This window comes from Trichinella spiralis (genome assembly GCF_000181795.1).
Source record: "Trichinella spiralis strain ISS 195 chromosome Unknown Scfld5, whole genome shotgun sequence".
In the NCBI taxonomy this organism is placed as follows: domain Eukaryota; kingdom Metazoa; phylum Nematoda; class Enoplea; order Trichinellida; family Trichinellidae; genus Trichinella; species Trichinella spiralis.
In genome coordinates, this window is record NW_003526944.1 from 2,178,856 (window position 1) to 2,241,460 (window position 62,605).

At 33.5% G+C, this 62,605-nt stretch overlaps 15 protein-coding genes across 15 annotated transcripts in view; 7 read left to right on the top strand and 8 right to left on the bottom strand.

The window, feature by feature from the left end:
- Tsp_04143 (hypothetical protein) overlaps positions 1-332 on the bottom strand; it is a 2,054-nt gene extending 1,722 nt beyond the window's left edge. The window contains exons 1-2 of the mRNA XM_003374910.1: positions 132-332; positions 1-37 (exon numbers count right to left, since the gene is read on the bottom strand). The exon at positions 1-37 is cut by the window's left edge and continues 233 nt beyond it. Coding sequence (XP_003374958.1) covers positions 1-37; positions 132-332 — 238 coding nt within the window. The remainder of the gene's footprint in view (positions 38-131) is intronic.
- A 1,141-nt stretch (positions 333-1,473) lies between these two features.
- Tsp_04144 (zinc finger protein) lies at positions 1,474-6,288 on the bottom strand. The gene is made up of 8 exons (XM_003374911.1): positions 6,121-6,288; positions 5,894-5,977; positions 5,700-5,753; positions 5,021-5,088; positions 4,848-4,908; positions 3,284-4,133; positions 2,261-3,216; positions 1,474-2,187 (listed from the first exon to the last, which is right to left on the bottom strand). Exons 1-8 carry the CDS (start codon positions 6,286-6,288, stop codon positions 1,474-1,476), a joined length of 2,955 nt encoding a protein of 984 aa, XP_003374959.1.
- Positions 6,289-6,762: 474 nt separating this feature from the next.
- Positions 6,763-8,065, bottom strand: Tsp_04145 (conserved hypothetical protein). The gene is made up of 4 exons (XM_003374912.1): positions 7,928-8,065; positions 7,844-7,879; positions 7,761-7,810; positions 6,763-6,862 (listed from the first exon to the last, which is right to left on the bottom strand). The coding sequence occupies exons 1-4, from the start codon at positions 8,063-8,065 to the stop codon at positions 6,763-6,765; spliced, it is 324 nt and encodes a 107-aa protein (XP_003374960.1).
- A 5,739-nt stretch (positions 8,066-13,804) lies between these two features.
- Tsp_04146 (conserved hypothetical protein) lies at positions 13,805-14,298 on the bottom strand. The gene is made up of 3 exons (XM_003374913.1): positions 14,179-14,298; positions 13,985-14,120; positions 13,805-13,932 (listed from the first exon to the last, which is right to left on the bottom strand). The coding sequence occupies exons 1-3, from the start codon at positions 14,296-14,298 to the stop codon at positions 13,805-13,807; spliced, it is 384 nt and encodes a 127-aa protein (XP_003374961.1).
- Positions 14,299-14,381: 83 nt separating this feature from the next.
- Positions 14,382-17,281, bottom strand: Tsp_04147 (conserved hypothetical protein). The gene is made up of 6 exons (XM_003374914.1): positions 17,252-17,281; positions 16,520-16,579; positions 15,096-15,152; positions 15,023-15,041; positions 14,722-14,931; positions 14,382-14,542 (listed from the first exon to the last, which is right to left on the bottom strand). The coding sequence occupies exons 1-6, from the start codon at positions 17,279-17,281 to the stop codon at positions 14,382-14,384; spliced, it is 537 nt and encodes a 178-aa protein (XP_003374962.1).
- A 1,091-nt stretch (positions 17,282-18,372) lies between these two features.
- Positions 18,373-19,321, top strand: Tsp_04148 (putative flagellar protein). Its single transcript, XM_003374915.1, has 3 exons — positions 18,373-18,414; positions 18,465-18,533; positions 19,130-19,321. Exons 1-3 carry the CDS (start codon positions 18,373-18,375, stop codon positions 19,319-19,321), a joined length of 303 nt encoding a protein of 100 aa, XP_003374963.1.
- Positions 19,322-29,590: 10,269 nt separating this feature from the next.
- Tsp_04149 (putative high affinity interleukin-8 receptor A) lies at positions 29,591-30,769 on the top strand. The gene has a single exon (XM_003374916.1). The coding sequence runs from the start codon at positions 29,591-29,593 to the stop codon at positions 30,767-30,769; it is 1,179 nt and encodes a 392-aa protein (XP_003374964.1).
- A 1,262-nt stretch (positions 30,770-32,031) lies between these two features.
- Positions 32,032-32,354, top strand: Tsp_04150 (putative 50S ribosomal protein L23). The gene is given in 2 exon segments (XM_003374917.1): positions 32,032-32,159; positions 32,177-32,354. 2 exon segments carry the CDS (start codon positions 32,032-32,034, stop codon positions 32,352-32,354), a joined length of 306 nt encoding a protein of 101 aa, XP_003374965.1.
- Positions 32,355-32,588: 234 nt separating this feature from the next.
- Tsp_04151 (putative F-box domain protein) lies at positions 32,589-33,806 on the top strand. The gene has a single exon (XM_003374918.1). It carries the CDS (start codon positions 32,589-32,591, stop codon positions 33,804-33,806), a length of 1,218 nt encoding a protein of 405 aa, XP_003374966.1.
- A 1,484-nt stretch (positions 33,807-35,290) lies between these two features.
- Tsp_04152 (lung seven transmembrane receptor family protein) lies at positions 35,291-38,119 on the top strand. Its single transcript, XM_003374919.1, is given in 13 exon segments — positions 35,291-35,335; positions 35,382-35,436; positions 35,578-35,612; positions 35,736-35,855; positions 36,127-36,171; positions 36,237-36,491; positions 36,714-36,818; positions 37,055-37,173; positions 37,189-37,306; positions 37,362-37,484; positions 37,522-37,701; positions 37,788-37,945; positions 37,996-38,119. 13 exon segments carry the CDS (start codon positions 35,291-35,293, stop codon positions 38,117-38,119), a joined length of 1,482 nt encoding a protein of 493 aa, XP_003374967.1.
- A 659-nt stretch (positions 38,120-38,778) lies between these two features.
- Tsp_04153 (putative FERM central domain protein) lies at positions 38,779-42,625 on the bottom strand. The gene is made up of 10 exons (XM_003374920.1): positions 42,491-42,625; positions 42,120-42,224; positions 41,925-42,049; positions 41,766-41,863; positions 40,632-40,755; positions 40,458-40,545; positions 40,254-40,409; positions 40,037-40,197; positions 39,892-39,966; positions 38,779-39,832 (listed from the first exon to the last, which is right to left on the bottom strand). The coding sequence occupies exons 1-10, from the start codon at positions 42,623-42,625 to the stop codon at positions 38,779-38,781; spliced, it is 2,121 nt and encodes a 706-aa protein (XP_003374968.1).
- Positions 42,626-45,055: 2,430 nt separating this feature from the next.
- On the top strand, positions 45,056-46,055 carry Tsp_04154 (conserved hypothetical protein). Its single transcript, XM_003374921.1, has 3 exons — positions 45,056-45,167; positions 45,611-45,748; positions 45,811-46,055. The coding sequence occupies exons 1-3, from the start codon at positions 45,056-45,058 to the stop codon at positions 46,053-46,055; spliced, it is 495 nt and encodes a 164-aa protein (XP_003374969.1).
- A 7-nt stretch (positions 46,056-46,062) lies between these two features.
- On the bottom strand, positions 46,063-52,025 carry Tsp_04155 (putative MyTH4 domain protein). The gene is made up of 24 exons (XM_003374922.1): positions 51,846-52,025; positions 51,710-51,796; positions 51,549-51,641; positions 51,247-51,464; positions 51,073-51,190; positions 50,880-51,011; positions 50,593-50,751; positions 49,946-50,347; positions 49,695-49,877; positions 49,477-49,617; positions 49,309-49,418; positions 49,088-49,245; positions 48,842-49,032; positions 48,678-48,790; positions 48,464-48,618; positions 48,301-48,398; positions 48,022-48,236; positions 47,848-47,953; positions 47,669-47,783; positions 47,234-47,598; positions 47,051-47,167; positions 46,903-46,986; positions 46,725-46,844; positions 46,063-46,158 (listed from the first exon to the last, which is right to left on the bottom strand). Exons 1-24 carry the CDS (start codon positions 52,023-52,025, stop codon positions 46,063-46,065), a joined length of 3,756 nt encoding a protein of 1,251 aa, XP_003374970.1.
- Positions 52,026-52,176: 151 nt separating this feature from the next.
- Tsp_04156 (putative myosin head) lies at positions 52,177-56,136 on the bottom strand. The gene is made up of 19 exons (XM_003374923.1): positions 56,119-56,136; positions 55,772-56,039; positions 55,532-55,697; positions 55,325-55,455; positions 55,115-55,257; positions 54,934-55,047; positions 54,719-54,875; positions 54,574-54,650; positions 54,346-54,524; positions 54,125-54,281; positions 53,930-54,061; positions 53,735-53,870; positions 53,386-53,546; positions 53,016-53,330; positions 52,758-52,937; positions 52,605-52,700; positions 52,448-52,543; positions 52,288-52,344; positions 52,177-52,248 (listed from the first exon to the last, which is right to left on the bottom strand). Exons 1-19 carry the CDS (start codon positions 56,134-56,136, stop codon positions 52,177-52,179), a joined length of 2,655 nt encoding a protein of 884 aa, XP_003374971.1.
- Positions 56,137-60,422: 4,286 nt separating this feature from the next.
- On the top strand, positions 60,423-60,623 carry Tsp_04157a (activating signal cointegrator 1 complex subunit 3; the record flags this gene model as incomplete). The annotated part of the gene is made up of 1 exon (XM_003374924.1): positions 60,423-60,623. A coding segment is annotated over one exon (201 nt), but the record flags the coding sequence as incomplete, so codon positions are not given.
- Between the last annotated feature and the right edge of the window lie 1,982 nt (positions 60,624-62,605).

Here is a 62,605-nt window from a genome sequence, read left to right on the forward strand (position 1 = left end):
AGTAAATGACCACAACGGAAAACATTTCAAAATAAAGCTGCACAGAAAAAAAAATAAACACGTAGCATTATTATTCTAATTATGCTTTATGATAATTTCTGCATGCTTGGTTTTTTTTATTCCCATTTCACCTGTTTCAACTGACTTGGACAACTTTTCGTGGCTATGTCAATAGATGGAAAGCACATATCGATGTACAATTTTCGAAACGTCTCAAACCCGTCATCATCTTCCTGAACGAACCGCCTCAGCAGACGCATAGAATCGTTGAAAAAGCCCAACGAAGTTGGAGTCAAATTCGACAACGTGCCAATAGTATTTGCCCAGTGCATTTTGTTTGCTTTTTTTTCTACAAAATTCCCAATCATAAAATTAAACAACAACATTTGCAAAATAAAGCATCAGCTTTGTCATACTGAAATTTTTGCAAGCAATGATCAAAATTAATGAATGAAAAGAATTTTATTTCATGTTTAATGTCAAATCCGACAGGACACCTTTTTCGAAAAAGACGACATTCACTTGAAGGAAAAAAAGAAAAATTAACACAAGTTAGCAATAAAATGAAAAGAAGAAAAAAAAATAACGAAAATCTCAACTGACAAATTTTGCATCACATCGCACGTTCCAATGGCGAGTAGTTCCAAGTTGATTTTCATATTAAAAACAAAAAATTAAAGAAAAGAAAAAAAGAAAGCAAAAGAGTTTATCAGCTCGTAAGCGACGACATCCGGCAGAATAGATTGCAGCGCGGATGGATGAACTGTGACAATTGAATGAACGCGCACAATGGTGGTGGTGATACTCTGATATACACACACATGAGATGTGATGTGGAAAAGTTAGGAACGAAATTTTCGCAAAGTATTGAAATACGCACCACTGAACATCGAAGATAAATTATATTAATAAAATCCTGAACAGGAAAAAATAATAATGGAAATTATAACAAAGAAAAAAAATAATAGAGGCTAGGACAAGGCGACTCGATTAAAGCGAGCATTTTGGCAAAGGCAAAGAAAGAGTAAATAAGATTAATAAATGAATGATCAGTTTCACATTTGAAAAAAAAACTCATTTCCATCACGTCATCATCAAGGCACTTTAGAATCACTGCTAGTGCTAACGTTAAGTTGCACAGACGCTGACAATATTAATAATAATAATAGCAATAGTAATAGTAATAGTAATAGTAATAGTAATAGTAATAGTAATAGTAATAGTCGCGTCATTTGGTATCAACTTTAACCGTCAACTACAGCCACGTTTAAGAAAAAGAAAAAAAAAGCACGACACTGTTGATTAAATATACCGCGCGTGATGTGGAGGCTTTTTTTGGACTAAAAGTATTAAATTATTTCGTAGGCAAAGTATAGAAAAAATAAACTTCAAAAACAAAAAGAAGATATACATTAGCACGGGCAAAAATAATAATAATAATGAAGAAGAAAAAATTAGCAGACAGCATTTAATTCAATTGGACAACGATGTTTGGACCGTAGTAGCCCTGGCGTGAAAACTGACATGCTGCTTGAGCTGTTTGAGCGTGGTGAACAGCTTCGGACAGAGTGGACATTTGACAAGCTTGCCAACATTGTTACTACTGTCCTGTGCTTCTTCCACGGGTGGCAGTTGAACACTGTCTGCACCGTGTAATGTGAGCTCATGCTTACGCAAATAACGCTTAGCTAAAAACAACTTTGGACAAAAGCGACATGCGAACTTTGTAGTCACGCTAGTATTATTACTATTACTACCAGCACTATTACTATTACTACTGCTACTATTACCACAACCAATACTGCTACTACTACTACTGTTACTGCACGTATTAATAGCAGCAGTAATGGAAGTAATGGTATTAGCATTGGTGTTTGGATTAACAGAAGCAAGTTTCCGACCAACAACGCTATTCATATTGATGTCCGAGTGATGGAAATAACTAAAATCAGCTGTGCTTAGACAATCGCTGACAACGCTGTCCGAGGAGACGTAGTGAGAGTTGGACTTAGAACCAGACAGCGGTACGATCACTGCCATCTCGAGGGAAGGAAACGTGACACAGTCAGCTGAAGAACCAACATTAGCGACCACGGCCCTGCCGAGCAAAGCGCTGTTCTGGTTCTGGCCAGTTTCCATTGAGCATCGTTTGGACTGTTCGTCTGCTGCTGGATCCGCATTTCGGGCCTGCAACTGTTTCTTACATTCATTCAAAGAATTCAAAATAAGCTGAGCAAGCATTCGACAAACTTGCGCATACTGTTGATGATGTGCCGCTGTTGTCCAAAAGATGTTCGCTCAGAAAGTGTGAATGCAACGCTTGCAACGACTGAAATGACATCAAGCAAACATCACAAGCAACTGATGTTGTCGCTGCAGTTGAGCTTTCGTTCGTTGGTCCCTGGGCAATCGATTCTTGTTGTTGTTGCTGTTGCTGCTGCTGCAGATGATGTTGTTCTGGCCGTAAGCTAGAATCAGCAAGCTTGAACAAATCTTCAGCATCGGGGAACGGTTCAAGCAAATCCAAATCCTGACCAAATCCACTCAAATCAGCATCCAACATTGGCAAACAAGCAGACAAACTGGCCGGATCCGCATACGATCCGTCTACATCCATATCCGCCAAATCTCCACCATACAACGACAATGGTAAAGTGTCGACGTTAAAAAAATCAAACGTCGCAGCATCTCGATTTTGATAATTACTACCATTGTCCATTTGCTGTTGTTGTTGTTGCTGCTGCTGCTGCTGCCTCTGCTGCTGCTGTTGCCGATCATTTTCTTCAATGCAGCGTTGTTGTGAAGTGTTGATGGAAAATGAACCACGTCCGTATACAGGATCAACAACAGCACAATTTGCATCGGAATTAGGAACAGTCCAAAATTTTTGTTCCTCTTGAAAGTAGACACTATTGCTGCTGTTCTCTGAAGTGTATGCCTGCTGCTCTGGCGATGGCCAACTGCCATCCGGTATCGACTGGAACGAGACCGAACTGGACGAATAATAGCCAGAATCATCACCAGCAGTCCAATTTGGAACTGAACACGATGTGAAACCAGGTAATGGTTGATAATTAGTCATCGGAGACAGTTCCTGTTTCATGTATGGAGCACAGTCTTGTTGTGATGACAAAAAGCCACAGCTGTTACCACTCATGTAAGAAGGCAAAACTGCAGGGTTAGAATAGTCAATTTCAGTTTTTATGTTTGGTTTATCTTAAAAAAATATATATTCATCAAATAATGCAAAAATACAAACGGAAAATGTTCAAAATAAAATTACCAGTCGATGTGAGGGATAGAACTTGTTGCTGCTGCTGCTGCTGCTGTTGCTGTTCCACAGTAACATCAGCCATAGAACCATGACTAAGAGTGGCACTGCTGGAGACTGAATTCAAATCGTATTCAACAACAGACGACGGAGGTGGTGACGACTTGTCGGCGCCGAGATGTATAGAACCGACCGACTGTGGCAACGAACTACAGCCACTGCTGCTACTGCTACTGCTACTCGACGGGGACTTCGGCTGTTGCCTGTGGGGACCACATTTGCGCAAATGACGCTTCAAAGCAAGCCGATGGCAAAATTTCCCGTTACAATACAAGCACCGGTCAGCTGCAGTAGGCGAGTGGCTTTGTTTGTGCATGTTGTAAAGCAAATCAGTAGTGAACACTTCAGAACAGTGGACACATTGGATCTTGCGCTCTTCAGTGTTGTGCCAACTCATGTGTCGGGTAAGAAATTCTCGACTTGGAAATAGCATAAAGCACCGGTCGCATTCGAACATTTCGCCACTTCTTGGCCGTTCAGTTTTCACTGGATTGGCGTCGAACAGCGGCTGAAAAGCGGATAACGGCGGCAACGATACGCCGCCTCGGTATACATCCCTCATACCGACGTCAATGGAATTCCGCCCCTTTGGCGTGCAGCCAGGAGTTGCCAGGCCAGCCAGCGGGGGCAACGGCCCACTACCAAACGCATTAATACATGTGGCTGTTTGCAATTCTGACGCTTCGCCACGTTTGTCATGGTTTGTCTTCTTTCGAGACCGACCCGTTTTCGGCGTCTGACTAGTAACCAAATCCCGTTGTGGGCATTTGTGCTGGTACAAATTCGATCGAAATCGATAAGTCTGCAAAAGTTGCTTTTATTGCAAATTGCAAAAATAAGATTAATCATAAAAAATTTATATTATAATCAATGTGCAATTCGCGATGATAACTTCAAATTCAGACAAACACACACATACATTGTTACATAAACGATCACAGCAGTAAAATTCATTTATGATGCACTGTTATTTTTTACTGAATAAGAAAGAATAAATCACTTCTGCTTTTCAAAATTACAACACGGAAGAACCTAATCTATTCAACAATCGAATAGTTTTATCAATTTTTACACAGCTAAAAAAATAACTCAGAGTCGTAAAATTATTTTAAAATAGCTATTCCTACTTCATTTCAAATATGACGTAAGCATATGACGCCAGAATAAAAACTGCAAACATCTGCAAATGAAAATTATTTGCTCAATGAACCCTATATATTTAAAGAATGAATATAAAAAAACCGTGTGCCACTGAAGTATGCTAATATTAGTAGCAAATTAATTTTACTTTCAAAATTTCTTTGATAAATTTTGAAAACAAAATACAGTTTGGAAGCTTATTCTACACCATAAAATAGGATAATAAAATTTAACAATTCAAACAGATACGGATTAGTTGTATAATAAAAAACAAAAATAAACATAATCATAAATAATGGATAAAAGTATTGGCGATGACGAAATGTAATTAAATTTGTTGACAACAAAAGCAAACTGTAATAGCAAACTAGTTTACTATTAATATCACGACGTCATTTATTTTTTCAGCTGCATCGCACTGCTGAAAACCAAAATTACTAAAAAACAAAGAGAAGAACATATACATCATAAATTAAATTAAATTAAATTAATAGTTGTCATGCAAGTATTTGCATTTTCATTAGTGAAAAAAAATTTCAGAACAATTACCGCGATAATGAACGAAATTGAAAACCGAATGCACATTCACATTTTCTGCATGAAGAAGAGGAAAAAATCTTAAAACTGTTGAACAAAAATTACTACTTGATATTATAAAACTTTTATCAGAATTAACAGCTGGTTTTGAAAAAGCGAAAAATCAACCTATTCACGGCCATCATCGCTAGTATTTCTGTCGAATCATTCACCGAATGCTTTTGGAGTGAACATGTGATGTGCGCGCTACCGTATAAAGAATTGCACGTTCAAACAATACAGTGCCGATGAAATTTCATCAACACAAACGGTCAGAAAACATTTCAACAGCATAAAAGAGGCAATTTGATGCGTCTAATTAATTTCGCTATCCAACTTGACATTCGGAAAATGTTCAGCAGAATTGAAAATTTTTCAGAATTTCAGAAAAGAGTTGTTTTCAATTTCAAAATGTGATCAGAAAAATTTCACAACGAAGAACTTTTCAAACGTGAACAGTCGATTCACTGATTAAGTACATCAAAGCAAAAGTTGAATTTATTCTTTTTTAATTTAACAAAGAAAAATACTTCAATAGTGAATACGTGAATAAATTGATCGATTATTTATTCCTTGATTTATTTATTTTGCTGCTCAATTAGCCAATTTTCAAAAAGAATCATTCACAGCGTTGAAAAATGGTAATTATTACGGTCAAAACGCGGGTTGGCAATGCGTCATCGCCACGCGTCAATAAAAACACTATCTAAAGTATTAATGAGACGAAAAAAATCCACCCAGACGCGAACGGTAATCTTTTTTGAAAATATTTTTTGTTGACACATTCTGGAAAATCATAATCTGTAAGAAATAATTTTTCTTATAAAAAAGAAAAGCATTACTCACCCGAAGGCAGTAGGAACACGTGAATGGTCTGTCTTTGCTATGTTTGACCGCATGCTGCTTTAAATACCAAACAGAGTTAAAAGCCTGCAAGCAAAAATACAACAAGGTCAATATTGTGAATTAAGTATACTTTTTAAAAAAATTCACTCTGAAGTTTAAAATAAAATGAAATATACATGAAAAATATACAAAAAAAGATGCATGAAAGAGGAGAAACTGCTAGCTACCTTTCCACATTCTTGGCAAGTGAAAGAACGTTTCTCGGCAGCATTCGACTGGACAGCCGATGTAGAAGAACAAAGCGTCGGATCTTCGTCGACATTCACCGGTTCGTGCACAATGGCTGGCATGAAACTTGAGTTGAAAGTTTCGGCTGATTGGTCGATAACACTCATGTCCACCAAGTTTCATGGTCATTCAAAGCAGACCATCGGCGGCAAATTGACCAGCAGACAATTTTTCAAACCTAACGTTGAATGACATAAATGAATATTCAACAGATAATCACAAGCTCACATATATTGTAGAATAAGAAACTGAATATTGAACAAACGAACAGTCAAGTAAAATATAATGTTTGCATTGATAGAAATTAAATAAATCAACCGGAACATATAACAAACACACGTACACAAAAAAGGTAAATGACTATTCAAAAAATATTCATTTACATTACTGTAAAGCTATTGGCATAGGAAGTGATTTTCTCAGCAAATCAACAAAACTAAGCAATATCGGTTGTGGAATGGTATCGAATCAAGTGGGCTGAGATTCGAATCGAAGCAACAGTACAGCACCCGTTTAGTACATTTCAATTGCTCGACTAGAGTAACAAATGACCGTTGACTAGAAAAACTGAGCGGCTTGGCTCAATACGACCGGCTGCTAAACGGCGTACTGAACAAATGAGCCGCCCAATTTCGTCGCAACACGCAACGGACATTTACCGTGCTTGTCAATTTCACGTGCCTAACAATCAATAAACATCCTACTGTACCACTAAATCACTTGCAAACAAAATGTTTCGTTGTTCTTTTTTTTCCACTTTGCACTTCATCCGACATGATGATTTAAATTATTAAAGTAAAATCAATTCAATTTTTAAAAAATTTTTGAAAATTTAACAAACAGAAAAATTGGCACAAAATGACAGACAACAACTTGATTTTCATACTGCAAACAACAAATATGAAATTTCCTTTATGCAAATCATTCTTTCAGCTGACGAAATTGTAACAGTCAAATTGCTTTATTTTTAATGACACTTGGCAATATGAAATAAATTATTTAAATTTGTTTTTACAATTTGATTTTTCCTGCTATGCGACCGCTTTTAAATAGAACTTCCGTTTATTTTAATACAGTATGATAGTAAAAGTACAGAATGCAAGTATAAGGAACGTTAAAGTGAAATTTTATGCTCAAAAAGAAAAATCAAGTATCTAAGACAATGCCGTAAATGAATACAGAAAAACAATGCTAATAAATGAATAACTAATAATTGAACAGATACAGATAATAGATTTGTGGAAAGATGTGTAAAAATAGATTAGCATTTCTGAAATGAATTCATTCATGCACCTTTACAGTTAGCAAAAAAAATACAATGAACATAATTATTGTTGAGTTGAGTTCAGTTGAAAACTGTCTCATTAATCAAAAGAAGAACAAAGTTATCTTCTCAGAAATTCAGAAAATTTTCTGATTACATTTTAGTCTGCTGAGTCAAAAAATGAAATAAAAAACGATATGGGTTAATTTTCCATTTCAAAACTGAAAATATCAATAATTTCCCAAAACTTGATAGGAAAATATGCTTTGTGAAAAGAGCAGAAAAACTAATAGGAAAACAGTCTAAACAATTTACACGGAAATGCGACAGTGCACATGAATCAGACGAATTGAATCAATACGACTCTAGAATTGTCAAAAATTATTCCATTTTAAAACCCTATCTACTAAATTCCTATAATCTGTTTTCGCCTGCTGTAAAGTTGGAATAAATTTTGTTTGCCTTTCCAATTATCTATTCACTTTACGGCATACAGAGCAAATTGTTTGCACGAATGCCGACAAAATTAGAGACCAAAACCTAACATCCTGCATGCATCCCTCAATGCAAAATATAAGTGGGCCATGAAGATTTTCCACTGTTTTTTGAATAAACAACATTTCCAAAAAATCATATACATAATTTTCACAGTTTCATACCTAAATTTCAGACCGAGTGAAATTTTACATATCAACGACAAAATCTAGTGCTTACTTTGCTTCCAAGCTTACAACAAAATATGATCAGTCGAAGTGTGCGCGTCACAAGCTGGCGTTGAAAAATTATTAATCAAAAAATTCTTCTTTCCTATTTTTTAGCGTTAAAATTTGAAGTGCACAATTTGGCACTGGAAGTGGAAAAAAAGAAAATTAAATTTGTAGAAAAAAAATTCACCATATGCACAAGTATTGATTGCTAAATCATAATAAACGGGAGGGGGGGGGTTTAATATGGATTTTCGTTGAATCAACCTGATCGTGTCGATCGAAGAAATTGATAAACCCTGTGAAAGAAGATGATTTGCATCGAGCAGGCGTCACTTATCGCTTAGAGTGTAGGAAAAAAGAGACAAAGAGCACACCAACTACGAGGATCTGAGAATCTCTCAGAGCCATCATCATCGGTTACGTCAAACGACCAGATTTCTGGTGATTCTTACGCGTGCTGTCTGCTTCCAAGTACCAAATGTCTGGCTGAACGATCGCCAGTCTACGTTCCCATGCGTATTCCATTACATCAGTATTATATACTGGAAGCACGCTACTGCTGACTGGTGCGAATGCAGACAAAAAATCAAACGGCTGGACAGACAGCTGTCTGGCTCGCCAAAATGAAATTCCTCGTTGACCATTCGATATTTTGGAAAATTTTCCCCTCTTCAATATTTTTCCTCTAAAAACTCTGATCAAAAAATATTTTCGCTTCAACTTGTCCAAAATTCAAATTTGGCAATTTTCAAAATGGACAATACAAAAAATATGCTACCATATATGCATCAAATTTAAGTTTCAATTATTTAAAAATGAGGCAATTTTTAAGCAGAACAGTTCTCCATCAATCAATTTTTCTTTTTTATTTTTGTTGAAAAAGGAGGAGGAAAACGGATAAGGAGATGAAAACGAGGAAGTGAAGAAATCGTTGTGTCTTTAGTGTACTTTTACCACAATTAAGCAATATGTATATATATATATATGGTTAAGTTTATAAAAAATGTTTTTTAATTTAAATAAATGAACTGTCAAATTTCGAAGAACCTACCAGAAGTGAGAGAAAATATGCACACCATTGAGGAAACAGAAGAAATTGTCTGGGAATAATTGAGCAATCATGTGCAAATGACAACAAATTGAGAAATACATTTTTGAAGAGAGTTCGTTTTGTGGTGGAAAACGTGTCAAATGTCAGAAACATAACTCAAAGCACACACGATCTGATGAAACGTTAGAGGAAAAAATTTTCTTCAAATATTACAAATGAAGTATTAATATTTACCAAAACTGAAGGCACATTAATTGAATGTTAATAAACTTAAACGGAAAATTATAAAACAATTGAAATCCAAAATTGTTTATTGATTTTTTTAAAAAAAATGATCCTTGAAAAGCGTGACGTTTAAACGTGAGAAACGCTTTCAAAATGCATCGTGTAATAATAAAACATTTACATATTTGAACAGCATAGAACTGTAAATCGAATGTGCGTACCACTGACGGCGTTTACCCTGTTGAAATGTACATACTTGGTGAACGTTTTTGTAGAATAAAAAAGAAAAAGGAAAGAAAAAAAATTTTTTTTAAATAATAATCAGCATATGATAATTTTTTCATTTGCATAAATTCTCAAATTTAAATTTGCATTTGCTGTTGCAGTGGAATGGTAATTTCGTTGTTTTGGAGAAACAGCAATAAGAAAAGTGATCAAATGGTGAAGTGCTTTGAGCATTTCAATTAGGGGGAGTGAGAGATACACGTCTGCTGTGATAATATTAATAATGCAACGATTACAGTGGAAATATTTTTCAAAAAAATATATATACAAAGCACCGCTTAGTGCTTTTCTCTGCAGCAAGCATTGAGCGATTTCCCCCATGTCCTAGCGATTGTGAATGGTCCCCCATTTCTGAGTTGAAGAGGAAAAGAAATATATTGAAAATTTTCCAATTGATTGCAATACCAGCAGAGATGATATGGGATATTCAATAGTGGAAAGAAGAAATTTTGTTAAAATCAAATCGATCACTGAGTGAGTGAAGGAATCGATCCAATCGACGACTGATCGATCGATCAATCATTGCAATATTTATGTTTGTATGCATTATTGAAAAGAAAGCAGAAAAGAAAAAAAACTAAAAAGGAAATGCAAATTCTATTTTTGCATTTATGTGTTGAAACCTTTTTCAAAAAATGTCAGTTTAAATTAAGGAAAAAAAACTGCTGACGTCTATTCATAGGGAAAAGCTGAAAGGTCAGGAGGGGGGGGGGGAAATTTTTTTTAATAATAAATTTTACTTTATTAAAAATTAAAATGTCTAATAATAATAAATAAAAAACAAAAATTGCCCCCTCTCTTCCCCCTCCCACCCTCCATTCATCATGCTTCACTGCCTGCTTCCACAAATTCAGACCCACCAGACGGGGAAATGCATGTGGAATAATAAATTAATTGAATAAAAGCTGCCCAAGCTGGCGGCGGCACAAGCTCGGCTCGTGCCAAGCACGTTTGATTCATGGGCACAAAAACGTATAGCCGACACGCATGAATGAATGTGGCGCGTCGTCCTGTCAGCCAGGCACACAACAGCCGCGCAATTTGAACATTCCAACTTTCATAAACAAGCTTCTCAATGAAAAACGGCCGCCATTCCACAAGCTTCAACTGAACTCTCATTTTTGGGATGTTTTTTACAAAAAACAAAAAATAACACCAAAAAAAGCCGAAATGAAAAAAATGTGAAAAAAATAATTGCGGAATGTGAAATGCCGTTGTTCACCAAAATGGGAACTGTTTGGGATGGTTGGAAAATTCGAAAAATGGAAAAATTAGCGCTTTCAGCAGAGAGGCATTCACTTGGGGCTAAAAATAATTGCACCTTGACGGCATAGATAGTGCGAAACGAGCTGAGCTTCGTTTGAATTAACATTAAACGTACACACCTCGGCTGTTGCTGTTCAAAACGTGCTATTTGGAAGAGTGAAATGCTTGCCATAAAAAAACTCAAAAAAACTTGAAAACAACAGAAAATTGACAATGCTATTATTTATATTTCTATGAGAGTTGATAAATAGAAAAAAATATATGTATATACAACAAAAACCTTCTTTCTTTCTTTTATTATTTTTTTTGATCTCTTTCGTAACGTGTGAACAACTGCAACTTGTTGATTAATACGATTATTATGACCCTGAGCCGTTACGCCATTTTGACGAAAATTGTTTGCTACGTTCCATCCACCACCCCTATGGCAATTTACGTCATAAAGCACGTCAATGCATCAGGAATCCAAGATCTATCTATGACCGATCTATCCACCGAAAAAATTGAATTTATTTTTTTTCTTCACAAATCATATATTTTTCAATTTAAATGTAATGAAAAATCCAAAATTGAAAAGGAAAAAATTTCACTTGACTTCTTTTCATTTTTTCCTTATTGTATTGAAAAGCATTAACTGAATACCACCAACCAAACAGGATAAAATGATCGATGAAATCAATGACAATGGTGTGAATAATGAATGCATTCCGTTTCCATTTTCACTCCGCCCCCTCCACCGACACTTATAACAGTTGCACTGTGAACTATAATTGTGCAAAAAGAAAAATATACATATGCAAATTTGTTCACTTTACAAAGCAGAATAGATGATGTTTTTGAAAAATGACCTCTAATGAACATATGTGAAAATGACCAATAGCGAAAGTTATTTATTTATCATTATTGAATAAAAGTTCAAACTTTTGCTCATTTTCAAATATTAAAAAAATTATATCAAAAAATATGAATTGCAATTATGCGTTGTTGAAATTTTTGATTAATTTCACCTGCAATCGAAACAACCACACACACAGTGTGCGATCAAAGAGGTTAATTGGTTCTAGCTGTTGGCACTCATCAATTCTATTAGCGAGCTTTTAAAAAGCATCTTCAATTTATTAGCCTATATTGCAAGAATCAATAATTAAAAAAAGACGAAAACTGCTACACTGGGCATTAATGAAGTCGAATAGAACCGTCGTAAATTGCAAATTTCATCAAAAGAATATCACTAATCAATCCTCCATTTAAAACAATTATGATCATTTTTGCTAACAACAACAGACAAAACTGATTTGCAAAACTTCCAATGAAGCTTGAATGAAAGTTGATAACAATTAAGAACAATCTGATCTGCTTTTTCCTCTTATGCAAAAAGGAAAAATGCACTCAGACAGAGAGAAAAAATCATTAAATTTTTGAAAAAGTAGACAAAATTGTCATTCAATATTATTTGCAGATAATGTATAATTTGTGAATTGAAATTCATGAATTGAAATCACTAAAAATGAAGTCAGACAAAAATTTACAACAGAAATATTAACAACGATCAAAAGATGCCCCACCCCACATGGCTCAGAAACACATGGCCAAAAAACATCACAAGCAAAGAAAAACAGAAATCAAGAAAATTAACACACACCCACAACGACTGTGAATGAAAAGTTGCTCTCTTCATGAAGCTGCAGAAGAAAACAGCTGTGCCGTTTGGCGCCTATTGAAAACTATATGAAAAATTTTAGTAATTTCATTATTGCCTGGGTTGGGGGGAAAATCAAATGCAATCAATCCTTGGCCCCCAAAAATGAAATCATCTCACCACGGCTAGAAAACAAATTCGCTTGGAAATGGATCGGCCAGAGAAGCCGGAAAATCAGCTGCTTCCACTGTCAGAAAAGCGATTGGTTCATTTTCCATTTGGAAAATTCTATCCCAAAATTTTTATATTTTTGAGTTGAAGAGAAAAAAAAAGAAAAAATTTTGCAAACAACATAAACAAAAATGTATATTGCTATTTTTTGCCTCTGAACATCATAATGCAAAATGGAGAGAAAAAAAAAGAAAAATTTTCGCACGTTTCATCAACTGGCACCGACCATTCTGAGCAGCTAGATAATCATTTTTGCACACGGCTATTATTCCAATATCAGAGCAGAAACTTTTCAGCATAAAACATTTTCAAATGCAAATTCAAAAAAATAATTTGCATTTCATGTGATGAAATTTTATCAACAATCGAAAAAATAGTGAAAAACTATTTGTCATTCAAATTTGAAACATAATAAATTCAAATGAAATATTGAACGTAAGAAGAAGAAAATTGAAGAAAAATCGACATATTGAATTTGTTTTTCATTATGAAATGGATTTTCTTCAACTTTGACAAGTTGTTAATAAAAATCACAAAACAGGCTCAAGAACTTTGACCATATAATGTTGAATGTAACTTTCCAATTGCAATTTTGATTAAAAATTTAAACTTTTAACCACTCAAAATTAATTTAATTTATTCATAATAAAAATAATAATAATAATACTCCATCATACCTGGTATGTTCTTCTGTAAAATGTTGTAGTTGTTGAACGAAGATTTTAGAAGGATGCTAGGATGCAAAATTGTGTGCGTATGTATCGACTGATTGACCACCACCAACACCACCACCGAACAGCGAATACAGATGATGGAAATGAATAAAAGGCACGATGACAAATGCAGCAATCTATTTTAAAAAAAAAACATATTTTATAAATAAAGAAATATGCGCATTATTGTATTATGTTATAAGATGAAGTAATTTATGCCGAAGAAAATTTCGAAAATATGGTTAGAAAGACAACGTGAACGGCTGAGCACGGTTGTTATGAATGGGATCCGACGCGGCACGCAAACGACCGAACATTCCAAGCAAATTCCTCAACAGCAGCACAACTGTTCTCAAGGGGCAGCCGCTTCCTGAGAGTCCGCTTATTCTATGCAATAAAGATAAGGCCGCCATTAAGTTGACCACAATGAACCATCCGCATCCTACTGATCATCATCATGATCATAATCGTCGTCGTCGACGTCGTCATAACAATAATAATAATAATAATGATAATAATAAACACAACAACAACAACAACAATAAGAAGACATGTAAGCTTGGTTTATAAATTAACTTTGGAAAAGTGAACTGGCTAAGCAAAGCTAATGGCTAACTGGAGAATGTTTGAAAAGCATGCAGCACGTAACGTCAGGCGGCCGGCGTTTATTTTCCAGATTGATCGGCGCCGCCGTTGCGTCACCCGGCCGACCCGCTTCATCTCCAGCGCCGGTCATTCAAGCATCCAAGCAGAGATAAACATGCCAACCGCAGGCCAGCTGCGTTTTCGCTTTAAAACGTTTGCTGCTGGCCAGCCGCCTCACGCAACGCCTACGCAACACTTCATCTTACTACCCTCCTCTACATATTCAACTGGCATTTCTTCACAGACAATAATAATGATTGCTTCCATTTTTTGCTTTTGCTGCTGCTGCTGTTGTTGTTGTTGTTGTTTTGATCTGTCTGTGGTGGCGTATTCATCTTCATTTTAATTACTTTCGGCAGAACTTCCAATTGCCAGCCAGTCGAATGGATGTTATTTTTCTTGTAAGCTTGGTTGTGTGGTGGGCGGCATATTATATGCTTATTTACCACAATTGTGTGAATTTGGATTATTTAGTATTTTGCATTTTTCTATTTTTGCCCCATCAAATAATCACCAACAGCAGCTAGATTTTCAACAACAAACACAGGAAAAGCCGTCGTTCGGCGCCCACATAGTCGACGCCGTTCATCTTTTTTCTTCCAAAACAGCACGTCCTTGGTCCATTGGCAACGCAATCGACATCCCAATGCACGTTGTCTATATATCTGGTCAACAGCTGTCCTAACGTTGGCTAACGTGCTTGCGCATTTACGCCGCTTGCTCGCTTACATACGGATGTGTTGTGTTACTCAGGTCCACGTTTGCACAACATTCTATTCCTATTTCTCATCTTACAGCCAACATTCTTCATCTACTGAGAAAATACTCTTTCCTCTGATATTATTCTTATTATTTCTTTCTAATTCTTCTTCTTCTTCTTCTTCTTACGTGCTCTTTCATTTGGTTACTGTTCGCACCTAACAACCATCTACCCAATTTATCCATCTATAAATACATCAATTATTATTACTGTAAACACTTACATCTCAGAACAGCAAAAACAAACAATATTTGTACAGGAATTGGAATCGTGCAAACTTTATCACTCATTTTGAAGCCTCAATAACTAAATTTATACCTCGATATGAAATTATTAATAATTTACTTGTTGTTTCACAATGCAACTGTAACATTCTCTCCTAAAGCTGAACATTGTGGCACTTCAACACAACAGTTACTGCTACTTTGGATGAAAAGACAGCCAACAATAATACACAATAAGAAATACAGAATATAAATTACTGTATAAATAATATAAAAATTCAAATTTTTCGAAATGAATTTAAATTTAAATGAAAAATTGCATTCGTTCGTGTGTGCTCAAGATTAAAATGTCACTTGTATATTTGAAGAGAGAAAAAAAATCTGCCCATGTTACTGTTCCTTTGTTGCATGTTGACTGATCTCCAATCACAACAAATAGACAAGCAAAACAACATTTCCCACTGAAATTTTGTTTACCCACAAACAAACAAACAAACAAATAAATAATCACACAGGTGTTGTGAGTTAAAAATGGATAAAAAACATTCATGAAGTTACTTTCAATAGGCAATCAATTAACTTTTACTTCAGCTTCTTCAAAACAGGCGAACAAATAAATTTCAAGAAACAAATTTAAGCTTTGCTAAAACAAAATCACACAGTTCCGCATTCGAAATTACCAAGCATATTTATTTAAATTTAAGAGAAAAACAAAATCTGAAAAGCAATACCAACTTAATAAAGCTGAAATATCAAAACACCATTCACTGTTTCGACTGGACGATCAACTCTAAAGTAAATTTAAAGGCAATCAAACTGAGCCAAGCGTGAAATATTTCAATTTTTCAATCAATCGTCAGTTAAATTATGGAAATAATTAAATAAATAAGACAAAAATAATGTCTATCCAAAGTGTTAAAATATATTGAAATAAATTGAAAAGAAGAAAACTGAAAATTATCAAGGCAATTCGATTATTAGTAGATTCAAGATTGCACAAAATGAAAGCATTCATCAAGTAGAATTATAAAATCCCCAATCTGCAACAAGATAAGATTATGTGTAACGTGGATAAAATCTTCAAATCGTCAATAAGAATTAAAACAGTACCAAGTATTATGAAAGTGAATTTCAGTTTTTTGGGGCAAAATTATAAAGGTGGAAAAAAGTGCTCGCTATTTAGTAAATAATTGAATATTAATGTACCGATAACATCGATATAAGAAAAAATTAGATATACATATAAAATATTTAAGTAAAACAGCATATTTTCTCAGGTATAATAATAAATTTGAATATCTGCATCACACACCCAATTAAAAAAAAACTTTAGTCTCAGTTTGTTCCAAATTTTTGCTATACTTGTTCGTAGATGTTCCCAGTTGTGTCTCGCAGAATCAAATAAAATAAAAAAATCATTCCCAAGTTACTGCAAGCAGGTGTCATCAGAAAAATAATTTTGCAATCTTCAAAAAAATTTACAACCTTCATAAAAATAGGAATAAAAAAAGCTCGTAAAACATGATCACAGCAAAATTGTAGACGCCGAAAATAGAAAAAATCAGAAAATTGCTCTTTTTCTTTTTTAATTTCATTCAAATTCTAATCCAAGTCTGAAAATTTGAAAAATGCAAATTATAAGTGAATTATTGAGCTAATAAATCAAAAAAAAACCAACATTAACAATGGCTCAAATTTAATTTCTGCTTTTGAAAAAAAATTCTTTTCCAAATGCTGAGTTTTATAGCAGCAAAATACAAAAATGACAACAATATACAGAATGTCAAATATCAAGTATTGTTCACAGAAAATGCAGGTAAACTTCATCCACTTCTTACGGTATAAATAAATGGAAAATCACAACGAATAAATCTCACTTTTCAAATATTGAAAAAATATTTAATTAAAAGTTATTTTTTAATTCAAATTTTTTATTTTCTTTTTAATAAAAAAATATTTTGAATCATCATCGTATTCAATTTCAGATCTTTCTGTAATTGACCATCTTTAAATGAATGAAAAAAAATCCCAAATTTGTTGGTAAAAAACTAATAAATTACATGTGTAACAATTGAAATATTCACGCACATAAGTTGTTATTTTTCGAACAGCACAGCAACAGTAATAATTAATTAGCAATTAATAAGAGACAATTTCAAATGGCTTCAAGTGAAAAAAATTATCAAGTATCAATATGCAAAACATTACCAGTGGTGTTTCTTTTCGTGAACAACGTGAAATAAATTCACATATTTATGTAAACAAGATTCTATTCAAATAACATCTATTTATCATTTCCGTTGTTTATTTTCATGAAAAATGAACAAACAAATAAACAAACAAAGGGTAAACTGGTGACAGTGAACAAATAATAATTGAATAATTATTACAGTCACGTTTGTAAGCAGAAAAATAGATTATTAATAAACAAACATTCTGTTATTGAACAAAACAACAGAAAAACAACCTTTTCTTATTTACGTGGTTAATTTGTTGAAACAAGAATTATAATTTGAAACATTGTCAAGCTTTGCAACTTTGTAATGTTCTAAATGAAAATTTTCTCAGAAAAAAGAAAGGAAGAGAGCAAATAAAAAGCAACAGATTAATGCAATAAATATTTAAAAAAATTCTTCATTACACAATTTCCACTTGCAATTTAGAACTTTACAATATTATACAAAATCATGTAGAAAATGATAAATTTTGTGAAAAAAAAATTAAATCTATATTGTTTAACATCTGCATTTGCATTAAAAAGTTGCATCTGATTTATGTATGGATAGATTTTTAGTTTATAAAGTTGAATTTTCATTATTAAAGAAAAAAAAGAAATCCACACACACACACACACACAAAAACAATGCAGAAGATGGTACAGTGCTTGATCACCAATAATGCAGAGCATTGATAGTAATATTGTTGGAATGAGAGTTGAAGAAAATTAAAAATTAAATTGCAAATATCTTTCATACTAAGCTCTCTACATTTGATATACTTTGAATGAAATTTCAAATACATTAATCCAAATCCCTATTATTCGAACATGTTCAATTGTGCTCGTCATACTGTCAGTCGTTGACCAGCACCATTTATGTCAAACAATTTGACATCTATTGTGCAAATACTCATCCCAGCAGACAACAATAAACTAAGTTTAAAACACTATTTCACAAAAACGATGACAATCATTCTGCATTTGGTAACACCAGTCTGTAGGCTGGTATTCTTCTATTTATATTATTATTATTATTAACATAATTATTTGTGCAGCATTGGACGTCAATCAAGAAGAAATTCTTCAATCGCATTTCAACACACATCATTGCACATGCATCAGATGTCAAAATAATTTTTTTTAATCAATTTGAATGAAAATTTCCTCTGCTCTTATTCAAATTGATTAGTTTTGGAAATTAATTGAATTAAAAACTTTTCACCAATTAATCAACCACTTTTGATCAACTGTTTTACAAATTGAATATGATATTTTCTCCTATTTCTTTTTTTTGAATATCATTTTTGTGAAAATTTTCAATTGAACACAATTGAAGAGAAAAGGAGAAGATGAAAAAATGAAAAATAATCTCGCGTCAAAACCCTCATTGAATTAAATGGAGGAAATATGTCAGATATTTTTTAAAAAATTTCCATCAACGCAAATACACATGTATACACATGTTCCCAGTAGTCGTGACTGAATGACAGACAAATGGCAAAGCGCACGTACACAAGCAGCTTGATGATGTAGAGTTTGAAAAGGGGTTGGAGGAGAACAGAAAGAGGGGCTAGAAAAATGGTAAGAAATGAACGAACAGATTTATTTTTAAAAAAATTATCTGACAAATATGCCTGAAGAAGATTGTTCAATTATCCCATTTCAACCGTAAAAAGGGAGGAGATTAAATCTGTAGGCGCTTGCATTTTTGTTTTTTTAGCTTCCACCCAACAATGCTATTGCCTTTTGGCGTTTGTGGAAGAACGAATCATCATCGTCAGTCGATCAACGCAGACATCATCAACAACTGGTGATTGAGAAACGCTTCTACCATAGGCTACAAAGCGCTCTATCAAAACGTGACAGTGAACTTCAAACCAATCCACACAGCACATGTAAAAAAGATATATGAAATAAAATTTACTGTTTCTGAAAATTATTGCTTTTGTTGATTTAATCGAATCAATTGTGAATCATCATCATCATCATCGATAGATTCTCCAATCACCAGACACACCCCAGACATTCCACATCCAACAACAATGTCATCCCTCCTCTGCTCTGACAAAAGTCCACAAAATATATACTAAACGGGTAATTTGCACTTTTATATATTTATTTTTAACAAATCGATAAACATGTTTTTTTTTCCAACAACACAAAAAAACGAAACAATTCAGTCGTGCTAAATTACAATTGTTTGCTTATAATTTATATGATAATAATAATAATCAATTTGCAATTCTGTTCAACATTTCGCACACACACACACCGACTAAAACAAAACCGATGCCAACATTTGAAATTAATCTATTTTAAAATTCCATAATATTCTCAGTACATGAATATTTTAGCGTGGTTTTAGAGGTTGTCGAGTAAAAATTTAAAAAATAAAAAAACATGGCTTCTCCTCTTTGTCATCCAGTGACAACATTAAAATTCATTTCAACATCGGTGAGGAACTTTCTGCAGGAGAATTATTAAATTAAAGTACAAATTAATTAATTTAGCAGGAGTTTTGTCACCGCCCCCTCCTCGCATCCGCGGCGCATCTTCATTTTCCACAACTCGATGCTGCTCTATTGTGGGCGCTTGAAAGCCATTATTTATAACACATGCATTACTGAAGTTGAAAGTTTAATTAAAATAAAAACTCCACCATGTTTATATGAGAGAATTAAAAAAAACCAAAACGAAATAAAGAATAGAGTTCTAGAATGTGCTTGGGGATTTTTATTCCACTCATCTCTCATCAGACATCATTTTAATTGCAAATCTATTTATTCTCATTTTTGACAAAATATTTCAAATGCAAAATATTGGATGAATAAAAAGGCAAATAGAAAAATAAGACATTCAGTTGGTGATGTTTCAAACAGTGGACAGAAAAGTCAAAGATTATTTGAACAAAAAAGAAGCAAATCTGAAACCCTGAAGGAATATTTGGTTCTCTTTTCTACCTCGAGTATCATCAATGTGTGCGCGAAATCAATTGCAATCGCAGAATGAATAATTTCCATTATTCTACGAGCCAATTCACCAGATTGAAGATTGGAGAAGAGAATTATTCCATGTTTTTCTACCCCTATCTTTTAAAATTCAATAAATGGATATAAATCCACAGTCATTATGAAAATATCAAAATATTATCATTCCAATTTCATTTCATCTATAAATACTAAAAATAATACTGCAATTTCTAATTCCATACATCTTAAAAAATAACTTTGAGGAGTCTTTATCTATTTATGAAATACTTTCTTTACATAACGAACTATTTCAATGAACATAAAATTTGAATATTTCTTTTATAAATCACTATTTTTTTTCTTGTATTTCTTCACAAATTTACATTCATCTCTGCAGTAGTACTTGTAGTTTTAGTAGTCGGTGAAATTTATTTTACAGATAAAGATTTTGAGAGACAATTCGGTTGTGGGCTTTTTTTCCATAGCAAATCAAATTTACAACAGCAGTAAGGATGAATTTGTGAAAATGCAAAGTTTGATATTGATGTTCATTTGTTCACCGAAATCAATGATAATAGGGTAAAAAACTGAGAAACGAAACAAAACATTAGAAAAAGTGTAAAACGCTATTTCAAAAAAAAGATAGATAGAGCCGGGGAAAGTTAATCAAATTTCCCATTCATTTTCTCTATTCCATCGGAATTTGTTATGCAATTTCCAATGATGAATACTACGCTTTCTTCAAACAAAAATTTATATTTTAATGTACTCTCTAAGGTATCTCGTCCATGTTGAACAGCAAAAAAAATAAAATTCCACAAACCCATACGCACAGGATAAAATATGATAATGAAGCTAATGAATATGAAATTTAATCAAACAATTTCCACAAAGCTGAAAAGCTATTGATGAACAATGAATACGAAACAAAACAAAATCCTTCCATTCATATATACAATATAATATATTCATCCCTTATTGGAGTATGATGTCTGATTGAAGAAAAATAAAACTGTGATTTGTTTCTTCAATTAAAATACTGTTATTGTTAACAAAATCAATATGAAATTTCCTTCTATAAATATATATTGAGAAAAAAATTCATTTGTTCTTCAGGAAATAAAATTTACATTATATCATCATACTGTTTTCATATAGTATGATTGCATTCAGTATTCATATACTGTTTCAAAACAAAAATTATACATAAATAATAAAGCAAAGTATTTCAGTTAAAAATGAAAAGCATCAGATAAATAAACGTAATAATGTCGGAAATCGAGAACAGAAAATACAAATTAAGATGAATATTTGCTTGTGCAAACGAAATTTGATTAATGAATTTCAATTTCAGCACAAAACCAAAGGAAAGAAAAGAATAAATAAGTAAATAACTTTACAAATTATGCTAATAAAAAAGACAAATCTATTCGAAATTTTAATTTTGAAATGTTTTCGAATTGAAGAAGAAGATGAGTTTTTTTTTGAAAACTGTTACTTCGATATGAAGAAAAAAAGTAATGGAATTATTTAAAAAAAGTTAATTAAATTCGTTTGAAACGTCGCTGAATTATTTACACTTTTTTACAATAAAGTAATTGTGAAGAATAAATTTATAATGCTATCATGCTAATGTACTATGAATATTTGAACTACCAAAATTGCACTATGAATAAATACACAATATTGGATTAAAATCAAACAATTGTAATGTTAACGTGCAATGCCTGTGGAATTAAATTTTTCAAATGTTCAGGAGAGATAATGTGATAAATAAAAATCTTCAAATCAACTTATTTTAAAACAATCAATAATACCAATGTCAATTATATATATATATAATAATACTCCATTTACACAAAGTCTCAAATAGCATTCATTCAACGTGCGCAAATCAATCGAATTAGAAAGTACTGCTTCAGCAGGCATCAAATAATATTAGTTTTTATCAGTTGAAATATTAAAGAATGTGAGAACTGACCAATTTTGTGGAGATAATGTTGAATAGAAGAAGAACAAAACAATGCACATCGCAAATTTAAAAATCTGTAATGCATTGGGGCTTTTCAATAATTCATATTTGCTATTTGCCGAAAAAGTACAAAAAATTGAAGTTCAGCTTATTAGATTATTTTGTTCATTTCAAATGATGAATAATATTTCGAAGTATGTTCTGAAAAATGAAAACAGTTGCTGCTTGGGAGGCACGCAAAAAATTGAAAACGCTTTTCAGATGCTTCAGCTCAGATGCAATTTATACATTGCTCACCTACATATCCATTTATATTTGAGCAAATGAAAAAACAATTTTTACATTCCTCAGTGATAAAAAAAATCATTAAAAGAATATTAATGAAACAACTCCTTTACAGTAGACTAATTTGGAAAAAATTATGGAAAGCGAATTCTTGGTCATGCAACTGCAACTGATGATGAACTGGGAACAGACGAGAGGTGTGGCTTAATAAGATTCAAAATGCTTTCTCAGATTCTGGCACGGATAACTTCTTCACATTTATTTCTGTCCAATTTTCCATTAGCACATCTTACACAAAATCAGTACAACGCCAAATGACTAATCAAGCATAATCGATTGTACAATAAACAACCATCAAAAATTCAGAAAAAAAACAAAGATAATACACTTTTGTATTGTAATATTGAAGTCATATGCATGATTAAAATATGTAAAAATATGTTCCAAGAAATGAATTTGGAATTTCATTCTTTTCAATTGCACGTTAAAAATAGAAACTGAGGTGCAGCAAAGCAAAGGGGAAAACGATAAAAAGAACGCGCGTATCCTGTTAATTTCCCTCTTCAATTTTCACGTTTCCTTGGAGACTGAAAATTTGAAGAAGTCAGAAATACTTCAACTTCGAGTATTAAAATTCCAACATGCAAGTATATACATACATGTATATATATATATATATCATGAGTGAAATAAAAGAACTAACTTTTGAACAATAAATAATAAATATCGTATGATGATAGTTGAAAAATAATAACATTTCTGTATTACCATTAAAAGTTTAATTAAAAAAATGGGGGAAAGTGAAAAGCAAAATAAATTAAAAAGCATGCTAAATATATTTTACGACTCTTGATTTACCATCTGCTTTAGTGTCATTCAACTTTATCAGATACATAGATTAAATTTACTAGTTTAATGCTTCAAAGTGAACAAAAACAAAACAATCACATCGTCGTTTTATGTCCCATAAAAACAAATACAGAAGTTGTTGAAAGCAGATGAGCATCGTGAAAAGCTAAGAGTAAGATCAATAGTTACACAATTATCCTCTTAGCATAAGAAGAATTTTGCCTACACACGCACACACACTTATAAGACAGGTACTTATTCATTCTACATTACTCTACAATGCTTTAATGATATTGTAATTTTCATATTTTATAACAAATGCATGCACATACATACATACATACTTATTATCATATAAGCAACTGATTTTTCACAGATTTTAAAATAATTTATGAATTGATTTCAATTTCAGTTTAAATCATCAGAAAGCAATTTCTACAAACGAACATTAGAAAACTTCCAAAAGATAAGTGCTTTGAAAATTTCAAATTCAAATCAAACAAATAAAAATGCATAATAACTGTACTATCAAGTATGCATATATAGCATGCTGAAGATAAATGCTGAGTTGTGAAACGTTGCTTATGCTAATTATTAGCAAACCCAAATTCTAAATAAAAATTTTGTGAAGAAATAGAACTGAAAAATCTGATCAATGAAATATAGACACTTTTTCACAATTATCATAAAAAACAAAGTAATAATAGTTTAAATTGCAATATAAAACAGTTCTTCACTAGATTATTGTTTTATGAGGAAAAGCAAATATTTTTTTCTTTAATTTGCCTACAGAATTTCACAATTCAAAGCGTTTGCTGAAATTTTAAGTAATCATCACGTCAGTCATGAAGTTAGCGTCATTTGATTTTCCCTCAGAATTGAGTTCAGCTCATTACGCATTGATGCAAATTGATTGCACTTTCACAAACCGTAGCGCTTGTATCACATCTAACTCAACCATTATTCCACATATTCTTATAGTTACTTAGCACACACGTCACACAAAAAAATATATACATACATTTTTCATTTTTACATTATATTATTTCAAAAGAAGTAAGGTTTTTCATTTCTCATCATGCATGCCATATTCATGAATAAATTCAATGATAAAGTTGCACACTTTGAACAAGCAGAAAATTCTTATTTATCATTCAAATATTCTTCTTCTTATAATTATATAATTTAACATTGACAAGGTAAGTGCAAAGAAATTAACAAAAAATTATTACTGATATTTTTCCATATAAATGTACATTTCTGCACATATCTAGATATTCTGAGACTTTTCTTCATTTTCCTCATCCTTATGAAAAGAATAATCAGAATAATGTGACAAATATTCTCCGACAAATACATAAATAAATAAATAAATATGTACATACAAGGCTAATAAGAAATTCGAATAATTCAAAGTCAAAAATCAATCGTTAAACTCTTCAGTGTAAAAAATATTTAATATTGCGTTCCTATAGAATCCTTCGCTGATTTTCTCAAGATCTAAACTTGCACGTAAAATTTTAAGCAATTTCAAAGAAATAATTTTTCACTCATCTTGATAAATTCATTAAAAAAATAACAATTTCCTGCATAACAATTTTACTTTTAGTTCAAGAAGTTCGTGTGAAATTTCAAATTCTGCATTATTAAGTAATGTGAACCGTGACACTGATGACACAATCTGTAAAAGTTATATTGATATTTTTGTATTACTACTCTCACCATTACTATCAATAAATTATGCTTTATATATATATATATATATATATATATATATATGTATATACATCATCTAACAAATAATGTTATGTAATGTAAATATAACAAAATGACAGACAGATAGAAATAGAGAGAAACAAAAATATTTCTCATTGCAGTCATCATTACACCTACAGTTGTTTGAATATTATGATCAGAAAAATGATGCCACAGATGGATCTTCTGAAGCAGACGGAAGTACATTCTTCCTAATTCAACAGTGCAAGTAAATGTCATCAATAAATTATTAGTTCACTTAATCAGGAACAATAACTTAAGCAGCGTATCAAATTCAGGAACCTATTTTTCATTATTATTTAGTTCATTACAGTTTTTTCTCTTAATTTAAATATCATCATACAGTTCGTAATGCAAACTTGCACAAATGACCAATACAACAATGGAACTTATGGCAACAAAATAAGAGAAAAAACCCAAAAAAAATAATTTAAGCAAAAACATGGACATGGGACTGAAATTTTTCATCTGAAATTATAAGGCACGACTGAATTTTCATTTTCAATAACATAAGTAGAATTAATTCACAATCAATATTCATATGATAAGCTGAATTTGTTTTAAATAGGTAAAAATCTCGCCGGTAAACATCAATTAACATTTAATAATTTTGAACATTTTGTTTTTGTAAGATGAACCAACCGCAAATGAATGGAAATTCCTCAAGCGTGCACGGATTAAATTATCTTTTAGCGCGATTAGTTATGCAAATTTTACGTTGATCAATTTAGTGCACAACTGCATTTTAGCAGTGAAGCATAGAAAAAAATCATTTTCTTTTGCAAAACCTTCTCAACTGATATAACATGGAATACAGTAGAATAAATAAATAAGTAAATAAAAATTATTATTCCACTTTTCCTTCAATTATTGTTGGAAAAATATAATACTACTCCTGCTGATAAACTGAATATGTGAAGTGATTTGCAATAGTTTGAATAAACAGATTTCATCTTTTAAACTTATTCAAAGTAAACATTCATTTTTTATCACGTACAAGAAAGAAATGATCAATACCTAAGACAAAAATGTTGCACAATTTAAATAAACAAATAAACAATACATGAAAAATTCTGTAAATAATGTGCAAAAAAATGGTGAAAATTTTTTCCATTTATGGCCGCATTAAAAATATAAAAAAATCAGAAGAATATTGAAAAATAAGTAAATAACAACACCGATGGACAATTGGAATATTTAATAAGTTGCATACTGCGAGTTTCTAGTGTTAAAAATGTTTCGGTTCGATCATGATTCCACTGCTACGTAGGAAAGTTTTCAGTAAACATCACAAAATCAACACATTGCAAGCGTAGATTTTCACCGACCAATCACAAAGAGAGTCATCTCCAAAACTTCTGCTCGTTCAACGTCAACTCGACGGTCACTTTCCTAATCAGCTTGTAATCAATTCACTTCGGCTATTGTTTATTTATTTATTTATTTATTTATTTATTTTGTTGCCATCGTCGAGAGGTAAACAATAATGAAAATGAGTAGAGCGTGAGAGAGGAATAGATTTTTCTGTAGATGTTGTTATATAGATTTTTGAATATTATATATTGTTTATCGCTTTTCACTTCAAAGCTGCTACTTGGCATAACAAATGCGACGCAACGACCTCAAACAAAAGAACAAAATTTTCTCCATTGCATAAATTCAATTTCAACTCGTCAATCGCCCTACCAAAATTCAGCTAACACCACTCTGAGGTAAGCCATTTTTCAAACCTTACACCATTTTTTCTTATCAAAATAAAAATAATTCATCTTGGAAAATTATAATTAATGACTAATAAAAAAGAACCTGACAAATTCATACAATGTGCAATTATAGTTTGCTTTTGAAATACAAATGTCTTTTTACATCCCAACAATACACCAAATACTAGCAATGATTGATTAATTATATTCTTCTTCATAATGGTCATTAATTAATAATAAAAGAATCATAACAACAAAATAAATAACTTTAAAACATGAAAATATCAAAGACGTCATAGATGATAAATAAATAAATAAAACATTTCTGTTATGAATAATCAATTATTATAAAATGGACAATTTAAGAATTCCAATTCCAATTAAAATGCTGCTATTAGCGAATTTTATTCATGCAAAATATTTGCACAGTGTTCATTTTCAATATTAACAATAGTATAAGGTAATTAATAATAAGAAAAGACACCTGGAAAAGTAGAGAAAAAAAAACTTAACACCAAGATTTTCCCATCAATAGCTAATGAGTGAAGAGGAGAAAAGAAAGGAAACAAGCAAAAGCCTCACTTATCGCATTAGCTGAATAAATGCAACATGTAAAACGTGGCAACAATTTGACAATAATGCAAAACAGAGGCATACTGTGAAGAAAAAAATTTTATTCAATTTCTTATTATGGTCAATTTGTTCATTAAATCAGAAAAAGCACTAAATGTGTCGTTAAAAATGATTTCCGAAACACGAAACAACGCAAGCTTCATTAAAGAACTCAAAAAGTCTGTTTAAACTAATTTTCCACGCCATTCACTCAACTCAAATTTGTTAATATTGAATATTATCAAGAAGAAATAGATCAAACAGGCTCATCATCGTTGTTTTCTTATTTTTTTCCCACCATTATGCAAATTAAATTACACGTGCGCTTTGGAAATATTTAAATTTTCCACTTTTTCGAACCTGCTATACAGATATCTACGTATACATGCACATGAATGATGGTGAGTTTAAATTTACATGGAAACTAAAATATATTGCGTGCCAAACTTATTGACGACAAATCCCTTCAATTTCACGAGCATCCGTTGCGTCAATGCATATCAAATGAATAATATAATCTTCAATTATCACTTATGGACAATTTGAAACAATTTGTAATGCTGAGCAACAATAATTATGGTTGCACATACTTTTCAAGTAAACTTCACATTATAGCAAATCATTTTGAAATATTTTCATTTTGAAAATTATCAAATACTTGCATTATTCCTCACCACTGCAGTTTATTAATAATGGGATTTAATTGCAATTATGACCAATCGAAATGAATCAATTCATCGGCTATTTTGTTTTTTGCTTTTTCACGGAGGAAATCAGTGATTGTATAAATTTAGTTTGCTTAACAATAGAAGAATAAACTATCTCTCTAAAAATAAACAGAATATTCTCTCATAAATAAACATATAAATCCAATTGTCAACAAATGGCGGATAATTTTATAATTTTCTCTTCTAACTTTCAGCCTTTTCTGCATCATGCACAAAGACAAAAATTACTCATTAGCGAACCTTTCCCAACTATAATCTTCTTAGTTATGGAAACACTGTTTGCAGAGTAAAATGAATCCCAATAAGATTAAAATTATATAGTATTATTTAAATTATCGGTTTCAATTGATCATACAAGTTGAACAAAAGAAAAGTAGTGGGCGGGCGGTGAAGTGGATGTTTATCCTGTCCAATGGTTCAGGCAACGCATAAAATGCGCAAACTACCAATTAACAATAAAAATCACCACCATATTATACGATGCTCCTATGACGAAAATGATGGATATTGTCTGAACAACAAAACTTCTTTTTTCCAACTACACAAACAATCTATACTTTGAAATTGATTCAAATTCAGCGATAACAAATTCCCTTAAATCAAACACTTTTACCCAATTAGTAATAAAAAGAAATAATATACCACTGTTTTTATTTTATTAAACGTGAAGAAATTAACTAGTGTTGTATGAAAAACAAGGAAAACGTAGCCTCTGTTAGAATACTTTTGACATATGAAAAGTTAGATCAGCATTACAGCATAATTACATTCTCAATAGTATGTAAAGTAATAAAGACAAAATAAAATACATGCTACATAAAATTATGTATTAAAATATATTGGCATAATACCATTTCGGATTGATTGAATTCATAAGAAAATTACTTTCATCTTATGAAAATCAATATTACAAACCCATAATTTTAAAGTGTTACATTGTACGCAAAAATAAACACCCAAATTCAAATCCATTTCAGTGTAGATAATTGAATAAATGCAAAATTAGCCTATTGGATATGGGATAATTCATAATTGATTAATAAGTGGAAAATCGATTCATTCGAATTCAGCTTAATCATATATGATTGTTTTCTTTGTAAATTTTACAGACATTGAAGAAATATTTCCATTAAAAACAAAGAACAGAAGAATATGGATAACACCAGTAGTAATTATAATAATAGTAATAATAATGATGATGATGATAAATGGCCAGTGAACAACAACTGCTGCCAATCGTTGACAGTGGAAGAACGTTTCGAATGGGAATATGAGCAATTTTTGACCATGTATGTGCAAACGTACAAATCGTTGTATTTGGTGGAGCTGATTTTGATCGCGTTCGGCCTGCTTGGCAATCTGCTCGCCCTAGCAACATTGATCTCAAGCCGCAAAATGCAAAGCCCCTCATTTTTGTACCACAAAACACTGATGGTCGCCAACTTGATGTTCTGCTTGAATTACGCCTGTGTACAGGGTGTGGACCGAGATCAGGGCGGATTCAGCGGTTCACCGTTGTCCAAAGAGCAACAGTTCGTGTTCGAGAGTTATACGGCCGCATTCTATTCAGGGGTATTGAAAAGTGTGATCGCCAGCGTGTGCGGCTATTTGGCAAACTACATGTGCCTGTTGATAAGCTTGGACCGTTTTTCCGGTATGATTTTATACCGCTGCTATACGAAGTTCAACAGTCGCCGGGTGGCGTTGCGGTTGATCGGTTTCACAGCTCTGCTGAGCGTGGTCGTCCATTCTTGGGCAGCTTGGATTGAAACATCCGTTGTGGACATGCGCCATGAGCAAAACGCGTTGCAAGTGCACCAAAATGGCACCCAAACGCACAGCACAAACCAATGCTGTTACACTTGGATGCGCAAATTGGAATTCAGTGAAATTGTCACTGCATTAATACAAGCGAAAAATGTCGTCAACCTGGTCACCAGACTGGTCAGTGCTGTACTGCTGACGTTGTTCACCGGCTCAACTTTGTACGCTTATATCGCGAGATCTAAACGGCGCAAGCAGTTCGGCTCGTTGAGCTGCAGAAGGCACATATTAGCTCAAAGGGGACGGTCGAGAAGCTTGTTCATCTTGATGACTGTTGTGGTCGTACTCAGCTATATTGAAGATTTGCCCAGAGAGGCAAAACGACTGCTGCAACTGATCTATCCGATGAATTATGTATTATATCGTATGTCTGATCCGCATCTTCCGGTCGAGGAACGCCTGGTGGATTTTCGCCTATTACTCTACCTCTACCAATATTCGCAGATGTGGCTCAATTTATTCACCGTCATGAATAGCTCGCTTCCATTCTACTGCTATTTGGCGTTCAACCCGATTTTCCGCCAAGAAGCTCAACGTACAGCCGTTGCATATTGTTGGCGTCTAGTGGCGTTGGTGAAACGACGTGGCATGAGTTCCAGAACTCCCAGAACAATGAGCACTTGGAAAAACGAGTCAATTTGAAAACATTCAATTCCCCCTATTTTTCCATCCTATACAATATTGTCAAAATACAATACTGCCATCATTGACAATGTATTGCTATTTGTTTGTTTTTGTTTTTCCTTTTTTTCTTACTTATATAAAATAATTATGATACAATAATTTGTCAATGGAATAGTTGTAAAAAATCAACGTAAAATTATCAATAACAATTAATGCACATTGTGCATAAAAATTCCACAACATCAGCAAATATGATAATCACAAAGCAATGCGCTGTTGAACACGACAAACTTAAAGATAAGATCATTTCGTAAAATTTTGGTTTTCAGTAATGCAAATCTTTTTTGAGAATTTTTGAAAATTTCAAAATCAAAATATTAATGCTTTCTCATGATTAAAATAAAAATTATTTCCACTTGTTTGAAAAATCTTCAGTCAATATCAAAAGTTCAATCAAATGAAATCTGATGTTCAAAAGTAACTGAACAATAAACAGCTAGTTTAAAATTTTAAGTAAACAGTAGAAATATTAACCAAATGCAATGATTTCTGTTCAAAGTTGCGATGAATTTTTTCCGTTTAAACAATAGTAAACATCTGCATTACTTGCATTACAATGCACAGCATTATTGATAAATGATGATTGTTATAAACAGCATTAAGAAACGATGAAAAACAAATATGAAAGAATTTAATTTAAATATACTGGATAGAAAAATCACGCAAAAGTGAATAAACAAGTTCAACCCATGTACCCTATGATTTGTCAGCTTTGTTTTAATTAAATAATACATCTTTTGGTAAATAGAACTATCGAATGTTTCCCTCACAAATGGATGATTGCCAAATTGTTTAAAATTTCTGCAGCGCACTTAATTTGGAAGCCAGTTTTTCAAGTAGAAATATCAAAATTAATAAACAGATAACCAACTGATTTGAATAATCTTAAACAACAGCTGCTACTTATATAGTGACTTTGATTTTATAGTGACAGATGAAAATTATTGTCATGTTTTATGTCAGTTGGTTCGAGTGAAAAATGATCATCTAAAAGATTCTCCAAATTCTCTAACAATAACAAATACTACTACTACTACTACTAATAATAATAATAATAATAATAATAATGATGATGATGATGATGATAATGAAATAATTTTGCACCAGAAATTCAAAATGCAAAACTGCTTTTGAAAAAGTAGAAAAAATTTAAAAGTTTTCCAGTTGAAAAAAAATTGAAATCTATTGTTGCAACGATGTGCAATTATAAAATTGATAATATGGGTATTGATTTTGTTCAATGTACCCCCGTTGGTATTGTAGTGGATTATTTTTGGTTAACATTTGCAAAATTGTGTGAACCACTTTTTGAAAATTGTGTCCCACAAAAACAAAGCAACAGCGAAAAGTAAAAGCGGTGTGTAGCGAATTGAATCGTGATGATGATGATGATGGCATAAATTTTTGTTGCATACGCAGACGACGTCAATTTGCCCATCCATTCAACAAGCAAGCAAGCAAGCAAGCAAGCAGCAAGCAGGCAAGTCAGCAGCCAGCCAACGAACGAACGAACGAAAGTGAGGAAAGAAAAAGTGAAAATTGAAATAGCAGAGTGAAAAATTCAAGCACGCATAAACAAGCTTTTCGCCTCTGGTTGAGGTTGCGCTTTGCACCACTGCCTGCATCTGCCTCTGTCGCATACAATTTGTATACTCGTTGCAGGTCTGGTCGGTTGTATATTTGCAGAATAGAATTATTTATCATGTCGCCATTTTTGCACGACCATTGCGAATCTTGTTTTCGTACAATTTGCCAAATTTTCGAAAACCAATGTCCGATGACTTTGTGTCCCAACGGTTGTGAAGCGTCCATGCACCGGTGCAAAGTTGAAGAACACAAGCAAGAAATATGCCCGAAAAGTCAAGTGGACTGTATCAACGTCGGCTACGGATGTCCGGTGAAATTGAAACGACGCCAACGTGCAGCCCACTTGACCCATTGTCCGGCGGCGGTCATTTATTGTGCTATTGAACGTCATCGTAAACTTCTCCCTCCGGATGAGCGAAGACAAATCGCCAACACTAACAACCATCACCAACGACAACAGCAGCACCATGAACCATGCAGTGAAATCGACCTGTGTTTGGCGTTGAGTGACCAGAGGCGCATTTTCACTTCGGCAAAGTCGATGTTGAACGCTTTGGAAGAAGAAGAACGAGCCGAAGCGACCCTGTCACCAGTGGCCAGAGAATGCATCCTCTGCAAGCAGGATCCGAGCAGTCAACATTTGCACGTCGTCGGTTCGATGGACCAAGACCACTGGATATCGTCGAATGGAATGGAAGAAAAGAAACCCAACAATTGGCCCAAACCGCCGGCTCCGTTTTACATCAAACACGGCCTGCAGGTTGGCTTTTCGGCCGACTTCCCGCCCAAACATTCTTCCACTCCGAAACACCAGGCGTCGTTGGTCTGCGGCCAACGGGTCCGTCGCGACCAATACGCCCAACATGTCCGCAATTTACACGTCGACATTGTCAGCTCGATCGACGGTTGGCTGCTTGCCCGGTGCCCAATGTACATGCAAGGCTGCGAATGGGTACGAAATCGTCTGATTCCCACGAACAACACGACCCTCCATTATTTGACTTGGACCGACGCCATTGGGGTGAAAATGGACCACACCCAGTCGTGCATGCCGTCGACCGATACTGCAGCGTTGAAGCTGACGGATCTTCCGGTGGAAATTTTGGAACAAGTATTTTCGAAGCTCGATTCGATCAGTCTACGCGCCACTGCCGCCACATGCCGTCGTCTCAGACAAGTCAGCTTAAAGCAGTTGAACAAGCACGGCTTAGTGGAATTGATCTGGCATCGCAACAAGTCGGGCTGGAAAGCCACCGAATTGCGTTGGTCATTTTCGAATACTTTTCAAAAAATCGACCAATGGCATCTACTGCCCACAAGTCAAATCGGTGACCACTTGCGTCACTGCCCCTACCTGAACCCCGTCAAGCATGCGCAGCCAATGCCCGTACTTCGGTTCGTGATGTGAATTTCGAATTTTCCAATGAATAATACAATAATCCCCTTGGAGCTTTATGATGCAATTTTTCTTCATTTTTCGAATAAAAACATTTTATTAAATTTTTTCAATTTACACGTCATCACAAGCATTTATCATTATCGTTATCGGAATAAATTCATTCAATACTGATAAAATTGTTTCGAAAAACAATTCGAACACACTTAACCACAACAACTACCGATCCAATAAAATACACAACCGGACAGTTAGTTCAGTTGAACACTTTTCTCTCTCTATTTTCTAATCAAACTGTACAGTGAAAAAAGAAAAACCAGTTTCTAATAGTTTCAATATTCCACTTTGGAAATTTCTTGCATTTATGGTGAAAACTTTTTTCAACCATCTATTGAATACTCGATTTATGATGATAAAATGTAACAAGGAAAATCACTAGAGAATTTATCAAGTTTAACGTTGATTTTGAAAAAAAAAACGTATACATCTTTTCCACAAATAATATACTTATTAAGTATAAAAGAAAACTGCCGTGTAAAACTTTCAAATGGTGTAAGATGAAACAGTCAATTTACTGCTTGTGGTGTATTCGAAATGTGACATTTTGACAAAAGTGATCTGTGACGTAGTATTGAAAACTGCTAACACGAAACTACCGCTAAATAGGCTAATCACACCGATGCTTTCAAAAATGGTCAATTATTACAACACAATTACTTCACAATAAACAACAAACAGTCGAAAAGCTATTCACTGACAAATGCAATATTTCTATTGAAAATGATGAATATTATTATTTGAATATCATGAAGCAAAACACCAACGTTTCAAAAATTCAAATGATAAGCTGAGCAGTGGGAAAAAGCTTTCAAACAAAACAATAAGAAAACTGTAAACGCATGCAACTTACCTGGATTGGATAAAGTTACATTGTAGACGACTGCCGGAGTTGGAAGCGAATCTTCTAGATCCACAGTGATGATTAATAACGTTGAGCAAAACTCTTCCCTGAGCACAATAGAAAAACACGGCACATAATGCACACTACAACCACTCAGCGCGGTAGATCTTTCAGCAGTAACTGATAGTAGTAGAAAAAAATACAGTGACCTGAAAAAAACTCTGGCAGCCAATAGTATTTGGGCGGCATTTCGGGGCGATCCTGAAAATTACGGACTACAGTAATACATTCAAAATGAAGCTTATATGTAAAAAAAGAATTGAAATTTTATATTATATTTTTTAACAGAAAAAGTATTATAAACATATTTAATTCTACTGATGTTTTTTTTAATTGATTTATATTTATTAATTAAAATAAAGTATTGAAATTAATAGGAAAAGCAATATAATAATTTCAAATAAAAAATATATAAATAGATAATTTACATTTCATTAATTTTTTGCAGTAATAAATGGTGACTGTTTTATTTTTACGAGTGTTATACTATGAAACAATTAGAACTTGCATTTTAATAATAAACAGTACAATTTTTATGTATCGTTATTCATATGATACGGGTAGTATGTGGCAACTGCAAGTATATGTTTTTGAAAGTTTTAATTTTTTTTCAAATTATATTTAAGTTAAACAGTTGTTGCAAATGTATTATTTATATTTTATACGTTGATATTTTGCGTGGTTTATTGTTTGGTCGAAATGTTTTTTTCTGTTTTTTGTTGTGGCGAAGTATTGTATGAACGTGTTACGTTGTGATGTTGTCATGTGTTGTTTCAATTGAAATTCAATGCGCATGAATTACATTTTCTTCGACTCTTTTAGATTTAGACCGAGCCAATTATGAAGTTCGCATGGCAGTTTTTGATTTTATGCTATTCATTTTTTGTTCAAATTACTGACGAAAGCAAGCACATTCTTTCCGTCAATGTAATTCTATTTTTTTGAATATTTTCTTTCTGTAATGCATTTTACAATTTTAGCATGATCATCGGGCTTACATTGAATTGTCGAACTTTGTATATGATGCTAGAGGAGTTTTATCCGTTATCATTCAAAACTTTACTTTCCCTGACACCAAATCATTAGACGTGAAAGAGCCGGTAAGTTACTTTATCCACTTTAAACTTTTATTTATATTTTAACTTGAATTATTATTTAAGATAACTTTTAGTAAATGCTCAGTTTAGATGTTTAATTTTGTTAGAATTATTTATAGAAATATCCATTTAAAAGTTTCTTAAAAGCTATAGCATACAGCATGAACTATTGAAATTTTAGCAGTTGTTGAGATATTTTCTTTATATTTATTTATTTTATGAATGATTTTGTAATATTTTCAGTGCTCCTTTCTACATTTTTTTTACTTTTTAGGTTGGATTTACATTAACTAGAGGTGATGAAATACTCGAATATGTGGTAATTATTTTTGTCATTCAACATGTCATACCATACATTTAAGAGTTATTTCATTATCATTGTAGAAAACAAATCCCAACTTATGCTACTTAACTGCTGATTCTTCACTGTATCAAATGCCAGCTGTATGGTTCGTGATGGACTTTGCGAAGCGGGAAGTGTATCTTTATCATAAGCATGGTTTATATCTTCAAATTTGTCCTCAAGAAGCTGGCCGTCGGTGTTTCAATGAAAATGTTGAAGAAATTGATGAAGATATAAATGGCTTCCGTAATGAGACATTGAAATTGTCTTATGAAAACGATAAATTTAGTTTCCAAGTAAAATGAGTTTTAACTGAATTTAGATAAATTGGTGGTTGGTGAGTTTCAGTTTTGTTTAGTTTACTGTGATTTTTACTGAATCAGACAAAGATCAGTACGTAATGTTTTTTCACAACTGTTTTAATTATGGGAAGAACTTCTTTCAACGAACAACCGTATCATTTCAGGTAATTGTTCTTTATTTTTCAGTAATGTTATATTTAATAAAAATGATTTAAGGCATATATAACTGAAAAAAATACTTACGGCTACTTAAGTGCTGGTGCAGCTATTCTCCCGATGTTGTACATGGGTTTTGCTTGTGCCTTTTTTCTTTTGACTCTGGTATGGATTGGTACTTTATATTATCAGAAGTATGTGGATTTCTTTCGTTCAAAATCTTTTCCGATAATCTAAATGTGATAATGTTTAGAGAAAATTTGCATAAAATTCATTATTTGATGGCCGCATTAGTGGTGCTCAAGACCATGTCAATTCTAATTCACGGCGTAAGACAGATAAATAAATCTCAATTATAAATCAAATGATGAGAATACTCTATTTTTTTCTATATTTTGCAGGTACACTACGATCGTATATTGAAAACGGGAAATCATGGAGAAGCTTGGGCTTTTATGTTTTATAGTTTGCACCTGTATAATTTCATACATCATGTTTGTTCACTAACGGCAGTACTTATGTTTTTGTATTTAAGGTTGAAAGGCGCACTGCTTTTTGGAACATTGCTACTTATTGGGACGGGATGGTCGTTTTTCAAAAATTTTTTGGTTGAACGTGATCGCAAGATGTTGATGATTATCATTCCATTACAAGTATTTGAATGTTACTAATGTAATCTTTTGTTAGAAACTATTATTATTTGTGTAGGTGGTGGACAATGTGGCGTTAATCGCTTTAGGAGAAGGTGAACTAGGAGATCAGAGCCATTTTTTTTGGTTTCGCTTGTTCATCATGTTGGATTTGCTTTGTTGCGTGGCTGTAATTTTGCCGGTATTGTGGTAAGATGATTTCAATTTGCACTATACAGTACGGTGGGTTTGTGATAGGGTTGTTTCTTTTCATTAGGTCCATAAAACATCTAGAACAAGCATCTCGTACGGATGGCAAAGCAAGCTTCAATTTGGAAAAGTTAAAACTGTTTCAACAATTTTATATAATTATCATTTGTTACATCTACGTTACTCGTATCATCAAATATCTGTTCGAGGTATTTTTTAATGATCACGTTGGTTTACTGTAAAATATATAATAATAATTATGTTCGTTTTTTCCTTTCTCCTGCGTGTACTGTAGTTTTCAATTCCGCCGAGATACTCATGGGTGATTGTGCTGTTGGAAGAGTCCGGCACTTTGATATTCTTCGCCATTACTGGTTACAAGTTCAAGCCATGCCCTAACAACCCATACTTGGAACTGCCTCAAGAAGAGGACATCGAATGCGCTGAATTCATGTAATGTATTTTTTTATCTTTTTTTCTTTTGATGCATATAATAATTTCAGTCCTCAGCCATCGGATGTAGATGGAAATGATGTTCTTTTTGTTTCGCACAAACGAATGACGATGAAGAAGAAAAGTGGAAACGAAAACGCTGAACAAACTGCAACGGCGAATCAGCGTGAATAAAAAATCGCAATGATGCCGTGACAAAAAATCGGGATGAGTTTATCCAACTTTCTGTTAGCAGAATGTGATTACATTTTTATACAGTTCAACAACTATATATATATATATACATATAGTGGATACGATTGTCAAATTTTTGTTGAAAATTTATTATTATTATTTTGTTCTTCTCACTTCAGCATTTCGTGATGTTCAACTAAAGGAGAAGAGAGAAAAACAAAATATCTCGTCTGAACTGGCCAGCCGCAGAACCATGTTTTGTGCGCTAAGTGAAAAATCTCAGAATAAATAAATAAATAAATAAATCTTCAACTGATTTGAAAATAATAATAATAAAAACGAATAATAATAATAATAAAATTATAGCCTCACACTTCTGTTGCTAAAGTTTTGATGTGCGCTTTGGCACGCAACTGTTGCGATGTTGGACGATGCTGTGAAGCAGATTGAACCGACGAAGAAGCATGCTGTGGATTGTTTCCACTAAGAATCGTCGTTTTGGGTTGCTGCTGCTGTTGGTTTGCAGAAGACGAAGAGGACGATACATCCAACGTTTTCGGACGAGATATTTGAGCATTTTCTGAAGAACTTGCCGATTCAACAGATGATTCACGCTGAAATGAGTTTTTTTGACCGAAAATAAACAATGAAATGCAAAATTAACTTACATCGCCACCAACATACGGTCGCTTCTGCTGTTGCTGCTGATGATGATGATCGGATTTCAATAGCCTTTGTCGGTCTTGTTGGTGACTGTTGAAATGCTTGTCTGGAGTGCAGAATGTTTGAAAAGTCGGATTTCCTCGGTTCGAATTGTAATTAACGTCAGATTTGTCGTCAGACAAAAGCAGCACGTCGTCGCCAAAGTGGACCGATTTCACACGCGTCGGCACGGGATTGGGGTTCGTCTCCTCTTTCAACTGACGCACATGCAGCGTGTAGGGAATGTCGCCGTCGAACACTTTGTGCTTGATCACTGAGTAGCGTTGGTCGGAACCAGGGTCGGTCAATTTCAGCGCGCTCATGTCCGGCGGTGAGCAGCAAATTTTGGACAAGCATTTCGGCTTTGGCGGTGCCGTGGGCTTTTGGCGCCTAGCCGCACTTTCGACGGTGCTGGGCACTTTGGCCGGTGAGCTCTCTTCCAAAGACACGTCGTGTTCAACGTCGGTCGATGACAGCTTTTCGTTGGCATTCAGGTCACTTTCAGAAAGATAATACGAACCCTGGGACACGTTCTCCTGTTGTTCTGGAGCCGAATCACTTCCATCAGCTTTCGACAGTCGTTTCGAAACGTCCGTCAAACTGTTATGGTCCAACAGATTGTCGTAAACAACGGCGTCATAGTCGATTTTGTAGAACGATTCACTGCACGTGGACGACGCGTTCGACTGATTTATTATTCTTTCATGAAATGCCGGTTCACTTTTACCATGCTTGGGAAGGGTGTTGGCCCTTTTCCTCGACAATGAAGAGCCGCCATTCGACCGCGCAACACCTACGCGACTGCCTGACAATGAACTGTAAGCAAAATTACCACCACCAGATGGACCTTCTTCTGCGAGTTGACTTTGCTGATTTGCAGTTGATGAGAAACTATCATTGGTCGGAAATGACAACGACGATTCTGCGTTATCTGACAACAAACTGTCATATGGTAAAAGTGGTACAGTAATACGTTTAGGGCACACGCGATTTCCAGATCCAACTATTGGTCTAATAATTAAATAAAATACAATAAAAATAATTATGCAAAAACAACCACCATTTTTTACCTCGTAAATGGTTCTCTTTTCTTGTAATGCTCTCTGAGATATTCAATCAATTGCTTTTGTGTGCGTCCTTCGTATCTGTGAATGCAAAATTAATAAACATTCAAAATTAATTTTTAAAAAATAAAATTAATACAAATGATCGTACCTAAAGGAAGAGCCTTTGGTAAATAGCTTTGTCCTTGAACGGGACATTTGATTAGCTTCCGTGCACCGAAAAAAACTGTGATGTTCAACACATTTTTTCCAAAACATTTTACATTCGTGACGCGTTTCAAACGAAAACTCAACCGTATCTTTGTAATAAGCCTAAATAACGAAACGTCTAAAATGAACAATAACCAACAATTAAATTTACAGCTTACATAACTATCAGGATGAAGCTTGATGTAGAAATGTTTCCTTTTGAAACAAAGCTTACGAATCTTTGCCCATGAAAATGTGCTCATGCAACACAACTGCAGATATACTTTGATGCCATTGTGCATTACGGTCAAGCCAATTACCGTTCCTTCGGCATCCTGTAAAAAGAAGAAATCAATCGATAACATCAACAGCTCTAGATATACTTTAGCAGGATGTAATTTGATGCCATAGAATTCGCAACGTCTTGCTGTTTCCAAAAGAGCTATATCACTTTCTGTTGGCATCATTCCACTAAAAAGGATAAACACAGTCGATGGAATATAAATGGAAATGTATAACTTGAATAATATTAAATTAAATTAAATTAAATTAAATACACAAGCTTTTTGTGATTTTCCATCACTTTACGCTCAAATTCAGCGGACTGATTCGGAACAAAACGAACTGATGATAAATAAGTGTGATCTGGATAATCTTCTGCACAGAAATCACCGCATTCCGCTTAAAATACAAAAAACAGTTGAATAATAATAATATGAATGAAAATGATAAAGAATACAGACAGATAAAAATGCAAATTTTAAATTTGTCATAAAACAACTGGTCGTTCATTCTCGCACTTATAAAATCAAATCATATACATATCAATGTTTACTGATATTGATCTTTATTTATATAAATGAAGTAAATTATTTCTTAATTTAGTTAGCTTATTTTATTCACTTTTCACTTAATTCAATTAACATTACCCATATGTTCGTATTTTTCAAATTTCACTGATTTTCATTACAAATCATCGCGAAGAATAAGCAGCCAGTTCAAAGCAAATAGTCGCATGTTAGAAATGAAAATTTCTTTAAAAAAATCTTACATACAAAATAAAATAATGAAAAAAAAACACTGCCTGATTTTCACGTACTGTAAGTATTCAAGTTTGGGTGTAAAGAAAAATTGGTGTAAAAACTGCATTAAATTTTTGATTGAAATAAATTATTTAAAAAGAGGTGATAATAATTTTAAAAAAATAAAAATAAATAGCGACAATTAATGTTTGAAGTGGTGAAATTGGTCCTAGTCAATAAATGGTAGTTGAAAGAGGGTAAAAAGTGAATTACGCTATTGGATTATATGCTTTTCTGCGGTATAAAGGCCTTTGTCAGTGCATGAGCAGCAGAAAATGATTCGTTCTATTGAAACGCAATCTGCGCCTGCGCCGAATCGCTAATTGCGTGCAAATGAAAAATATTATAAAACGGCCACATGGCAGATGGCTGCATTATGAATCATCCCGAATGGACAGCCAGCCCCATTTGCAAGCACGCGCCTCAAGTAATGGAGACGGACAATTCGGAGATGCTTGAGAATTCGACTGAAATTACTACTACTAAATGTCGAATTCTGCTAACACGCAAACGCTGTCATGTTGGAAAGTTGTCGAACAATGAAAACAAGAAACAAAGCCAGAACGAATGAATGAATAATATGCATTATTAATATTATTGGTTGCTTACACTGAACTATGTAAGACGCCATCACGGCAGCCGTGTTTTCGTTGCAAACCAACTCGCCTGAGGCTAGATCCCTCTTGATTTGCAAGGCGAACAAATAGCTGAAGAAATAAAAAAGAAATAATCAATTTTATTCTGAAACAGCGTCGCAGAAACGCCTACCGCGTGTATTCTTCTTCCAAATCCACCGGGTTGGCCGTGTAGAATTTCACAATCAAATCGAAGCATTGGTCACTTTTGGCAGAAGAAATCTGTTTCGAAATTGGTTTCTGTTTCTCTAACCAGCACTAAAAAAATGCAAATGTTACCTCACAACAAACAAACAAACAACTGATGCTCATTTTTATCATCACTCACCCTGCATCCATCCGAATCGACATACTCCAATCCAAAATAATCATATTCTAACACGTTCAAATGACGAAAAACTTCTTCATAAAGAACGGAACCCAAACTTCGATGCTAGAAAACGAACAAAATACAGTACAAGACAATGTCCATGAACAAAAAGCAACAACAAATCAAAAAGAAAAACAAAAAAAACTAAATAAATAAATAAAACAATAAAGCTGTTTTCATTTTCACAAACTACTAACCTAATCAATGCAGCAAGCACTCTACAGCCTGGCAATAAGAAAAACAACTAAACTGAAAGGATGCAAAAAATGACGACGTTCAACGACATATATATACACATGCATTTCAGCCAATTTTAACACATTGCGTACGCTGATGCGGAATACGGTGATAGTTTCGTCGAGCATGTGAACACGAAGGCACATCACTTTCCGTTGGTCGACCATTGGCGTTTGAATGGGCAAATTGCCACCACCTTCGAAAGTTGCACTCGACGAACTGTACATGTTCTGCCCACTGATCAACAAGTACAAGATAAACTGTGTTGAAATTTTCACTTTCACTCAATCCGAAGAATCCGAGAGCTTCTTTCACATTCTAAACGGCGACAGTGATGTGCAACACGAACCAGAAAAATGTCAATGATTCCATTGGGACGAACAAATTCCAACCTCGTGCGCATTCGATCACTGAACAAATTTAAACCAAATAACCTTTCGCCCCAATCTACAGCATGACTATTAAGATGAGCAGGTTGAAATCAACAAATGGAATTTATCATATCTGAGTTGTGATCTATTATCAATTTTAACGATTCGAAAAATCCACATTTATTATTAAAATTAAATTAATTTTATCACAATTTATTTTTTAAATAAATTTTAAGCCTTTATTCACATCGATTAGTAGACTTTAAATAAAGCGTGCGATTGAATTGAGTGATAAAGCGTGGTGGAGTTGATTTTAATTTTCAATTTCGAAGCTTTCACTGCTTGTGCCATTCAATGTGAAATTACTTATAACATTATCGCATTCTGCTGATAATTTAAAGACACGTTGGGAATAAAAATGTGTTTACTTATTGATAAGAATTCATAACAACAATATTCGTTCAAATTAATTTCAAAATGGATTTCATTATAGGTTAGCTTATCTGGGTTTATATTTATTTTAATCGAAATGCCCTAATTACTCGATTCGTTCGAAGTTTGCTGACTTTGCTTGCTTTGAAGATGTTAATTTTTTGTTCCAGCAATCAAGTAGAAACCAAACGTTTCCTTATTGCCTACCAATATAAGCAAGTAAATTACGCCGTGTCGGTTTTATCAATAAGCCGGCCATTGTCACGTTCAAAATCAAAATTTATCAACACTTAATTGATCCTTTGAGCTATTAAATGTGGAGAAATGGACATCTGTAAGCGATCAACAATTTTATATTTGCCAATTTTGTTGAATACAAATGTCTGCTTTTAATGTGCGCATAATGTTGTTGTTGTTTTTTTGAATGATTTTTCATTTGATTAAGAGAAAAATGATAAATTTTAAATGGAATAAAAATTCACCTTCGATTTACCTGTGTAATTAATTAAACCAGTAGAGTTGTCTAATCAGTTGAACGATTCAACAAGGCTGGTAAGGAAAATTGAAAAGTATAAGTTGTCTTTTCATGTTCTTCTCTTTTCAAATGACGACAATTTCAGTACCTATTCTCGACAATAGGATTAATGTTCTGCTTGGGATGCTTTGAACCGAAACAACTTTCATTATTGTTTAGCTTGGCTGAATTGGCCTTTTGGTGAAGTTGTTGGCTGAAATTTGCCGGTGAATTGGATTCGCCTTTGGCGAAATTTGCAAATGACTTTCTATCAAATCAGTTCCAAGACTGGTCGCTCTGGTCAGAAGCAAATTATCGCTTTTGTCAAAAACTGTTTACTTGGCATGTAGTTCAGCAGAATATTCACGCTGCGTTATGTCATTTTTCAAAATTCTCCCATTTTTCCTACATGCAATGGGTAAATTGCATTCGAGCTTCTTCTTTTATTTTATTCTCTCGAATCAGTTCAACTACTCATTTAAGGCTTTTTAACATGTTGCGTTGAAACTGTACCACCGAAAGGACCAACATCACTTTACAACTCTTTGGAAAGTAATTATTCAAATTAACTTTGCATATTAAGATTCATTTTCAAACGATTCAATTAAGGTCTATTCGGTGGCACGTTCAAATCGGATTTTTTCATCCCCACTCACCGTAAGTTTTTGTTGTTCACTTTCTACATCTCATTTACATGGATTTGTTTCTTTTTTGTAAAATCGTTTCTTTCAAGGTTCAAATGATGCTGTTAATAAAAGTTCGGATTTGAACTGCGCTAATTTCAATTCATCCTGCCTCTGGCGCAACGAGTAAGTTATGCAATTTTGTGCCATTTGTATCAAAAACGTTCCACAATTAGGTGGAGGAGTGGACAAATTTTACAAGACCAACTAGAACTGATCACTTTGATTGCTTGCATTTATTAAATAATTATCATTTTTACAAAAGAAATAACTTGGAGAAAACTTAAATATGTACAGTAATACATAAATTCACGTAAGTTCAAAAAATACAGTATTTATTTTCATTGAAGTAGAAACCGAAATTAAGAAATTGGAATTTTGTTTAAATGAAAACATTGAAATGATAGTTGTATTTAATAAAATGTTTGACAATAGTGATCTCATGAAATTTTCTCGTTGCAATTGTCATATTGGTTTGTAAATTCAAATTTAGCCTTACTAATGATGACGATTTCAAGTGGGCTGTTGGAAGTGGTCAACCGGACATGCGAAAATTTCGTGTTTTAATGCGATCAACAGTTTTGCCTGGTGGAAACGGTAATAGTAAACTGTAAAGCGTTTTGCAAATCTGTTTTAAATATTAATTTCATATTTCAGATGGCAAATTTGCCATTCTACGCACAACTCAACCGCAGCCAGCAAATCGTCAAGCAATGCTGGTCAGCAATGTCATCCTTTGTCAAACTTCTCCAGGTACACTGTCTTTTCGGTTGGTGAAATTTTTTATTTTGTGAATTTTATATTTTGAACAAAATTCAACGCGTTTCAATAAATTTCTACACAGGTTTTGGTCTTCACCTCGAGTACTACTTAAGATATGTACAAGATCTCCTAATGCTGGAACGTATTTTCACAAATGCTTTGACTTTGAACGTCGAGAAGGTGGCAGCTTGATCAGTGTTCCAGTGCAATATTCGTATATGCGCCCGTTTGAAGTAAATTATTTATTCGCTTTTTTTCCCTTCATTTTTACTCACTATTGAACGACCGTCAGATCGTATTTGTGGCATCAAATTTCATAATCAGATCGCGTCGACGTCTTGCCGGAGTTGTCATTATTGACGATATAACTTACTACGCTTCAATCTGCAATCGAAGTTGAAAAGATGATAAATTGAAATTACAGTTATTGATGATGATGTTCCATTTCAGAAACGATTCGAACTTTCAAAAGGCCAACTAGCAAACCGCGAACAATTCAACCAGAAAAACTTCTCATTAGAACATCATTTGATCAAGAACGCTTTGAACACGCTTGTGAACAATTGCAATGTTCGTTTAATGAAGATGGTTAGCAGTGTTTTTTTATCTGTTTTGAAAAGTTTGTTTTCAACATGATTTTCATCGTTCAGAATCCGGATCTCAGCCTTGTGCGAATTATTTGCTACGCAATGTCAAAGTGACTTCAGGAAAATCAGGAAATCGACATACAGGAATCAATGCAGCTTACTGTAACAGCACCGTTTTATCATATTTTTTTTGTTTTGGTGTAATATCGTTTGCAATTTGCTTCTTGTTTAGCCGGACCTTACGGTTATGTGAACGGTCCTGGAAATGTGATCATGTTGCAGTCGCATGCATTTCAAATACCGACTAAAGCACGCCTACGGTTCTGCTACAACGCGCCAGATTACGAAAGTCGCCTGTCGGTCGAGGCGTTCAGTGACGACGGCAAGCAGGTTGTTTTCGAATCGCCGGTGCTTAATATTGAAAAACTGGAAAAATGGAAATGCGTCACACCGATACTAAATCCAGGAAATTACAATACAGTATGACAACAACAACAACAAAAAAATATGTTTACTGTAGTGACATAATAGTTTGAAATTTTAGCTTGAATTTAAAGCTAAAAAATTGCGCAATGAATATTCTTATTTGGCCATCGACGAGATTGCTCTGGTCGATTTGAACAACGGAACTACATTCTGCTAGCTGCTGTTGGAATAGATTTTACTGTTCAAATAACAAATCAAAAAAAAAACAAAAAGAAAGAAAGAAGAATGTTCTGGATGAATTACGAAAACAGAAAAAAAAATTAATAAAAATAAACAACGACAGACAGAATTTTGAAAAATTAAATTTCATAATGCTCAAAGTAAAAATGCCACCAGGATACTTCACCATTTTTATTTCATTCAGTTAGTTGGCTTCGTTCAAAAAATAACTAATGTAAGAAGTTAACAGATCATCCATTTTGTATCCCTAAATTATAGACAAAAACAAGTATAAATAAATAAATAAAATATTTATAAATTTAAATTTATACCATTGATGTTTCACAAAGCAGACGACTTCCATTTACAACGTTACCAATTGTCAAGTGGAAGTATGTGTTTCCACTGTTCCAGTTGCTGATTTCTGGAAACGAGTACGAAGCGATGATATCCTGCGAAAAAGAAAAACAACACTCGATTGCAATGGAAGAAAAAATTTGCATAATTCACTTTTCTTTCCGGTTCAATGAGAATAATTCCATTTTTGTTGATCGCAATGATCAGCTTCTCGGGAATTTTATTATCGCCGGTTTGCTGTGAAAAAAAATCGCAGTATAATGTGAGCAGAAAAAAAAATCATCATCCTTGTTGTTATTACTTTAACTTCGAAAAATGCAGAACCGAATGTAGGCCATTTGTAAATTACTTTCAAAAATTGCACTTTCGCTTCTTCGCGACTCATGAAACTTCCCTTGTGATAATAGGAAAGAATATGCTGAAATCAATCGATTAAATTTTATGAATAATTAAATGAAAATTGTTGTAAATTTTTCAAATCTACCCGTTTCCAATCGACAGATGAAGCCATTTTCAAAAATACTTTCGGCAGTAGATCGGCCAACGAGCTGGAAAGATTCGACGCGTTGTCGCCATACCTGGAACGATAGATCAAAGCGGCCAATTCGGCCGCCTCGTCCCTGGTGCATTGATGATAGCCTCGGATATATTTGGGCAACTCTTGGGAATAGTGGAATACAATATCCGCTTGACGATCTTGACCAGGAACAGTATCCACCCAGAGTTTCTTCATGAAATAGACTTGATAATTCAAGTTGCGGCCATTTTGACCAGATTTGGTTTTACTGGTCAGTTCACTGAGATGACGTATAAAGTCGAAGAAAAATTCATTCTCGGGCAGTGACAAAACTGAACCAATCACAATTGTGATCAATGGACAAAAATTTGCATGCATCAAAATGAACAAAACTTTTTTTACTTTTATCTTGAATTTTGACAAAAAATGCGAAACCTTTGACACTTTTCAGTTGGATATGTTTAGCAATACGGACGGACAAATCTTTCGCTTTGTTGCAAGAGTCGACTTCAATATTCTGCAATTCAAATTGTACTACTGTAATTAATTTTCTTATTCCAATTCAACGAAATTCATCTCACTTCGTATGTATCATTTGGAAAATAAAATTTGTGAAATATCTGGGTCGTTTTGCGCTGTATAGCTTCAACTTCCACAACATGAGGCGGATATTTTCTCGAACCAACTCTGCAAATAATTCCACAGATTCCAATCAATGATTATTGATTTAATAAATTTTTTTCGGGTTTATTCACCTTTTGATTCGTTGCAATCGATTGAAACAGTCCGCCGCAACTGGATGATGCTGACTGCGAAGAAACAACGCCACCTCTTTGTGCAACGTCTGAGATGGTGGAAACAGCCCAACGCAGAGCCACATCAATTCCCAGCCTTTTTCCACCGACATCCGGCCAGGATTGCCGGTCAATTGTTTGATTATTTGGCAATAAATTTCGTCCCTCAACAATGCCTGAAAAATTTGCTTAATTTCTTTTCGTAAAAGTACACATTTGTTTAAATTTGCATAATTGCACCTGTTTCAACGGGGCCGAAAAAATCAAATCGGTCTGTTCAAGCGTGGAAAAGCGTTGACGATGCCTTTGGGCCGAGTCGCCCATGTAAGCGACTATTGCTGCAAATTGAAAAAATTTTCAAACTGCCACTTTGATCAAATTACAATTTTTCCAAGTTGCCTACCTTCGTAAGTAGCCAAAGCCGACTGGCAGGCATCTTCGACAGTTTGGACTTTTTTCAGCAGAGGTTGAGTGAGCGGTTCATAACTGTGGCGCCACAATTCTTCCGTAATTCTCTGCCTGGGCAGTGTGTTCACCGTCACTATTGCCAGCGGAGCTCTGAGGAGAAATTATGCAAATAATTATTAAAATTTATTTTTCATTTTTTTCCTAATCACCTGAAATGCTCAGCACTGAAACTTTCCAACGTGTGAGGTCCGTCGGCTCTGTAACGGTTGACCAATGCTCGGCTACTCACACCACCAACTTCTCTGCATTGGACAAATTCCTCCTAAATTAAAAATTAAATAGAAATTAATTAATCAATTAATTAATTAATTACCAAAATTTCTTGTGATGGTTTGCTCAGGGTGGGCAAAATGTAAACTGATTCGCATTCCACGTGGCCAACTTCACCGGTCAACGTGTGTTCACCTTGTGCTGATCTGTTTCTGATTAACATTTCGCCGTTGACAGAGCTGTCCAACTTGATCAAATCTCCTTTGCGCATTTTCAACCACTGACCAGACTGATCTGCATTTTCAAAATAAAAAAATAACCTCAAAATAAAATATATGCAAAAATATACCAGCAGTAGTATCTGTTAAAGCGATAACAAATCGACTTCGCATTCGCAGGCCATGCAAAAAGTAGCAAACCAAATTTACAATATCTTCGGCATTTGGTGCCTGGAATGAATATTCGTCGGTTTGAATTGTTTCAATAGTTACGGTTGGCATTTTATTTCTGAAAAATAATTCAATATTTTCACACTGATCAAAAAACACATTCAAAATGATATGTTCATACTTTGAATGGGTGCAAGTAGCGTTGGCCATTTCGATAAATCCAATCTCAAGTAACACTTGATCTTGATCATCGACAACATAAATGCCAGTCCAATTAACAGCAACAATTACCTGATAAATACAAAGAATTAGATTGGAAAATTATAATTATTAAACTATTGAAACAAACTTCATTTTTGGGCAATTTTGGACCGGCAAATTTGTACGCTTCGTAAAATCGCGAAAACAACAACGGCCATTTCAAACGACAATAAGCAACAACGTTTTCTTGAACATGCTGAGAAGATGTCTTTTCTTCCAGAGGAAGACACTGAAAATGTAATTGATAAATTTTACACAAACAAAAAACATATACTGTAAAAAATGAAAATGAAGTTTAAGTTTTACTTTTCGACTAGCGTGAAGTACAATTTGAACCCAACGCTCGATGGCGTGCTTCATATTTTCAACACCGTCCAGAACATGATCAGGAATGTAATTTTGAATAACACTCTTCAATTGTTCGGCTTGGAAGTGAAAGCCGTAGTCGATAAAATACTGATAAGCGATCAACTGAGCTAAATCTTCATCCTAAAACCAAAACAACAACCAATCAATCAGTTAAAATTACAATTTTATCGTTCAACTTGTATACTCACCCTGTTGCATCGATATTCGCCAAATTTCACTCCTCTAGTCACTTGCTGATAGATCAAATCGGTGGCCACAGGATCTTCGGCAGGATTGTGCCATGGTGTGAATATTTCTTTGCGGAAAAACAGTCTCCACTGCACTGCCTGCTCTTTGGCGCCAATTTCTTTGGCATATTGTTCGCACTGACTTATAGCATCCAGAACGTGCTCATCTGTGCTTCCCAGGCTGCAGACTTTGTCTTGCAAAGCTATGTACAACGAAAAGCCGAATTTGTCCCTCAAGTTGATCGATTTGGCCAACGCTTCGCACAGTTCATGGGCGTTGGTCGCTGAATCACCGACTAACGTCTGAGTAGTGCCGTTCATGAATGTGACCGGGAAAACGAGCGGTTTCCGTTGTTTAGTAGCCTTCAATTTCAAGTATTTCAAAAATATAATGGAAACAAACATTGCATTAGAAAATTTAATAAAATTTTTTAATGTTTTGATTATTTTTTGTTTTCTTTAAAAAGTAAATACTTGAAAAACTTGCATTGAAAAATCTTTTAATGAATAAAAATCATTTCAAATTTTATTCTTTAAATGTGCGCATATTTTTTTATTCATTTTACGTATTCTTTTCAATTTCAAAAAATTCGCGCCATAACTTTTACGTGAACTACTTTTTTTAACAAACTTGCATGCATTTTTGAAGATTTACTGTATTTCTTTAACTCAGTCGTCAAAATTTCGAATACGCTCGTGCGGAATGGTTGTGAAACCTGTTTTGCTGTTAGTCTATGTGTCAAAGACCATTTCGACAGCGTTTTCGACTACAATACAAATCTGCAGTAATATAGGAGGTATGTAAAGTTTTTTTTTACATTTATTTTGTTTTCAATTTTTCATATCGCGTCAAGGTAGAATATTACTTTCGTTTGTTTATTATGAAAGAACTTACTTGAACTTCGTAATGTGAAGGTGGTTGAGTTCTGGCTCCGTTTTCCAACGTGCGGTTCAATCTTTGTTCGCAATAGACAATGTACTCTTTCGGGGCTTGATGTCTGATGAAGCAGCGCAGGTACTTGATGAACTGCAATTGGGCAATTTTTATGCGTTATTATTATTATTATTATTATTTGATTTTTAATTACTTTCGAAGATGGCGGGAAACAGCTAACACACAATGACAAAAGAATCCAACCGCGCAATGTCGACTGCGAGTTTGGATTGTTGGACAGTTGTTTGCAAATTTGGCATAAAATTTCATCCCTAATTTTTCAAAAAAAAATCTGTTGAGTTTTAATTAATAAACAAGAAAGCAGTACCTCAGTTCAGGACGTAATATACCATGACCAATTATAAAATGCAGTTGATCCAGTGGATTTGCTGTTGCTTTTTCGAGCATATTTTCATAGTCATCCGCCTGAGATTCCAAATCTTTGAACATAGGTTCCACTGTTGACGATTTTGCTTTCCTTTGTGGCGACCAACCTGTCATTTTGTATCTTACATTTTCTCCGACAAGTCCAGCTGGTGAATAATCCTGCATTTGAGTATTTTTAATTGTTGATTTTTACAAGCAACAGTGAAAAATTATGTATTGAAAAAATAAGAATAATTTTTATACTAAAATTGATTCATCCGCTTGTTGACTCCGATCTTTCCTGTGCATTCCACGCGCCAATGTTGAGAATAGTTGTGTCATAACGGACGGACAATTCTAAACAAAGTGTTTTTTCACTGTATATTTTCTTCATTCAATTTCGCAGAAAAATTTATCATCATTACGAAGCCATTCAAGTGAGTTGTCATTTTTCGTTGACGACTCAGGTCACCCATAAAACGTAATATTGTTATCCAAATTCCCACGGCAGCCTTAAACAAATCATTAAATACATAACTGTATTAATAAAGAATAAGTTACAATTCGATTTGCGGGATTTGTATGATTGAGCAAAGGTGTACGCAAAATTGTTTTCGTAAAATTGGGTGTGGCATTTCCCACAAAATACGCGGCGGCAAATTTTGTGAATTGATACTGCGATACATCTTCAACTGAAGATAGTTTTCCTTTTGCTTGAATGCCGTGCTGAAAAGTTTCCATTTATATCATGCTGATGTGCAATTTGAAAAAGTATCATTCTAACTCGCGAACGCTATTTCTTATTGGTTGTTGACAGCATGCTCTTATTGGACGGTTATGCCGTTGTCTGATTGGTTTTATTTGTAGTAACTACTACGAATGTCGAACTCAATCAGTCAATGACCAATGAGATAACGCTGCCAACGACCAATAGGGAAACGTGTGTTCCCGAATTAGACCATCTCTTTAGAAAGTACTCAGCTATTATAAAAATAATAATCACTTTATAGTCCGTGATTGGATCCACGTCAGCCAGTAGAAAATCGAAAAATTCATCAATCTATAAAAGAAAATTACAATTAGTTTTAAGTATAAATATTGCTTTTTCGGACCATTTTGGAATCATTTGTGTTCTCATGAATTAATTCATCTCTTTCATAAACCGATTCTAATGCCATTTCTGACAGATAGATTTTCGGTTGACCAGTGGCAATACTATGTCTCAATTTCGTTCTCATCAACATGCCTCGACACAGAGCCTGAATCAAAAGCATTATTATATTGCTTTACATATTTTGTCACAAAAATTTCTCATTCTACCTGAAAACTAGTGATCAAGATCTTTAGCTTTTGATATTCCATTGTTAATTTTTTGGCACGGACTAACGCTTGGAGCCGTGACAAACCACGAACAATCTACAAAATTGACAAAAGATGTGTGGAATTTATACTTTGAAATGTTCACAAGCTCACTTTTCTGTAACGTGTTTCTTGTTGATAACGTCTCCAGTGCTTTTGTATCATAATACAAGCTTGTCGAGTGCGTTGGTATTTGCTGCGCATCAACCAGCCACGTATAGTTTTTTGAATTAACGTTGCTCGGATGTGCAACATTTCATCTCGTCTTTGTTCCAGAAACAGCAATTGTGAATCCTGAATAAGTGAAAAGTGATAAAGTGATTGTTTTGTGAATATTTTACTTTTTCAAAAAGAAGAGATGGAAAATTTTACCTTTAAAAATACACGACTGGTTCCAATTTGATACTCGCCCGGTGGTCCAAAAGCGTTGAAACAAATTCTCTCGCATACCCATTGGTTGTTTTTAGCATTTTTGGAATCTGAATGTGAGATGAGATGTTGGTTTTCAGTGAACATCAACGCAAAATTGCAAAAGTTTCGTTTACTCAGTGATGGTAGAAGAGTTTTGTATCTTGCGGCGAAGTCTTGAAATTTGTACCGAATTGGATAGCCTGATTTGCGAATTTGAATTGTATCCATCAATCCCAAATATTTCAATTGATCATAACAAAGTTCTCGATCGAACAACTATGAAAAAAATAGCAGTCTGTGAAATTTGTGCTTGAATGGTAACAAGCTTTACCATTGGCTTTTTCATGTCGTTCGGCTTTATACAACGAATAAAGTAGGGCTTTCGACGATCAATTTGAGCCATTAAAGTTTCCAAAGATTTTCTGAATTTGAAACTTGTTGTAACTTTCAACTGTCTAGCATTATCATCCTGAACGATACTGAATGCAGTTGCTTATTGGATGAAAATTCAAATATTTTACTTGGAATTCCTTTGAAAATAAATGTGCAACGAAAGGAAAATTGCTTTCTTGAAGCAACATCAACAGCTCCTTGCTCAACGCATCACGATTTTTCTCAACGAATCCTTGAAATTGTCACCGTTCAAAATTGTAAGTTAAAAATGGGAAAAATTATTCTACCTTTATTGTGGTACATAACAGATCCCGCATAATGTACCACTCCGAACGATGGATTTAAATCTGACTTTGGTTTGATGTAGTTGCGATTGCGTCCGAAAGCTTGGTGAGCTTTTGTAAGAAAACTCTGATCTGTTCCCTGTGAAATATTTAAATATGATACAAATTTTACCTACTACAAACAGAAGTGTATTTTACTTTTGGTATTCTGCTTTCTTCATCTAGCAATCCAAAGAGGTTTATTGACCGGTACGCAATCAAATCCAATATTGGCTGATTGTCAATATATTCCAACGTTGTCCATTTGATCTGCTCTCTGGCATATTCTTCCTGTGTTTGTTTGCATCGTTTTTTAAACAAACAAATTTTATATAATTTATCATATGAAATTACTTGTTCTAATTTGAAAGAATGTCGGATGAAAAATTGTTGCAATGATTCGTTGGCATAGTTGATGCAAAATTGTTCAAAACTATTTCGTTGGAATTGTTCAAAACCGTATATATCGAGAATTCCAATAGAATTTTGCTGACCATTCTCTTCTCGAACTCTGAATTTTTTTTTTGAAAAATATTCATGGTTTGAAGAAATAACAAAGAAATATGTGCATATACTTTTTGATGACAAAATTAATTTTATCAACAATCCACGTGAACAGACGGCCATAAATTGCTTTCGCCAAAGCATCTCTGACGTCGAGGCTTTGTTCTGCTGTCATACTACTAACAACAGTTTCCTCTTTTAAGGATATTGTCCTTGTAGTCAATGCATTTATCAATTTCATTTGATCAACCTGAATAATTTTTTTATAATCAGTACAATTTTTGCAAATAGATATTTACCTGCAATAGTTTTGCCACTTTGAGCACCGATGCAGCAGTAGTAATTTCTGTCGCTTCGAGATTATTGATGAGTGTGGCTGAAATCTGATTCAGTTCAGTTTCAAGTTTTGCTTATTTAATTTTTTTTCTCGAAATTTGCTCATACCAGTGTAACGTATATTTCCAATGTGAAGTATGGCCGCGAGCAATTTGAAAATGGACGTAATTTCTATATCAGAAAAGAATAGCACTTTCATCGCAGCGCGGACATCTCGAAAAATGATCGATTCATCTTCTCGACCTTCGATTTGAAAATTTTTTCCCTAAAATAGATGCATAAAAAATCAAATCCAAATCAGTTATAAATTTCCATTAAATAACCTGAGATAGATAAAAATATGTTGACGAATCTTCCAATTCGAACATCGCCTTCTCTTGGCTATTCATACCAGCCAGCATGCAATAAAAAATATGGAAATTTCTTTCATTTTTTGACTGCAAAAAAGGGAAAATTTTTAAGTTGAAAAAAAAGTATTTCTCTTTGTTAAAATTATTTATTTACCTGTGAAACTAGTCTGCTTTTTTCCAATAAATATTGTTCAATGCGAGCACTTTCGATCATTCCGTGACCGTTGTAAAGCATGTCTATGTAACGGCCGAATCTCGATGAATTGTCATTTCGTACGGTTTTTGCATTTCCAAAAGCTTGAAAAATTTGAATATCAAATTTATTTTTGGTTTAAAAATAAATTTCTTAAAATATTCTACCTACCTTCTAAAATTGGATTTGCTTCGAGAATTTGTTGTTCAATCCACGAATGTCGATCGCATCGACTCGAGACAACGGCTAGATGTTGCAACACTAGTTTAGCTGTTTCGGTTTTTCCAGCTCCAGATTCTCCGCTGAATTTTTAATTTTCAAATGAATAAGTGAATTAATTTTGAAAAATGAAATCCAACCTGATTATTATGCAATAACTTTGATTGTCGTTCATCATTTGCATGTAGGCATTTTCGGCTACGGCGAATACGTGGGGTGCCAATTCGCCGATTCTTTTGCCTCTGTACATTTCCAACATTTCGGCCGAATAGATTGGCAGCTGTTGATACGGATTGATGGCTATCAGAATTGAACCGGTATAAGTCTGAAAATCAGTTCAGTTGTGATCAATGGGCAAATTTGTATAAAATTACAAATAATTATAATATTCGGATAAACTTGCATAGATCAATTTTTGCTTGTATCGAATTTGAAGATTGCGCAAAACGGACGCGTCGTGAAAATCGGTTAGTTCGATCATATCTTCGACCCCTTGAACAGACGACGGATGCATAATTGGCATGGAGACGCTCCCTTCAAGCCAGGTCTCATTTCCGTCGTCGTCGCGTAAGAAAACTCTGCCATTGTCAATGTCGACAATACGGGCACCAATTGGACAACTGAAGCCAGTTTGATTTGAAAAAAACGGTATCCAAACATAATCACCCTGAAAATATGAATATGATAATTTCTGGAATTTCATCTAATTTTTCTGGTGCTTTTCTTTCCTCGAATTTGGGTTTTACCTTTTCAAAATGGACCATGACTTGTTTGTTTCTTCTGTATTTTCTATTTTCCTATAAATCATTGACGTCAGACAATTGAAAAGTGACGAAAACATTCAATAACCTAATAGATATGTATATATATGTATTGTGATAATTATTTTATTGAATGAAATTTATGAAGAAGAAGAAGAAGTGAAATATGAAATGTTTAAAAGAGGATGAACATGTTTGTTGAATTTGTTCTATAAAACAGCTTTTCGCTCTGTAGTGTAGAAGTTAAAAGACACGATTGGACCAGTTTGACTAAAAGTCGAGAAACGACAAATTATTGCACTGCTTCGTTTCCACAATTGACCTTTACCGGGGGAATTATGCGTGCAGCATACAGTGCATTGCTTGACTTTTTCTAGCCCCAAGAAGACACACGTTGGTGGTTTACTGTTCGGGTATCATATACCATTACTGATCTTGTTGTTGTTGTTGTTGATGTTGATGTTGTTGCTCTTCTCAGGTCAAGGCAATATTCATGAATAAATAATTAATTTATAAATTTATTCTTTTTCACTTCAATACATATTAAATAAAAATTGGAAATATTTGATAAGCATCAAACTCTATTCACAAGCACGTGTATATTTTTCAAGGTTATTTAATAAATTTTTGTTTTTTTTTAATTTCTTCTCTTCAATTGTGTTGTCTTATCCTTTCACATTCGGTCAAGAACGATGAACTGTCTGTTTTGATTTTTCAAATTTAAAAAAAAACGAATTTTTTTTCTTTTCTTTGAATACTTCGAAATATACTGTCATTGTGTAATGTGAAATTGAAAAATATTTTCTCGATTTGAAAAGTCAATCTTCTCTCTCAGTGACACATTTTATTCGACTGTAGAAATAATTGATTTGTAAAAAATTATTTTTCAAATTTGATAAATTTTTACGAAATATACTGTTGTTGTTCTTTCTACTGAAATGAATTAACTGAATTCTATTCGGGATGCTCAATTTTCATACAATTCAAAGATTGGTACCGAAGGTCAGTGCAGAAGTTCACTTGTCTCGTCGTGGGTAATTTCCAATTGGTTATTTTTAATAATAATTTGTAGAATATTGAATCGATCAAAATTTGCTCACTTACCGACAAAATGAAGACAACAAATTTTTGATAAATAAACAAACAGGATGTGGAAAAAAAAATATATATATATTGCAAATTCTCACGGTTGATTCGCGTTTAGCATTTTTGAAATTTCTTCTTCTTCTTACAGTCAGACTGAAATTCAATCGTCGAAACTGGAAGCAAACATCTAACAGCTAACTGGACACGGCTTGTTGCTAATGAAGCGCAAGCAGTTTAAATTTAGCTGACCGGCTTTTTCAATTCAATGAGCCAGTTTTTAACTAACACCAAGGCAACTTTCAAAACTTAATTGTAATTTTTTTCTCAAAAAAAATCTGCACAAAGAAAGAAAATCACAACATCAAGTGAACAACATTCATCATCACTGTTGCTATTTTTGTTTTGTTGCAAATCAGTTGCTTTTTATTCAAGGCGGATGTTGTTCAATTCTTTTTGTTTTTTATATTATTTTTTGAAAAAAGAAAAACTAAAATTTATTTATATATTCAGTTTGCATTGCAGCTTTTTGTAACGGGAATGTTTCTTATTCAAACATGATACGTATTAATTTTATTTGTTTCTTAATTTAGATTTGTATGATTAAAAATAAAATTAAACAAATTGCAATCATTTAAAAGTATTTCATCAAACAATTTTATTCTGCTAATTTTTGATATAAATTATATTTGTTTTTATTTCTTTAGTAATTTTGCTATTTTTTGTTTTGAAAATTTGATATGCATTTCAAAAAACTTGTAATTCCTTTATGGCAATTTAATTTCTTCTACCTTTATTTTTGCTATGCTACAGTAAGAATTTGGAGATAATTCTTACTGTTCGTTTTTTATTCAAGTAAGATTTTTTTTCACTTTGCATAAATTGATAAATAAATTTACACGCGAATGTAGTTTTGTTGAATTTTCAATTGATTAAACTTCGTGCCACTGGGCATTGCTATATTGACGATCAGTCTGTTTTCAATCAAAATTTGCGCTACAACGTTTGTTAAAATCAGTTTTGATTTGGCTGTCACGTCATTGTCGGTACTGTCAGTTGATGCATTTGTTACATTTTATTATTGTGTATTTATTTTCATCGAAATATTCATTTAATAATGATGTTCTGAAATTTCTGTTCAGGTTAGTTTTGGAAAAAAAAGAGCCCCAATTATGGATTACGAAAATGGTATCCACTGCGATGCACTTCTTCAACTTTTGTTGGAAAATTGTTTAATTAATTCAACACACATTGTCCGAAAATTGTTTGAAAGCTTGCAATTCATATTAGAAGATGTTCTTAGTAAGTTTCATTTTTATTATTATTTTAACTTTTGTCTCATGCACGAGTATCAGCAAATTGATGTCAGTTTCATTCTTGAAATGGAATATTTAAATTTTTTGATTGATTGTACTTTCTATTAAAATCATATCGACATCAAAAATAAAAGTTTTTCAAATATTTAAGAATTTTACAAATTTTCATTTTTTCAATCTTGTTTTGGGAATGTCTTTTGTCAAATACTTGACAGTTTTTATTCAATTGAAACAAGCACGTGTAAATATACTGTATTTAATTCTGAATAATGATAATCAGGGATGTTGATTTTCATTGAGACAAAATGTGATTAAAAAAAATTTTTTTTCATCTGTTTTTGCATTTTCTAATGTACCAGTGTTAAATGATTAGTTTGATATGTTGAATAATATTTTGATACTCGTACTTCTGAAGCTTGAATTTTCATTCTTTCAACATTAATTATTGTTAATTGAAAGTGTTTATTTTGTATTTAGTTAATATTTGATTGTATTTAGTTAATAACGAACTGTGGAACGATGGAAATTCGCTCGGCGTTGCTATGGTGAGGATGATGAAAATATTTTCGGAAGGCAACAATGAAGTGATGCTCGAAAAACAGCGCAGGGCGATTGTTCTCCACCTCGGTCCCTGTGCTGAAGTGGTTTTGAAGAAGGCTTTTGACGATGTGAAACTTTTGAAAGAGAATTTTCCAGAACCGGACACTTTGTTCCACTTGATGCGCTCGGTGGATTTTTCAGAACTTGAAGAGAACAATTTTCAAAATCCCGCATCAACTGGTGAATCGGTTTCCAATAGCGGAACGTTGCCATATTTTCGCCAAGTGTTGGAGCCGTCGTCGTCGACGACCAACAATAATAATGAAACCCAACCGTCCACAAGTAGCAGTATTTCGAAATCGGTTTATTCTGAATTGCTTGAAATGGTCCACCAAATGCAATCGCAAAATGCGGATCTACTGTTGCAGTCGATCATGGAAATTTTGCACAGTAGGAATGATGAAAATTTTATTCAAGCATCGGTTTGTTTTCTTTCTTTTTTTTATTTAAATTCATGAAAATTATTTTTCAGCTCTTTGATTTGCTTGGATCGAATAATCTTGATTTGATCGCGTTGATTTGTCAGAATCGCAATGCACTGGTTGAACATTACACAGCGATGACGTTGGAATCAAGTAGGATAAAAAGAAAGAATATTTGTAATTTTTTGTGTTTCACTTTTTTTTCCACCAACTTATTTGCACAGTAGTGGGGTAGTTTAGCTTCAATTGAGAAGTCGAAATTGCGGTTACGTCCAAATTTTCAAGTGATCAGTGGAAAACAGAAACAAGAACAACGGGAAATGCAAAAGCTGAAAGAGAAAATTAATCGTTTTCAAAAAATTACCAATTTAACACATGACGAGATGGTGCCAGTGACAAAATCATTGGAAAAAGGGTGTGTATGTGTGCATTCATTCGTTTTTATTCTTACCTTAAATTAAATAATAGTTCCAGTGGGCACGTTTTGGAAGTCAACGAGGAACAAAAAATACACCAAAAAAACTCTGTTGTTGCGAAACCAAAACCTGAGATGCCGTATGTTTTTGATTCGGAACAAGCTGTTCAAAATGGCTTTTCGAAAGTATATAATAATAATAATATTTATTTGTGTTTCATGTTTTTTCTTCTAAATTGCGCAGAAATGCAAATTTTCAATTTTCAGATTTGCCTGAGTGAAGCTGAATTCCGTTATCATCCAAATTATGATATTGTCACTATACAGCCGACAACGGAGCCGTGCCCGTTTGACAATGAAGAGTGCATACTTGTGGAGAACTTGGATGAGGTGAATTGATTCTGTTTGTGTGTGTGTGTGTGTGTGCGACATGTACAAATGGTGCAAATTTAGATAACTAAGAAAGTTTTTTCTCAAGTGAAAAAGTTAAATCCAATACAATCGATTGTATTTGAAAAAGCTCGCAAGACAAAAGAGAATTTGTTAATTTGCGCCCCGACAGGTGCCGGCAAGACCAACGTTGCAATACTGTGCATTTTGCGTACACTGGATGATTTTATTGAAAATGGAACTTTGAAACAAAAAAATTTCAAAGCAAGCAATTCAATTGATATACATTATACAGTTTTTGGTTGGTTATGTGTTTTTTTCTTTTTGGTGAAATTTAGATTATTTATTTGACTCCAATGAAAGCACTGGCTGCGGAAGTGGTACGCACTCTTGATTATCGTTTAAGATGTTTGAAGGTTACTGTGAAAGAGATGACCGGCGATGTTATGCCTACGGCGAGGGAACTTGAAAATGCACAAGTGAAGATTATTATTTTTTGTTTATTATTTAATTATCATAATGTTGTTTTTTAATTGCAGATTTTGGTTGCAACTCCTGAAAAGTGGGATGTAATTACGCGAAAAGGAAATGATGGTTTATTGCCAGCAACGGAAGTGCGCCTTTTTATCATAGACGAGGTACATCTGCTTCATGAAAATCGTGGTGCTGTTATCGAGACGCTCGTGGCACGTATGTTGCGACAGGTATGATGTATGATTTATTTGAAAATTTTAAAACAAATTTATTTTAACATTTAACAATTAAAAATACAAATAATATTAAATTGAAAAAGTTATTTTTATGAAGGGAACATTTTTACTGTGATTTTTCCCTTTCTGCTCTTTAGTAAGGTTTCTTCTGATTAAATTTTTCGAAGAAAAGTACCAATCTTTTAACGTGTCCAACTGAAATACAAAAAAGAAAAAAAATACAAAATGAAATTTTAACGAACAGTAATAAAACTCATGTACTTTTACCATAATCTAATTTATTAATTCTTTTTTCTTCGTCGAACTGTTGTGGATGTTGTTGCTCTTTTCTTCTATAACTGCAGACTGCTTTCACATTTAATGTTATCACTTTTTGGATTTGATATTTTTTTTCATTTTTCATTTCATCTTTTAATTCTAATTCTTTATCAAAAATTCCAATTTGTTCGTTCGTTAGCGCTGAAATGGAATAATTAATTATTTTCTCGTTCTGGATAAATGATAATGATAAAGCATTTTTTACAAATTTTCTCGTTGGCAAGCTTGATTTCATTGTCGAACCGATATTCAAAGCATTCTTCCATATATTTACTGATGAACATTACCCACTGCACAACCTGCTTTAAGGTGTTTCCTAAAAACAGTCGACTGTGTTTTTTATCCACTTGTCTACATTAATTTTTTTGCAATATGAAATAATAATGAAAAAAAATGAAAGGTCAGTTTTACTCGCAGTTTCCGTGGTCAACTGATCATTCTTGAGCTGATTTCTTTTCATGTAGCTATTCACTCGTTCTTCGATGCTCAATAAATGGTACGACTTATTATTTTTTGTAAATGGGAAAATGTTCCAGTGACGTTTTTGCTTTTGTACTGTGCCATCTGAAAATCAAATGCATTAAAGAAAAAGTTAAGCGTGTCAAAATTGAAAGCAAAATGAAGAAAATTTCTCACTTTCATAGTTGTTAGTTGTTCTGTTGTGTAATAATAATTCATTATTTTCATTGAAACTTTTAAGTATTGTCGGATGTAGAATTAGAAGTTTCAAAATTATGCAAGCTTTTTTCTTCAATGTTTTTTTCGTCATCAAGTTGATTTTGGGCACGATTTTTTTGCTGTACAAGCAGGGCAGCAAATTTATTACCATTCTGTTGAGCATTGCGTTCGGTTTTGGGCAAAAGTCGAGCACTTTGCGCAAATGGAAGCACAACAATAGCAGACTGTCGAATTGATAATCGTTCAATTGTGCCTTGCATACTTTGGAAATTTTTTCCATCAATTCGTGTTGATTTTCAAATTTCAATTTTTTCTTCATTATTAATTTCTTTTCGATCGGTTTCAACAATTTCATATTATTTTTCGACAGATGTTCGATTATTTCTTTCCAAGTATTGTTGTTTTCGAGCATTTGATCCCCATCGTTAGCCCGCGTTTTATCTGACTTGCTTTTTTTCTCTTCCACATCTATTGGCTGTTCAGTTTTGGATGTCAGATATTTTTTGATATTTTCCAAAATTGTTTCCAACGTGAACATCG

What these genes read in the sequence shown, in the direction of transcription:
- Tsp_04144 (XM_003374911.1), bottom strand. Translation starts at nt 6,288, where the DNA reads ATGAGTGTTATCGACCAATCAGCCGAAACTTTCAACTCAAGTTTCATG. An exon ending in CAATTTCGTTCATTATCGCG is followed by an intron (nt 4,909 to 5,020) that starts GTAATTGTTCTG and finishes TTTGTTTTTTAG; the next exon opens with TAATTTTGGTTTTCAGCAGT. An exon ending in ACAGCGGCACATCATCAACA is followed by an intron (nt 2,188 to 2,260) that starts GTATGCGCAAGT and finishes AAACAGTTGCAG; the next exon opens with GCCCGAAATGCGGATCCAGC.
- Tsp_04145 (XM_003374912.1), bottom strand. Translation starts at nt 8,065, where the DNA reads ATGTTGTTTATTCAAAAAACAGTGGAAAATCTTCATGGCCCACTTATA. An exon ending in ATAGGAATTTAGTAGATAGG is followed by an intron (nt 7,811 to 7,843) that starts GTTTTAAAATGG and finishes TGACAATTCTAG; the next exon opens with AGTCGTATTGATTCAATTCG. An exon ending in GTGCACTGTCGCATTTCCGT is followed by an intron (nt 6,863 to 7,760) that starts GTAAATTGTTTA and finishes ATTGATTGTTAG; the next exon opens with GCACGTGAAATTGACAAGCA.
- Tsp_04146 (XM_003374913.1), bottom strand. Translation starts at nt 14,298, where the DNA reads ATGACCGGCGCTGGAGATGAAGCGGGTCGGCCGGGTGACGCAACGGCG. An exon ending in TGCTTTTCAAACATTCTCCA is followed by an intron (nt 14,121 to 14,178) that starts GTTAGCCATTAG and finishes TTATAAACCAAG; the next exon opens with CTTACATGTCTTCTTATTGT. An exon ending in GATGCGGATGGTTCATTGTG is followed by an intron (nt 13,933 to 13,984) that starts GTCAACTTAATG and finishes GCGGACTCTCAG; the next exon opens with GAAGCGGCTGCCCCTTGAGA.
- Tsp_04147 (XM_003374914.1), bottom strand. Translation starts at nt 17,281, where the DNA reads ATGTGCGTGAATATTTCAATTGTTACACAT. An exon ending in ATATTTCAATTGTTACACAT is followed by an intron (nt 16,580 to 17,251) that starts GTAATTTATTAG and finishes TGATTCTGCGAG; the next exon opens with ACACAACTGGGAACATCTAC. An exon ending in TGGAACAAACTGAGACTAAA is followed by an intron (nt 15,153 to 16,519) that starts GTTTTTTTTTAA and finishes ATGTATTTATAG; the next exon opens with ATGGATAAATTGGGTAGATG.
- Tsp_04148 (XM_003374915.1), top strand. Translation starts at nt 18,373, where the DNA reads ATGACAATCATTCTGCATTTGGTAACACCAGTCTGTAGGCTG. An exon ending in TAACACCAGTCTGTAGGCTG is followed by an intron (nt 18,415 to 18,464) that starts GTATTCTTCTAT and finishes TTATTTGTGCAG; the next exon opens with CATTGGACGTCAATCAAGAA. An exon ending in TCATTGCACATGCATCAGAT is followed by an intron (nt 18,534 to 19,129) that starts GTCAAAATAATT and finishes TTGTTTTTTTAG; the next exon opens with CTTCCACCCAACAATGCTAT.
- Tsp_04149 (XM_003374916.1), top strand. Translation starts at nt 29,591, where the DNA reads ATGTATGTGCAAACGTACAAATCGTTGTATTTGGTGGAGCTGATTTTG.
- Tsp_04150 (XM_003374917.1), top strand. Translation starts at nt 32,032, where the DNA reads ATGGGTATTGATTTTGTTCAATGTACCCCCGTTGGTATTGTAGTGGAT.
- Tsp_04151 (XM_003374918.1), top strand. Translation starts at nt 32,589, where the DNA reads ATGACTTTGTGTCCCAACGGTTGTGAAGCGTCCATGCACCGGTGCAAA.
- Tsp_04152 (XM_003374919.1), top strand. Translation starts at nt 35,291, where the DNA reads ATGTATCGTTATTCATATGATACGGGTAGTATGTGGCAACTGCAA. An exon ending in ATGAAATACTCGAATATGTG is followed by an intron (nt 36,172 to 36,236) that starts GTAATTATTTTT and finishes TTATCATTGTAG; the next exon opens with AAAACAAATCCCAACTTATG. An exon ending in ACGATAAATTTAGTTTCCAA is followed by an intron (nt 36,492 to 36,713) that starts GTAAAATGAGTT and finishes AAATGATTTAAG; the next exon opens with GCATATATAACTGAAAAAAA.
- Tsp_04153 (XM_003374920.1), bottom strand. Translation starts at nt 42,625, where the DNA reads ATGTACAGTTCGTCGAGTGCAACTTTCGAAGGTGGTGGCAATTTGCCC. An exon ending in TCGATTCGGATGGATGCAGG is followed by an intron (nt 42,050 to 42,119) that starts GTGAGTGATGAT and finishes GCATTTTTTTAG; the next exon opens with TGCTGGTTAGAGAAACAGAA. An exon ending in GGCGTCTTACATAGTTCAGT is followed by an intron (nt 40,756 to 41,765) that starts GTAAGCAACCAA and finishes TTGTATTTTAAG; the next exon opens with CGGAATGCGGTGATTTCTGT.
- Tsp_04154 (XM_003374921.1), top strand. Translation starts at nt 45,056, where the DNA reads ATGGCAAATTTGCCATTCTACGCACAACTCAACCGCAGCCAGCAAATC. An exon ending in CCAGGTACACTGTCTTTTCG is followed by an intron (nt 45,168 to 45,610) that starts GTTGGTGAAATT and finishes GTTCCATTTCAG; the next exon opens with AAACGATTCGAACTTTCAAA. An exon ending in ATGTTCGTTTAATGAAGATG is followed by an intron (nt 45,749 to 45,810) that starts GTTAGCAGTGTT and finishes TTCATCGTTCAG; the next exon opens with AATCCGGATCTCAGCCTTGT.
- Tsp_04155 (XM_003374922.1), bottom strand. Translation starts at nt 52,025, where the DNA reads ATGGAAACTTTTCAGCACGGCATTCAAGCAAAAGGAAAACTATCTTCA. An exon ending in CAAATCCCGCAAATCGAATT is followed by an intron (nt 51,797 to 51,845) that starts GTAACTTATTCT and finishes GATTTGTTTAAG; the next exon opens with GCTGCCGTGGGAATTTGGAT. An exon ending in TGCTTTGTGAAACATCAATG is followed by an intron (nt 46,159 to 46,724) that starts GTATAAATTTAA and finishes TTCAATATTAAG; the next exon opens with CACCGGCGATTCGAAAACAA.
- Tsp_04156 (XM_003374923.1), bottom strand. An exon ending in AGCAAATCCAATTTTAGAAG is followed by an intron (nt 55,258 to 55,324) that starts GTAGGTAGAATA and finishes AAATTTTTCAAG; the next exon opens with CTTTTGGAAATGCAAAAACC. An exon ending in CAGAAATGGCATTAGAATCG is followed by an intron (nt 52,345 to 52,447) that starts GTTTATGAAAGA and finishes TTTCTTTTATAG; the next exon opens with ATTGATGAATTTTTCGATTT.